General features: G+C 41.1%; 1 protein-coding gene across 1 annotated transcript; it reads right to left on the reverse strand.

Annotated features, from left to right (window-relative positions):
* Positions 1-718: 718 nt before the first annotated feature.
* LOC105006337 (alpha-tectorin) lies at positions 719-47,546 on the reverse strand. Its single transcript, XM_034292393.1, has 25 exons — positions 47,525-47,546; positions 47,379-47,436; positions 47,224-47,247; positions 43,592-43,713; positions 41,506-41,784; positions 41,231-41,326; positions 40,984-41,137; positions 40,365-40,765; positions 21,606-22,185; positions 20,893-21,476; positions 20,110-20,674; positions 15,579-16,180; positions 14,615-14,772; positions 14,007-14,407; positions 13,468-13,664; positions 11,683-12,078; positions 10,646-10,929; positions 9,776-10,047; positions 9,192-9,311; positions 8,837-9,021; positions 4,755-4,915; positions 4,110-4,358; positions 3,548-3,710; positions 1,477-1,579; positions 719-1,295 (listed from the first exon to the last, which is right to left on the reverse strand). Exons 2-25 carry the CDS (start codon positions 47,422-47,424, stop codon positions 1,189-1,191), a joined length of 6,249 nt encoding a protein of 2,082 aa, XP_034148284.1. The 5' UTR covers positions 47,425-47,436; positions 47,525-47,546; the 3' UTR covers positions 719-1,188.
* Positions 47,547-72,089: the final 24,543 nt, after the last annotated feature.

The following is a 72,089-nucleotide window of genomic DNA, read 5'->3' on the forward strand; positions in this document are numbered from 1 at the left end:
AAATATATACAGGTTCAATCAAATATCTTGTTGTGAAGGAGGCACAAGGAGTCACTTGAATGCAAGACTGTTATATGTGTGATCAGTTGAGAATTTAGTAAAAGAGCAAAATCACCACACTTTCCTATTAATATACTGTATACAATATATTGCCAGTAATATACTCAAGCTTTTGCTGCCCTCTACTGATTAGACTGTAATTTATCTTGCTGTTAAATGGCTGTTCCAATACTCAGACTATTCAAGAATGCGACTTTTAAATTCATCATATGCTTATTTATTACAATAACTGTATTGTGTTAGGAATACATAAATGCAGTATCTTATTACTTTGTTTTTGTGCACTATGTTCCTCAATTTACTCTAACATTGCAAGCAGTTATCTCATCTCATCGTCATCCGCTTATCCGGTATAGGGTCGCGGGGGCAGCAGCTCCAGCAGGGGACCCCAAACTTCCCTTTCCCAAGCCACATTTGCCAGCTCTGACTGGGGGATCCCGAGGCGTTCCCAGGCCAGTGTCGAAATATAATCTCTCCACCTAGTCCTGGGCCTACCCCGAGGTCTCCTCCCAACTGGACCTGGCTGGAACACCTCCCTAGAGAGACATCCTGGGGGCATCCTTACCAGATGCCCGAACCACCTCAACTGGCTCCTTTCGACGCAAAGCAGTTACAATATAAGAATTACTTAATTAAATTAAGACCTTGAAGCTGTCAGTCATAGATGCAATTAAATATATAGTTTATTAATTGTAAACAATCTAAACAGGATTACATTTTGATTGGCATGAGGGAATTGCATTGAATTCATGTTATTACTGCATATTTGACAGGTAAACCTTTCCACTGTCACTAACTTAATCATTTTTATTGACATGAATGATATTACGGTAAAGGCTGATTCCCATCATTGTTAACCTCAACACTTCAATCAAAAATTAATGTTAGTATGAAACATTTTACAGTAAAAGTTAATCTCCTTCATTGTAAACGCAAATAAACACTGTCACCATTTAAATCAAACAGTTTTGTTACCATGAATAAAAGTATAAAAAAGATTGATCCCCTTCATTGTGTAAGACAATACCCCTATATCTATTCTTATATCTACCCCATCACCCTAATTTAAAGTAACAAAATAATTGTTCGTGGCGGGACCTAAGCCTATGTTTCCCATACATGCTATTGCTAAATCAGCATTGTGACACTCAGGAGGACCAAGAGCTGCAGGGTCACCAGAGTGCCAATCTGACCTGGGGCGTCACTCTTCCTGTCCGTAATGGGAATCCACGTATCTGAAGAGAAATCAGAACAGATCCGCAATCAGTACAACAGATAATCATCCTAAACAGAAAAACAGAAACAAGAAATGTTTTTATAAAGGTGTGCAGCTAGTTCTATATGAAATATAATGTGCTCTGTTCATAAAACTAAATCTTGTTTAAAAGACTTAAAGTTCACTGAGATAAATACAACCTCTGTCTCTTGCATTCAAAACAAGAGGTCCCATGGAAATGGCAGAGGTGTCGTGGAAGGAAACATCCCTGCGTCCTCTGCCGTGGTAACCTGGGTAGCAGTGCTGTAGGACAGAAAATAAAGGCAGACTGCATAAACATGTAGGCTATGGACTGCTAGAGCTGCCTCCAACCATAATCGTTTTTAGCTTTTATTTTGCTTTTTGAAATCCGCTTACAAAAGGAGAATGTTGTTTAGGTGAGATGGGAGGAATTTAGATAAGGTCTTTGATTACAATATGTACTAATTTCTGCAAAAAGCCATTCAAATTATGCTTGATTTTTTTAATCTTAAACTAGCCAGCAAGGTTTCACCATCACCGCTCTGATGGATAATGTTTCTCCATCGGCCGGTAACTCTAGCAGGCTTGTAGCTGCACGTGCATGCTGCACATGAATAGTGGAACACTGTTGTCAAGTATTTATTGATGGGAGGCTGAAAAGACAGGTTCATTTTAAATAGAAAAGATCAACTTTATTTATCAAATCACATAGTATTAGAACATTACTCATTCAACAACATTTTGTAGTATGTAGAGTAAGAAATCAATAATATAAATGTGTCAGTCTTAATCTAACACAGACCTTTGAGCTAATGCCAATCTAGTATTGCTAAATTCAAATATTCCATCTGAAACATTCTGAACATTCAACAAAATATGTAAGTACCGCGGGAGTCCTACTTTTGTGAACATAACAGTTGTGATCAAACAAATGTTCAGGGAGTCTGTCCCTCAGTGGCAAACACCAACCATTAGTGCATCAACAAGTGTACATTTAGGAGGGAAGAGTAACTATACCCTCTTAACTTGATCAAATTACCATGCTAGCAATGAACTTAGTTGGGATGTACATACAGCGTTAGGTACTATATTAAAGGTTTGATCATATACTGTAAATACAACCCTGTTTCCAAAAAAGTTGGGACGCTGTGTAAAATGCAAAGAAAAGCAGAATGCAATCATTTAAACCCTATATTCAATAGAAAATAGTACAATAACAACATATCAAATGATCAAACTGGTTGGTGCAGGGGCAACAGAGACAATGAAGTGAAGCTGGTTCAACACTGTGACAGACTGCACAGGCAAATAGTGCAACAATTTTAGAATAACGTTTCTTAATGTAACATTGCTAAGAGTTTGGGGATCTCATCATCTATGATACATAATATCATTAAAGGATTCAGACAATACAGAGAAATCTCTGTATGCAAGGGACAAGGGCGAAAACCAATATTGGATGGCTCTGATTGTTGGGCTCTGTCGCCAGGGCATTAAAAACAGACACAATTCTGTAGTGGAAAACACTTCTGAAACGCTTCCAAAAACCACTGTCAGTGAAAACAGAAATCTCTGTATGCAGGGGACAAGGGCGAAAAATGATGCGATTCAGACACATCAATATATACAGGTTTTGGAGCAACAAATGCTGCAATCCAGATTACTTATTTTTCAGGGAAGGCCTTGCCAAACCACATTCTGCATGTACAACAACAGCATGGCTCCTTAGTAAAAGAGTCCGGGTGCTAAACTGGCCTGCCTGCAGTCCAAACCTGTTACCCATTGAAAACATTTGGTACATTATGAAACGAAAATATGACAGAGAAGACACCAACTGTTTGAGCAGCTGAAATCCTATATCAAGCAAGAATGGGAAAACATTTCACTATCAAAACTACAGCAATTGATCTCCTCACTTCCAAAACAAATTGAATGTAGGCCACATAAAGGATACTGTTCGCTTGAATCAAAACCAATTTCTGTATGAAAATGCTATTGGATTTGCTCCAATTGTTTTGTTTGAAGGAAACACTTATAGGCAAAAATTATGCTCAAATAACCACTAAAACATATTGGCTATTGTCTGAAACTGTAACTTAAATTTGGTAGAGCCTAAGTGTTCACTGTAATTACGTGCCAGAAGTTGCACAGATTTTCTAAATGTTCACAGGTTTACCCTCAGGGGACCAGATTACTCATTAACCCAAAACATTAGTGGGAACAGTGGCATAGGGCGGGGAGCACACTTACGGCGGTGCAGTCGTTGCCACGCAGCAGACAAAGGTGGATCTGGCAGTGTAAGTAGACCGTGGATGAATTCCTGGTGAAGGTAAACATCCGGAAGGAGAAGCGGGCTGTTGTAGAGACACCGTTTTGGATCAGTGCCACCGTGCCATCTTCAGGGTTAGGGCACCTGGTGTAAATGAGAGAGGTGGAAGAAAAGGATTGAGTAATGGAGCAAATACATTATAAATGATTTTCCCAATCGTCCTTTTGGTGATTAACGGAAGTTACATTGAATTGTTTTAGCAGTCAAACTTGGGTCCATATCTCCACTATGTTAGTATATCAATGGTCCTTTAATTGTTCTATCAATATAATGTATATACAAATTTTACTTTTACTACTTTCACTAGGACAGCTTTACAGTCTACCATTCATCAAATATCTCAACTACTTCAGCTGGTAATGGGTATTTCTCTGGTCAAAGTTGCACTGCTGCTTTTGTTTACTGCACATTTGCATTTGCAAAACAAACCACCATTTCGCTTCAGAACATTCTAAAATGTTTCCTAAAATAATGTCTCCATACTCTCTAGTGATAAGATTCCAGCGGACAGCGTAGTCTGGGTTGTTGACTGGTGTGGCCCAACATGAGTCTAGGACCGTGGAGATCTGACGACTGTCCACTCCGTCTACTCGAACAGCAATGTAAATCATCTGATCAATCTCCACACTGACATGAGAACCGGAGAACGGGTGGAGGAAGCCGGCATCCTGGTATGGCGTTATCCACATTTGGTAGCGGCCTGTACCAGAGGGAAGCCTCTTGGTCACAACGCTATGGAGCAGAAGAACATAATCTTATTTGAAGATGAGGTAAGACTATTCAACATTTGGCAGAATTCACTTAAGGCCTAAACGTGTTCATATACTTAGAGTACACTTATAATACAGGTAAATTGCAATGGAAAGGTTTGCACATGAAAGGAAATTACATAAAAGGATAACTGGGATAAAAGTAAATTTTTTGTAAAACGATGATACACCACGTGTCTTGAATTGTCCCTTTAAAACGCATCCAGCACCCTCAGCATTGAAAATTTAGAAGATATGTTACAGGATTCAGTCATACTGTAGCATATCATGAAACAGGCGACATGGTTAACAATTGGATGGTTTAGTAGATTGGCTCATGAGTCAATTCTAATCAAGCCATTTAAGAGAGGGCTCTGACCTCTCCAGAGGGTTGAGGTCCATGGGCATGGACAAAGACTGGGACATGAGGTACTCGCAGCTGAAGCGCATGTTGATCTCTCTCTCACGGTTGATCAACCCTCTGCTGTGCTCCACTTCACCCCGGATGAAGTTCTGATAGATCAAGTAAGAACCATTGTTCTGTGAAGTGAATGCAACAAAATTAGCAGTGCTTGGCAAAACAGATATGTGAAAGAGTGAAACCCAAACCAAATGGTTCTCCCAATGCACACTTGGTACAGTGGGGCATAAAAGTATTTAGGCAGCCACCAGTTGTGCAAGTTCTCCCACTTAAAAAGATAAGAGAGGCCAGTAATTTTCATCATAGGTACACTTCAACTATGAGAGACAAAATTAGGGAAAAAAAGCCAGAAAATCACATTGTAGGATTTTTATATTAATTAATTGGTCAATTATGGTGGGAGATAAGTATTTGGTCAATAACAACATTTCATCTCAAAACTTTTTATATACTCTTTGTTGGCAATGACAGAGGTAAAATGTTTTCTTTAAGTCTTCACAAGGTTTTCACACACTGTTGCTGGTATGCAGATCTGGTGACTGGCTAGGCCACTCCAGGACCTTGAAATGCTTCTTAGGAAGCCACTCCTTTGTTGCCTAGGCGGTGTGTTTGGGATCATTGTCATGTTGAAAGACCCAGCCATGTTTCATATTCAATGCCCTTGCTGATGGAAGGAGGTTTTCACTCAAAATCCCACGATACAAGGCCCCATTCATTCTTTCCTTTACACGGATCAGTCATCCTGGTCCCTTTGCAGAAAAACAGTCCCGAAGCATGATGTTTCCACCCCCATGCTTCACAGTAGCTATGGTGTTCTTTGGATGCAACTCAGCATTCTTTCTCCCCAAACACGACGAGTATAGTTTTTACCAAAAAGTTATATTTTGGTTTCATCTGACTATATGACATTCTCCCAATCCTCTTCTGGATCATCCAAATGCTCTCTAGCAAACCTCAGACGGGCCTGGACATGTACTGGCTTAAGCAGGGGGACACGTCTGGCACTGCAGGATTTGAGTCCCTGGCTGCGTAGTGTGTTACTGATGGTAGCCTTTGTTACTTCGGTCCCAGCTCTCTGTAGGTCATTCACTAGGTCCCCCTGTGTGGTTCTGGGATTTTTGCTCACTGTTCTTGTGATCATTTTGACCCCACGGGGTGAGATCTTGCGTGGAGCCCCGGATTGAGGGAGATTATCAGTGGTCTTGTATGTCTTCCATTTTCGTATAATGGCTCCCACAGTTGAATTCTTCACACCAAGCTGCTTACCTATTGTAGATTCAGTCTTCCCAGCCTGGTGCAGGTCTACAATTTTGTTTCTGGTATCCTTTGACACCTCTTTGGTCTTGGCTATAGTGGAGTTTGGAGTGTGACTGTTTGAGGTTGTGGACAGGTGTCTTTTATACAGATCACAAGTTCAAACAGGTGCCATTGACACAGGTAACAAGTGGAGGACAGAGGAGCCTCTTAAAGAAAAAGTTACAGGTCTGTGAGAAATCTTGCTTGTTTGTAGGTGACCAAATCATTATTTTACTGAGGAATTTACCAATAAATTCATTCAAAATCCTACTATGTGATTTTCTGGATTTTGTTTCAAATTTTGTCTCTCATAGTTGAAGTGTACCTATGATGAAAACTACTGGCCTCTCTCATCTTTTTAAGTGGGAAAACTTGCACAATTGGTGGCTGACTAAATACTTTTTTGCCCCACTGTATGTACCTTTGTAGGAATTCCATAACACATAACTTCAACTAATGGCAGAACTTTCCAACAGGCAGGATTAGATGTATCACCTGAATCAACTAGTCAAGCGATAATTAGTTGACAAATCGATCCAGGTGTGCTAGCTTTGTTATAAATATAATAAGTGCAATGCTTGAGCTCACCAGGAGTTCTTTTTGGACCACTAGCCTACAGCAGCACATTCTCCAGGGGAGCATTTTCTATGCTACACTGACCAAGAACACATTATTATACAAAAATCCATTGATTTGCACCAAAACAATGAAATCTTCTCTCACTAAAGTCTTGTCACATAAATCATGAGGTCACTTAGAAATGTCCTAGTTTTTGAAAGAGAAGCAAATTTCTGTCCATTAACATAACATCAAATTGATCAGAAATAACAGTGTAGACATTGTTAATCTTGTAAATGATTATTGTAGCAGGAACCGCCTGTTTTTATATGGAATATTTATATAGGCAAAATGCTAATCCAAGTTTATTATTTTAAAAGGCTAATTGGTTAATGTCCAGAAACAAAGAACTTCCATCTGAAACTCATCAGTCTATTCTTGTTCTGAGAAATTAAGGCTATTCCATGTGAGAAATTGTCATGTCAAGAAACTGAAGATCTCATACAACCCTGTGTGCTACTCCCATCACAGAACAGCGAAAATGCCTCTAACCAGAATAGAAAGAGGAGTGTGAGGCCTTGGTGCACAATTGAGCAACTGACACAGACACCTCCTTAACTGGCAGCTTCATTAAATAGTCCCCAAAAAACACCAGTCCCAATGTCAGTAGTGAAGAGGCGATACCAGGATGCTGGCCTTCTAGACAGAGTGGCAAAGAAAAAGCCATATCTCAGACTGGTCAATAAAAATAAAAGACTAAGATGGACAAAAGAACACAGACACTGGACAGAGGCGTTTTCCAATCTTGGACGGACAAACCTAAGTTTGAGGCTTTCAGATCACAAAGAAGAACATTGGTTAGAAACATACCAAATGAAAGGATGTTTGAGGATTACTTGACGCCATCTGTCAAGCATGGTGGAGGCAATGTGATGGTCTGGTGGTGCTTTGGTGCTGTTGAATTGGGAGATTTGTACAGGGTAAAAGGGATCTTGAAGAAGGAAGGCAATCCCTCCATTTTGCAACGCCATGTCATACTCTGTGGATGGCTCTTGATTGGAGCCAATTTCCTCCTACAACCGGACAATGACCTAAAGCACAGCTCCAAACTATGCAAGAACTGTTTTGGGAAGAAGCAGTCAGCTGGTATACTGTCTATAATGGAGTGCCCAGCACACTTTGAACCCTATTGAGCTGTTGTGGGACCAGTTTGACTGTATGGTACATAAGAAGTGCCCAACAAGCCAATCCAACTTGTGGGAGGTGCTTCAGGAAGCATGGGGTGAAATTGCCCCAACAAATTCAAATTGCCTTAACAAATGGACAGTTAGAATGCCAAATTTCTGCAAGGCTGCATTTGCTGGAAATGGAGGATTTTCTGATGAAAGCAAAGTTTGAAGGACACATTATTCCTGACCTTGTCAATGACTAAATTTCCAAAGTAATTTTAATTAACATATTAGTCATTTAATGGAAAACAATGACATTTCTAAGTGACCCCAAACTTTTGAACGGTAGTGTATATGTAAATTATGTTGCATGCAGACACTTTTACAACATGCACCTGTTTCCAATCAAATAGCCCATCATGAACTTTAAAGCAAATACAATTTTTATGGCAACAAACACAATAAACTTGCAACCTCTCACTTGTCATATTGTATTATTTCCTGCCAAATAAATAATTTTTTGCAAGTGATTATATTACATTTTAACAATCTTACCTCATCGCAGCAATTTTTATTGTTAATACCAAGATTTGTTTTCTCTAAAGCACATGTCGATTGGCTGTTCTGCTTCTTATCACACTGCTCCATTAACCAGGAAGTAGTCAACAAAGCTTCTCCCTCGAGGAGAATGCATTCACCAACCAACAACCACAAATACATTTACATTTACCCAAGGAGTTGCAAGAGTGTGACGATGCAAGTCAACTCAGTTGACACCAACCCCACTGACCGCACCAGCCCTGTACATTGTTCAGTCATTTTTCAGCCCCACAAGTGAGGCCACGGGGCATTGTCAGTATTTAATCTCCTGGCTGCAATAAAGTAGCTGTACTACAACGCAGTGATTTACCTTTGAGCCATTAGAGCCTCAGCATTTTCTTTTAGCTTGTCTATGAAAACGTCATTAAGAGACCACATGATTATATTGTCATAATTGAAAAGTAAAAAATATAGTACTGTAAGAATCGTCCCGCAAAGTTGGTTGTCGTTGTCGAAGCGGAATTCCACACGTCCATTTCGGACGGTCCCATGGCAGGAGGAGTCAGTGAGGTGCAGGACCTCAGGGGAGAAACCAGCCTCAAAGAGCTGGCAACGGGACAGAGACATGTTGGCTGAGCTGCTGGAGCAAGTCGTATATGAATCTGAGGAGAGAGTCGGACCCGACAAAGGGGGAATGTAAACAGACAATCCACGTATCCTTCATCACTGTTCTGCGTACTTTTGAAAACCTAGGGAAGTGAATTTGCAGAGACGAGGCTGTGCATCACGTTGGTCATGATGGCACAGTGCTAGGTGCTAGGGAGAATCTTACCATAGCTGTCGTTGTTTGGCCGAGGGTTGTTTTCATTACAGAAACAGCCGTAGATTCCATCCTTCTCCCCGCACCACTCATCATCAGTGCAGCCCAGATTATTGCATGGGTCAGGATCAGCTAGAGAAAGGGAAACATGGACAGCATGGCAAAAATTAAAATTTAAGTGATTCAGCATATGCCATTGCGACTTTAATCAGCGAGTGCATCCATTTTTATACTGGGCCCCCCATTATAATTGAACCCACAACCCTGGTGTTGCAAGCCATGCTCTACCAAGATACAAGGGACCATATAGATGGAACAACTACTGGGTTCATTTGATACAGAAGGTGAACCAAACAAGGCAACAGTAAACATGTTGTCCCTGTATAGCTATAAACATCTTACACTCGTTTAATCAATGTGGGTTAACAAAAACATTTCCCTGAGAATGTGAAAATGAGATCTAAACACACGAATATACTGTAGGTTAAGTTTTGGTAGTGTTTCCAACATATACCAAATTCTGTCAGAACATATAATCACTGAGCATGCATCACTGATTTATGAGCATTGCTGTATGGAGAAAACTGGACACTAACCACACAGCAGAGCTGTTCGCCAATCTTGGATATTGACATCCAAGCTGGAGCAGACTGCCTCATAAGTCGCCACTGCAGAACATAGCATCCCATTGGCAGAAGTGTACTGGCAAAGATCGTAGACACAGGAAGTGAAGTATGGCTGGGGGTCAGCGTGCAGGTGGCAGGCACTGAAAGGGCCAGTGGTGTTGGTGATGATGCTACAGAGGTCAGTGTATTCCTGCCTGAAGGGGCAGTCACCATTTCCATCTCTGTTATCGGATGCCCCGCATCTGGAAAAACACACATAAAAGAGTGAGTGAGCGAGCAGGTGAGTGGCAATAACGAGATTCCCCAAAGTTCTTATTTAAGGAATATTGCGTCCCTCCAGCCTTGCTTGATCATGGCCCAACATGCTTACCAATTAGGTAAGTTAGTTCAGTTCCACTTTAAATGCCAGATGAGTGAACATTGTGAACAATTTTGAAGGAGGGTACAGAATCGGAACGTGAGCAGTAAGTGGAGTGACTGAGTGAATTTCTACCAGTCCTTCTGATGAAAGGTCACTGTTTTATTTCCATTATGCATTACACCATGCAGAGCTACTCCGCAAATAACTTTGCTTCCGATATTGCATTATTCTTTTAATGATATTGTCTGCTTACATCTGATAAATTTGCTGAAAGAGCAGATCACCTAATTCGCCATGCTATAACATTGCGCACATGTTCAGTGGAAGCGGATGCTAAAAACATTGAGCCACCCACATAGCTTTGATTAAATTATCTACTTATATTACAACAATATAATAATACATATATTATAACAATTCAATAAATGACATTCCCTCAGAAGATGTGGCTGTTTTGAACCCTGACAACAGCATCTCACCCGGGCTGGCTAATGTCTGCCTTCCAACCATCGCCAAAGTAATTGTCACTTGTTGCCAGAGTGCCGTTGGGCAGAACTTTGTCATCGCCTGGGTCCCCGTTGAGATTGCCGCACATCCCACACACCAGGCCTTGGTGGCTTCTGGCCAGTCTGACAAGTAGGGTGCTCTGGCCATCGTATTGGACCTCGAGGTCACTGGAGTTAAGCACCACGTAGCCCTGCTCCTGCACCAGTCCGGCAATTGAGCCGACAGAGGAGGGGATAGCGACTTCGTTCCCATTCACCTGACAGAGAGAAGGGGAAAAGTCAAAAAGGGATTTGATTTTAAATGGGAAAAAACTCAGGCCTAGACTTAACTAGTTTGACACAGGATAGTATATAATATTGGACTGTTTCCCCCAAACCTCTTCTTGGGCTTCCCACGCACTTTTGTTGGGGCCTTATGTTGTGCATTGTTAACATTACAGTAGATAGACAAACAGGGTGGTTTGGCAACATAGTAAATCAACTGACTGCAAATGGAGATAGTAAAAATGTTGACAATTAATACAACCTAAAATGAAGAGCAATACAGAGTGCTGAATAATAGGCTACAGCAGATAAGCTGCACAATCATCATTAAACCACTTATCTGAAACTGGTTACTAAACATCTGAAAGAATTGTTCCTACTGGCTAAACTTTACCCAATAATTTCCATATGAAGTACATATGGAAGGGATTAATCACACGTTGAATGAAACTGGCACACCTCATTCAATTAGTCTAATTCATCTTCAACCATTTGATTAATTAAATGTGGCAATTTAGGATTTAAAAATAAAAATGTGAAATGTCTTGGGAGGCCCAAAAAGAGGTTTGGGAAACAGTGATATATATATATATCCACATATCCATATATATATGGATATAGGTATATGCAAGTATTTCAAGGCATTTATGATTGGACAAAAGATCTCTATGATTAAAATCTCAGCTAAAAAGGGACAGATTTGTACTTTGATTTAACCGATTTTTAGTAGATTGTAGTAGATGTACCGTCACTCTTTTGCTCTGTTCAATGGAGACATGGGTCTGAACTCCTCTGCTGGACAGCCAAACATCCACCAGTGACACAAACGATACATGGTTGTTGCCGCGGTGACGGTTAGTGGCTACCACACGAAATGCGAAGTCATTGCTGGACTGGTTGCAGGTCTTGGCAATTTCATAGGAGCAGGTGCCCTGGAAATGTGCCAAAGCCCCATCAAAGGTGACATAATGGGGGTCACCCCAGACCGTGCATGTGGACAAGGTGCTTAAGCAGCCAAGGCGGCCATTTCTGATGGTGCACTCCTGTTTGGGGGTGCAGGATGTGGCCGAGCAGCGCAGGTCATTGGGGGCGTAGCACTGACAGTGTTGAGAGCAGCCATTGGTCCAGAACGACTCACCAACCTGGAGTAAAGAAAGCAGTGCAGATCAGATAGTAAATATACTTACACTGTGCAACCAGACTGGCCACTGTGATGGTAATTCCATCGATAGACACTCTTAAAGGAGTAAGTACAGAGACAAATTTCTCTTGAAACAATTAATAGTTTATTTGCAAATTGAGAGATGTGTCAAAAGCATACAGGATAATCATCTAAGTAGTCTCTAAATGAATACAGGAAAATCATCAGTACTTAAAGGGGAAAAAGGTGCTGCCCAGCTGTCCTATGTCAATAAAACACATTCTCTTTTTTCTGTCAATACCTAGGTTTTAACCAAGGGGCAGGCTGTCCTCCCCCACAAGAGTAAGCTCTTCAACCCCTAAGAGGTCTTACATCATCTGGACAAACAATCGATTGACTGATGAGTTTTTTATAGATAGGCAGATTTACGAGTAACCCTATAATCTGCTGATACCAGTCAATAATGACCCCATGAGGTAGTCACCTGGAATGAAATTCAATTTACAGGTGTGCCTTGTTAAAATTCTAATTGTAGAATTTTTTCCTTAATGATTTTGAGTCAATATGTTGTGTTGCCACAAGGTAGCATTGGTCTATAGAAGACCATTATTATATGTTCTGTAGACAGTGGTTGCAAAGTACCTTGGGGGTACTTGGCCATCCCACAGAGGCTACTTGAGAAAACTATAAACCATTGGCTTACTATAAATATCAACATGAGGGGGACTGGGATTTCAGGGGTACTCTGAGCTGAACAGAATTCTGTTGGTGGTACAGTAATGAAAAAAGGTTGGGAACCACGATGTAGTAGTCCATATTAAAAAAGCAAATAGGACAGACCATCAGTGCTTTATTTTCAGAAAAACATTGATGTGACTATTGTTCACAAATGTATATGCCTTTTCTGTGGTTAGACTGTTCTGATGTCTCTTGCCTGCCTTCCATGTCTTGTCAAAAAACTAACTGAGATGCATAGGGACCCATTTTTGTCATACCAAAGAGCATTGTGGATGAAAATTCTGAACCTTCACATTTCTGGGTGAACACACTAAAATTAAAACAGGTACATTCTCTACCACTCTTTCTCAATTACTTATGGTATGACAACTAATGTTGGTTTGAATTACGACAAATCCATCTGAACCTGCTGCACTCAGATTTTGTCTTCTGCATGATTCTTTCCTATTAAAATTATTTAATTATTGCTCCTCACAATTAGTGGGTTAGCTTTTACGCTTTCTATTACTTCGACTCCAAAAGGATTAAAAGAAACCTTTTTTTCTACTTCTCCAATTGACCACGCTGTACTTGGTTCCAGTATACACAGACACTTGTTATGATGTTGTCTATTATACACTGTTTAACTGACATAAATTATAGTGTAACTCACATTGTAATAGTAGCCATTGTACTGGCAGCCACATTGTTCTACAGGAACACAACGGCCTGCGCTCCTGAGGTAACCTGGATCACAGAAGCAACCCTCAGAGCAGCTCTGCTCACAGCTGGCATCAATGCTGCTGGCACACGTGTGTCCACAGTATGTGCCACAAAGCTCATAGTGGCTGTTCGCTGGACAATCAATCCCTGTAAATATAAACAGTTAAAAAGAATGCAAAGATGAGATTGGCTTAAGGAACTTAGTTCTCTCCAAGTTTTTTGCTTTAACTAATTAGCCTTAGTTAAACAGTTGCAATCAGTGAAAACTGCTCTATATTGTAAGAATGTATGTTCAACTGCAGAGATTTTCTTTCTCCATCTGTATAAATCTATATAAACACCAGAATGTGTTGATGTGAAATATTTGTGTTCACAATGTTAAAATTAACATTGTGTTGAAGCACATGCTTGAGAAACACTGACCCTGTTTGGCCCTACACCAAGCATTACGTAAGGTCCTGTCTTACAGTCCAAGGTGAAGTAACTTACTGCAAGTGGTATTCTGTCTCCAGGGATATATCCTAGTGTTGGTAGACTGGCAGGCGCTCACATATGTCTGAATAGCCCTGCATAGAACATCCTGGCCTCTGTTCCCAGACAGGCAAACGTCAAACACACAGTCGTTGAAGTATGGCTCAGGGTCCACCTGGCTGTGACAAAAGCTCAGAGGTCCATCAACAACCCTGATTATGTCGCACTGGGAACGAGCGGAAGTTGGGTCGGCGCAGGTTGGACAGAAGGCTCCACAGCCCTCACTGCAGGTGTAGTTGTCCTCTACCTTCCAGGAATTACCAAACAGGATTGGAGTAGACACCAGAGCTTGGGAGGGGGTGAGGAAGTCATCATTGCTATTGCCATTGAAGTTTCCGCACAGCCCACAGGTCTTTCCACTGTTATTAATAAAATAGTGACACAGGACACTCTGATGTAATAATAATCACACAATGGGTCTGTTATGTAACTGAAAACATAACTGACCACAAACATGATTTAAGATTATAACACCAGTTATTTTTTAAGAAAAAGTAAAGTAAACATATTTCAAAGATATATTTTTCTTTCATGACCACTACCAGCAATGTGTACCTATTGCCCACCTGTAATTGGAGGGGACAGAGATGGACACAACACTTGAGCCATCATAGCTGACACTCAGGCCAAAGTCAGAGATGACAAATGTGCGGAATCCACTCGCGTAGATGGAAACCTGTCCTCCATTCAAGAGGATAGGCAAGTTGCTGGTCACACCATCTATCTGAAAATAAAACAAAAGTATTTGAACTGTTTTCATGGTGGTGCATAAATAACACCTACAGGTGCATCTAAAAAAATCTGAATATCGTGGAAAAGTTCAGGTTTGGGTTATAAATAAAAATTCATAACACAGAAATGTCAACCTGAGAAGCTCTTATCAGCTAATCATTTCTGTATTGTAAATTATATGTTTTGAGATACTGGATTTTTGCTTTCCATGAGCTGTAAGCCACAATCATCTAGATTGAAACAAAAAAAGACTTGAAATGTCTCACTTTGTGTAATGAATTTTTTTTTTTTATGCATATGTACCCCATGGCCAAGGGCGGAAATCCCAGGGGGGTCGGCGGGGTCTTGCCCCCCCCAATCTAAGGGTTGTCCCCCCTAAAAATATCCTTAAAAACAATGCTGTGTTTTGTAAATAACATAATGATATATCCTTAAATATATTTGCAAGTAGTGAAACGATACAAACCCCAAATAATGTTTTTTAAGTTTAGAAACATTTTGAGTCCCCCCTCCCTTGCCTCACAGTGGTTTGGTCCACTGCTTGCCTTACCCTGAATACTTGATAGGATTTGTGTCACAATATTATATAATATCAGTAAGCAGCAACACATTTTTAACCTAGAATTCCATGTAGTTAGCTGGCCAATGTTGCACTCTTTCTAAATGCTGTGTTTAAAAGGGATTACGTTATTGCTAGCTAAGCTAGTAATCACATTTAAACTTCCTGAACTTTGTGACAGACTCAGTCCTGTTTGTAAGTACAGTTAGAAAAAAAAAACTAAATGTTTTTCCATTTACCTCAACCACTCCAACCCTGTTCCTGGAAATGTGCACCTGGTGGTTCCACACGTTGACGAACACCTCAGCCGTGATGGAAACCGTTAACCCGTTCCATTGCTCATTCCTGGCCTCCACCGAAAAGGGCTGCAGCCCTCTTGTGGTGTTCCCACAAAGTGTAGCCAAGACGTAGCGGCAGGTGCCTTGAAAATCGAATGTCTTCCCATCAAATGTGCGGTAGTGGGGGTCCCCGGAGGCTGAGCAGGTGCCACTGGGGTTGGGGTGGCAGCCGTACTCACCGTCCACCACGCGGCAGGACTCGTCGGGAGCACAGGCATATGGGGTGCATTGGACTGCTCCGGTGGTGCCGTTACAGGTGCACTGGCTCTGGCACATATCTCCGTCCCAGAAACTCTCTCCACCTTGGCGGTAACGCCCGTGGTAGGTGCATCCGCAGCCAGTTGGCACTACGCATTGGTTGGCGCTGAGCAGGAAGCCGTCATTACACTGGCATCCCTCCTGGCACGTAGCGACACAGGAAAAGGGGAAGGTAAGACTGGGACAGGAAGCAGGACAAGAGGTGCCACACAGGACATAGTGGCTGTTGGTGGGACAGGTTTGTCCTGTAGGGGAACACAGCATTGGGGGAACGCATTTTAGAAACAACACTAACATAATGTCATGGACAGGCTATAGCATTATATTAAAGCTGAACCATTTCAGTATTGTATGCATTATCAAAAGACAATTCATTGTATCGTTCAATAAAAACATATATTAAATATAGAAAACAATACAATAATTAAAGTATATTCACCAAGATACAAGTAATAATAATAAGGAATCACAGAAAAATTTGAATTACTGAAAAGTTATTTAAATATTTACAATTTACAACGAGAACTAAACCTTTGTTTTGTATGGAGGAATTTTAGGGATTTTATTAAATAAATATATAAACCGTGAAATAATTCAATATTAAGGGAAATATATGATTTCAATCATGAATAAATGAATTAATAAAAAAACATGCAACATATGTCATGGTGTATTTCTTCATTTAACAATTTATTTCACAATTTCATATTTCACAATGTATTTATTTCAAGGTTGCAGTCCTTGTGAAATCTCTTATTATTTAATCCATGATTACTTTAATCTGTCACTTTCACTCATCACAGAAGGGAGGGCGGGGTCTACCGAATACTGATTTTTGATTGGTAAATCGACTTCATTGCCAGGGTTGCCATGTGAGAACAAGTTTAAATAAAACTTGTAATATCCCGATCTACTGTTTAGCCCTGTGCCCTACTGCACATTTGTGGAGCTATTACTGGCTACTAGCTCTGATTCCCCTCCAAAAATTACACTGCTCAATTTGTTTTTATAATTTTTAAATCAAAATTAAGGGAACACATAACCATCACAGTATAACACCAAGTCAATTAAACTCCAGGGATATCAATCTATCCAGTCAGGAAGCATAAGAAATAGTGAATTAATGTCACCTGTTTTGGACACCATTTTGCAGGTGTTGGCCACAGACAGTTGCTCTCTCCTTATCTTTCCTGACTGATTCTTATTTAGTTTTGCTAGTGTCCTTGTCACTACTGATAGCATGAGGCAGTACCTGCAGCCCATTAAGGTTGCACAGGTAGTCCATCTCCTCCAGGATGGCCCATCCATACTGTATGTGCCGTCACAAGAAGGTTTGCTGTGTGTCCCAGTACAGTCTCAAGAGCATAGAGGAGTTCAACGCGGAGAGCTTGACAGGGGTGTAGAAGGGCATTAACCCAGCAGTATCTGCTACTTTTTGCAAGGAGGAACAGGAGGAGCACTGCCAGAGCCCCTACAAAATGACCTCCAACAGCTACTGGTGTGCATGTTTCTGACCAACTGTCAGCCTAGCACCATGCAGCTCGACTGGGATTTGCCAGAGAACACCAGAATTAGCAGATCCGCCATTGGCGCCCCATTCTCTTCACAGATGAGAGCAGGTTCAGAGGGAGCATGTTTGACAGACGTGAAAGAGTCTGGAGATGCTGCAGTGAACATTACGCTGCCTGCAACTTCATCCAGCATGACCGGTTTGACGGTGGGTCAGTGATGGTCTTGGGAAGCATATACTGGTAGGGTCGCACAGACCTCTAGCCAATGTTAGACCTGCTAGCCAATGGTACCCTGACGGCTGTTAGTTACTGGGATGAAATCCTCAGAACCATCGTCAGATTTTACACTGGCTCTGTAGTCCCTGGGTTCCTCCTGGTCCAGGACAATGTCTGACCTCATGTGGCCAGAGTGTGTAAGTAGTTCCTGGATAATGAAGGCATTGATGCCACTGACTGGCCCTCACGTTCCCCAGACCTGAATCCAACGGAAAACGACTGGGACATTATGTATCGGTGCATCCAATGCCACCAAAAAGCACCACAGACTGTCCAGGAGTTCACTGATGCCCTGATCCAGGTCTGCGAGGAGATCCCCCAGGACACCATCCGCCGTCTCATCACTACCTTGCCCAGATGTTGTCAGGAACGTGGGTGCCATACACACTACTGAGTCAAATTGTCTGATTTCAATTGTTTACATAGATTTTTGGTGTGAGTTTGAATCAAGCCCTCAATTGGTCGGTGATTTTGGTTTCCATTGACCGTTATGTCATTTTGTTCTTAACAAAATATTCAATGTACAGTAAAGATCTTTAATATATTTAGTTCATCAAGACCCGATGTGAGATTTCAGGGTTTCCAATTTTTTTTTGAGCAGTGTCTATTAAAGATCATTGTACATTGTATAATTTTTTGAGAACAAAATGAAGTAACATCGGTCAGGTCAATGGAAACCAAAATCACTGGCCAAGACTGAGATTTGGGTATGCCCTAAATAGTTAAATAGTAATTTTTGGTGTGCAATAGGCATTTTCCGCTTCCTAATTACTATTGGCATCTTTAGGCCTAGGCGAATTCGCCCCAGACCTCAATAAGAAAAAAAATAGCCCTGATCTATTCATCTGTAATTCCGATCATGCATTAAATCCCTAAAAAATTATGATATTGTTGATTAAAAAACGTAAATGTTTTGGGTCCAGTGTGTGTCATTTAAGCAGGAGATACACTTCGTAATATTTGGAATGCACGCATTGTGTATTAGCCCACTGAAAGAAAGAGTTTACCAGTTAGTTACAGGGCCTGCCATTGTTGGCATCTGATTCTGGCAGCTGGATATACAATATTTTTTTGGAATCATTATTCCAAGACCAATATAAGTGTAGCTGAAGAGTAGGCCTGCATGATTAATCAAATTCATATTGAAATCGCAATTTGAACAGCGATTTCTAAACCGCATAAAGCTGTGATTTTGGCTTTTCATTTAATTTTTATGCTCAATCAAAATAATTATTTATACTGGTGTGCCAACTTCCCTATAATCCTATTCAAATTTGTATAAGATTTATTAGGAGTTAATTTTAGAATCCATTTTCCTACAAAAAAATTATGAAGATTATTAGTATGAAGGTTGGAGTCTGGCAAGCTAACAGACTACTGTGTCATTCAACACATCTACAAGCGCTCTTATAACACACCTTCCCCTACCTTTTGCTATTTTAAGATTTAAGTTTATAATTCAAATGTCCAACTGTATGTCTCAAATCGGTCAATCAAACTATACAAATACATTGTTCTGATCGCGCCTCTCACTTTTCTGAAAATAGCCAAATTCTGTGATGGCTCTATAACCAATGAATGTAAAAGCCACAGCCCAATAAAGTAACAGGCCGTGCGGGGCGGTGAAAGGATATTAGCTGAACAGCAAATTCGAACCAGTCAGAAACATCGAAGATGCGGCATAGAGCACACTGTGAAAGAGTAGTGTGGAGTAGGGTTGCTGTTAGGGAGAGGAAGAGGATCGATGAAGAAAATGTCCCCAGTGGACAATGAGGTGGCCTCTGCTAATTACATTTCGGAAATGTCACGCTTGGTTGTTGGTGTTGAACAGTGATCAACAGGCTATATAGCACTGTCCATTTTTGTGCTGACCCGATTGTGCTTTTGTAGTTTATAAACTTTTTTTTAAATGTCTCTCTTTTCCAATACTGAATATATATAGTTATACGTAGACAGCCATCAGTCTACTGGCATAGGAGGCAGTAGTATTAACTACATTTTCAGGGATTTGGGGGAAGGGCCTTGAGCTCTGACCTTGGGGGGAGGCCACTGCAAAGGCCACTGCTTTCTACTGCAGATGAAATTGATATGGACAAAGATATTACAATGGATGCCCATTTATGGACATTCCGGTTGAATCGATTCAACAGCCAGGGCTATCAACATTGCAATTGGAGCTCCCTGTGTGTGACTCCATTCCCCATTTTATTGAATTATTTCGTGAATATATTTATTTAATAAAGTTCTTAAAATTCCTCCATAGTTATGCCATTTTCGCATTCAATGGTATATTTCACACATGTGACCCAATACATAAAAAAAACACCTGTGTCCATGAAATGCTTCTGGTGATGTGCTACATTTGCAGTATCACTACAGGTACTTACTGCAATCAGTGATACTCCTCCAGTCTCCAATTGTGATGCCGTTCTGTTGGCACAGCAGAGCGTAATCTCGAAGAGCCTCACACAGGACCTCCTGCGCCCCGCCTGACAAAGTCAAACTCTGCACACACTCCTCCACTCGCTGGCGAGGTTCCAACATGCTTTGGCACAAAGAGAATGGTCCTCGAGGTGAAGCTATGAGGCCGCATGACTGGTCAGAATAGTAAGCACTGGTGTTCTGCCCAGTTCTTGGCTCCCCCCAAGGTTCTACACAGAATGCAGAGAGGGATCCATCCCGCCAACTGTCCCCAAAGAGCATAGAGTTGTTGACCGGGACACCATCTGGGGTGCTGAATTCGTCCGCCCCGTTGCCATTGTAGTTGCCGCACAGGCCACCGAGAGAGTTGTTGTAAGTGCCCGGTGCAGTGATGCGGACCAAGTGAGGCCAGTCAGTTTGTACGGTGACACCGAAGGCGGTGCGGAGGACAATGCTGTAGATACTACTGTGGAAGACTTGGATGCGGCCAGACACGGTGCTGAAGGGCACTTGGACCAACTGACCGTCCACCTGTTGGGATATTCAAAAGGAAATAGGTTCAAGGTTAGAGATTTGAAAGTTAAAAGAACCCAGTATGTAATTTTGGTGAACTATCCCTTTAAAACAAGGATGGGGGAGGTAGTCACAAAAAATCATTCATTATACAAATGCCATTAAAATGTCATTAAACATTCCTTACTGAGCGAGTCAGCTGTAGACCTATTGCATTAAAGAGGAATGCCACTGACCTGCACAACACTCCCACTTCCCATCTCAATGGCCACCTGTGTCCCCTCCGCCTCAAACTTAAGCAGTCGGTGAAAGCCCTGCTGACCTGTGGGCACTTTCTCTACTGTAACCACAAAGTGAGGGTAAAGGGACGAGCCCATCACCCTGGACACAATCAAACCACAAGCCCCGGGGTACTGGAAAGAGACTCCATCGAAAGTGCGGTAAAGTCCTTGTCCCTCCACCAAGCAGGTGGAGTAGCTGGTGGGTCTGCAGCCCCTCTCCCCATCCACCACCACGCAGGCCTCAAGTTCACTACACCTATTGGAATAACAAGTCATGGTTCCTTGGTTGCAGCTGCAGCGCCTGCCACAGTTCTCGTCCAGGATGATGGTCGCTCCAGAACTGTAGTAGCGGTTCTCAAAGGTACAGCCACACTGGGCGAGGGGTACGCACACCCCCGCACTGAGGACGTAACCCGTGTTACAGATACAGCTCTCCTGGGAAGGTAGGGGGCAGCCAATGGAGGCGTTAAGGTTGTTGCAGGTGGCGGGACAGCCTGTGCCCTGGGACTCAAAGTGACTGTTGGCTGGGCAGGAGATTTCTGACCAAATACAATGAAAAAAAGAACTGTTCAAAATATATGCCAGTTGAGTGCAGTGAGTAAAGAAAAGAGTAGAGAAAAGAAAGAGAATCTTCAGTTGCAAGTTTGACATTCCCATACTGTACTTACCACAGAATCCTTGTCTCCTCCACAGTCCCGGGTGTATGTTCCTTTGTTGGCACTGGGTGGCATACGCGTTGAGGGACTGGCACAGGATGGGCTGGTACCCTCCCCCAACGCACAGATCATAGAGGCAGTTCTCCACATAGGTCTGTGGGGGAAGCTGGGCGTGGCATGGGGCGAACGGTCCAGTTGGGTCCTGGAGGATGCCACAGTAGGCATTGTTGCCATAGAGACTTCTCTGAGCATCTGTGCAGCTGGCACAGCTTAACCCAGCACACTGGATCCTATGACAGGCTGGGTCATCATCCTCCGCTGACTGCCAGCTGTTAGCAAAGTCAACATCAGAGGCCAGGACCAGTCCCGAGCGGGAGCGGAAATCATCCTCGGGGTGGTTGTTGAATGTTCCGCACAGACCGCATGTGCTGTTGAAATAGTCAGCAGGTACATTGATTGTGACATAATGGTAGGCATCGTACGTCACAAGCAGACCAAAGTCGGTGCTGACTGCCACCGAGAAACCAGATTGGTAAACCTGGATGGTGCCATTTCGGAGTGAAAACGGGGTGGAGGCGAAGGTTCCATTGATCTGAATATGCAAAAAGAAATAGAGCACATTGAAGGAAGGGCAAAAGAGAAATGCTACAGTTGTGCTTAAAAGTTTGCATACCTTTGGAAAATTGGTAATATAAGTGCCATTTCTAAAGAAAATATGAGTGAGCAGGCAAAACATATTTTATTTCTTATGGGATTCACATTCCACTGTAGGTAATAAAAGAATGGCACAATCATAAAACAAAACATGGGAACAAAGAAAAACATTTACTGACCCCTGTTCAAAAATCTGCATACCCTTAGTTCTTAGCCCCATTTAGCATCATTGACAGTTGTCTATTAGGCCTTGAATTCTTGCAGGTGGTATAGCTGCCACTTCATCTTGGCAAATGCCTCCAGGTCATGCAAAGTCTTTGATCGTCTTGCATAAACTGCACGTTTGAGATTTCCCCAGAGTGGCTTAATGATATTAAGGTCAGAAGAGTTTGATGGTCACTGCAGAATAGGCCTATCAAAATTGCTCAAAAATGAAGTTAGAATATTCCCTCTAAAAAAACACATAATATTCGAACTATTCGAATATTATGTGCATTTTGTCAATGACGCGCATTTTGTCAAAAACAGGACAAATTAATACAAAGAGACATAAATACACTACCTATACAATTAGTTAAGTTTGAACATATTTGACAACGTATTACCTACACAAAAACAAGTAAATCAAATGATGACCAAGACCATGCAGTTGTAGAGTATCCAGTAGAAGTAGACGAATATCTTTCAAACTAACCTTTGTTGAGCTGAAATGAAGACAGATTCAGCAACTGCATGGCCTATTTCTTGCTTAAAATGTTTTCAGAAACACGTTTCAGTGAACTATTTTTGTAAAATACGAGATCGTATTCTCAACAAGCCAGCCATGACACTGTTGAAATTCTCGAGTAGCCAGACCCACATCACGCGTTCATCCAATCAGCTGCTGGTCAGGGGCGTGGAGCATCAACCATGGCTGTATGACGTCGCGACACCACGCTTCAGTTGTGTCGGACATATAGATCTGTACCGTCAGGCGCGCTAGCTCGCCCACTTGCAAAGCAGACAGCCAGACAACCTCTGCTACCGCAAATGTTTTTTTCCAAAAAATAAATAAAAATTTGAATATTATTATTCACCTTCGAAACTCACTTCAGGTTGGTGGAGAGTGCCTGCCTCAAGTGGAGGAGTTTAAGTATCTAGGGGTCCTGTTCACGAGTGAGGGAAGGATGGAACGGGAGATTGACAGACGGATCGGTGCAGCTTCTGCAGTAATGCGGTCGATGTATCGGTCTGTCGTGGTGAAGAAAGAGCTGAGCCGCAAGGCGAAGCTCTCGATTTACCGGTCAATCTACGTTCCTACTCTCACCTATGGTCATGAGCTTTGGGTCATGACCGAAAGGACAAGATCCCGGATACAGGCGGCCGAAATGAGCTTTCTCCGCAGGGTGGCTGGGCGATCCCTTAGAGATAGGGTGAGAAGCTCGGTCACCCGGGAGGAGCTCAGAGTAGAGCCGCTGCTCCTCCACATCGAGAGGGCTCAGATGAGGTGGCTTGGGCATCTGTTTCGGATGCCTCCGGAACGCCTTCCTGGGAAGGTGTTCCGGTCCCGTCCCACCGTCCCACGCTGGAGGGACTATGTCTCCCGGCTGGCCTGGGAACGCCTCGGTGTCCCCCCGGAAGAGCTGGAGGAAGTGTCTGGGGAGAGGGAAGTCTGGGCATCCCTGCTTAGACTGCTGCCCCCGCAACCCGGCCCCGGATAAGCGGAAGATGATGCAAAAAGAAATTCGTTTTTTAAAAACGATTTGAATATATATTCGAATTTAGAATATTCGTTGACAGCCCTACTGCAGAACCTTCACCATTTTCTCCTGTAACTACTAGAGGGTCAACTTGGCCTTGTGCTTAGGGTCATTGTCATGCTGGAAAGTCCAAGAGCGTCCCATGTGCAGCTTTCGTGCAGAAGAATGCAAATTGTCTGCCAGAATTTTCTGTATAACATCCTGTATTCATTTTGCCATACATTTTCACAAGATTCCCCGTGCCTCCAAAAACATCTCTGAGCCACCAACATGCTTCACAGTGGGGATGGTATTCTCTTCACTATAGGCCTTGTTGACACCTCTCCAAACATAGTGCTTATGGTTGTGTCCATAAATCTATAATTTGGTCTCGTCACTCCAGATTACAATGTGCCAGAAGCTGTGAGGCGTGTCAACCTCTCATCGTGCATATTGTAACCAGGCTTTTTTTATGGCATTAGCGCAGTAAAGGCTTCTTTCTGGCAACTCGACCATGCAGCTCATTTTTGTTCAAATTTTGTGCTCCTTGAAACAGCCACATCGTCTTTTTCCAGAGCAGCCTGTATTTCTCCTGAGGTTACCGATGGGTTTTTCTTTGTATCCTGAAAAATTCTTCTGGCAGTTTTGGCTGAAATCTTTCTTGGTCTACCTTACCTTGGGAGATCCCCAAATGTTCTACTTTTTAATAAGTGACTGAACAGTACTGACTGGCATTTGCAAGGCTTTGGTAATCTTTTTACATCCCTTTCCATCTTTATAAAGTTCCATTACCTTGTTACGTAGGTCTTTTGACAGTTCTTTTCTGCTCCCCATGGCTCAGTATATAGTCTGCTCAGTGCATCCATGTGAGAGCTACAGTAACAAACTCATTGAATATTTATACACAAACACTAATTGCATTTTAAAAAGCCCCAGGTCTAGGAAATTCCCCTTTAATTGTCATTTCCACCTGTTTGTGTCACCTTGTTTGTCTGTAACAAGGCCAAACATTTTGCCTGCAAACTTTTGATCAGGACCATTTATGTGATTTCTGTTATCATTTTGATTTAAAAAGGAGCCAAACAAGTAAGTGATAATAAATGGCTTCATATGATCACAATCCTTAAATAAAAGACATGTTTTTTTCCATGATCAGTCATATTTTCAAAATCAATGCCAATATTTCACCATTGCTGTCTGGGCTTGCAAACTTATGATCACAACTGTTAATGAAAATCCATTCTCAAACAATAGGACATACAAAGATTTGGGGTATTCAGCAGGTGAATTTGTTGGATTGCAGCTCTTTGGATTTATTTTTGAAGGAGAGTGGTGAGAAAGAAGTGTCAACTTTAAGGATAAGCAAATTGGTTCAGTCATTGGTGGCAGTAAGCTGAAATGAATGTCAACCAAAGAAATAATAGGCTTTAACAGTGACCTGTGAGACATCTACCAGAGTACAAGAGGTTCCTATTAGAGTAGCAGAAAGTAAGAAGAATGTATCTATATTTGAAAATGTTTTTATATTGATTCCGCAAAGTAGATGAGGTTGGTAATTACAAAAGAATCTGACATCATTGTCACATGGCTGACAAAAAAACAGTCAAGTTAAAATAATTGGTAACCCTTTAGATTATATCCCACATACAGAGTAGTTCCCACTAAACTATGTATTAACAAGAATGTAAGTAAGTGGTAAGAATTGAAAAGGATTGTATGCACAATTTAATTGTTATGAGCTGTTACTCAGAATTAAGCACCTAACTACATCTCAAATTACTTTGTAGTTCCTACATAACTAAGAAGTAACAAGAACGTAATGCGTTTCCACTGGTGCTTTACCACGGCACCAGGGTCACACTTGTGATTTATGCTAATTTTGGCTCCTGACCTTCCTGTTTCCACTTTACATTTGGTACCAAGGACTTAAGGAGGGGCTCAGGTAGGAAGGGAGGAGTAAACTATCAACGCAATTTAGTTTTCCGGTTGCAAAAAATAAAAGTTAATATTTTTCTGGTAGTAATATAAAATAAACAATAACGCCATGCTCAGTTTGTTTACAATACCGCATTTTAACTTGAGTAATAAAACACATTTCTTCCTCAATCTCCAGCGACTGGCTACTTCAACTACCCTTGTAACACTGCAACTGTAAGCCAATGTATTAATTATTTAGTTTGATAAGTATTTTGTCAAAACCATCTACTTTTAATAGAAGGATTTGGGAGAAGTCTGATGTAATTTTGCTTTGTTATAGGTTCTGCAGGCTACATCAGTCTCAGCGCACTCCATTTCTATTGTGTCAATGGTATCGTCCCAAATTTGTTCGTTCCAACTCTTTCCGTTCGGAGTTTTTGCTTCCCTGTACTGTTGTTTCATTTCAGGAATCTATTTGTTAGATCAGAAACCATTACGAGATGCCTAAATCAACAAATAAACATCGCCATTCTTAAATGAAAAAAATTATAATTACTTTTGAAATAGGATAGGTGCGTGAAATAATTATGACACGTTTCATGTCATAATGTATTATTGTATAATTTGAACCCAAATAACATTTTCACACCTCAGTTGTTGTGTGTGTGATCATTATGCGTGCAAAGGTGGGCACACATAACCAGATTAGTGACTTATGAAGCGCTAGTTGAATTTTCTCTGGTTTTGGTTGGTTAGATGGCTGGTAAAAACAGTATATCTACGGTAATATTAGACCCATATAAAATGTGATTTAGTTAACTATTATCCACACATCTTTCTCAGTACAATTATAGGCTATAAGCCTACCTGGTGTTATATCTTTTTCAGACAGGAATTGTTCAGAAGATTAGGCAACTGTTTGTTAGATAGCTGTAACATTGCCCTGCGTTCAAGATAAAACATATATATGGAATTGATCACGATATTTGAGGACAAAAGTTGTGTTGGGAAGCACTCTGCCAAAGGATGAAGATTTTCATTTGTTGCAGCCACTTCAACTCTATCCATAAAAGTAGGTCATTTGATTCTGATTGCTATGCATCTCAGAAAATGGTGTTAATTGGATCCTGATGACTTTAAACTAATAGTTTTGAAACTCCATCACTACTGGCCATATTAATCGCAGGTTACGTTTGTGCTGGTAAAAGTTATTTGTGTGCATTCGCGTGCCTGGGGTTTCTGCAAAGTTTTTATGACATTTGTGGAAAACATCAGATTACTGCAGATTTAGTGTATGTTCAGATTCATTTGCGGCATGTGGCAAAAACTGCGACGATTCGTATAATCCAATTTTTTTTAGGTATAGGCATGTCTTATATCGCCAGAAAGCTTGGAATCTCGTTAAACTAACTAGTATATCCAATTTAAAATAGCTATTACGACGACAAAACACAGTGCAATTGTTTCACAATCAACAAGAACAAAACACTTTTCTGTAGGCACTGGGTTTAATTATTTCATGTATCACGGAAAATAGTGTACTTACATTACTGAACCTCCACAGTTTTCTTATCCCTCTGTTCCCAGAGAGGAAGGGAAGCATATTTTTGCTTGGTGAAATCCGTTTTAATTCTCATAGTATCCATGCGTCGCAGAATGAAAAATGACTCGATCAACTTGCAACAAAACTATTCATGATATTCAGACCATAAAACAAGCATTTCCCCCGTGACATTTGGTATGTCTGTTATGATTAGACACTCAGGAAGATAACTAGCCTTATTCGGAGATTCTACACAGCGAAATGGCTGCGCAATACCTCAGTAAACCCTAGTAGCGCGCCTCACGTTACGCACCCATAAGATGGACCAAGACAAACTTGAAGGACAATATCTTCCTCCAATGACGACCAATTAATTTGAAACGTAGCTAGCTAGATAACCAATGAGCTAGCCTTTCTTGTGATGTGTGAATGTCCACTGTGAGATAAATGGGCTGGAATCTAAAGGTGTGCGTGACGAGACACCCCTGGTTCATTTCGAGTTGAGAGAGCATCAGAGCGCACTAGCATTTTCGTTACGCACATTGTTGCTTCTTCTTGTTTTTATGATCTTTTTCAACATTTCGAATTTGAACATGGCTCCTAAAAGTGGGAAAGCGAAATCCAAGAACAAGTACACAAACTAGGAGGAGATTTTTGAGGAGATTCAGCGAGAGAGTGACCGAGCTAGACGAGGATTCTCTTAATGAACAAAGTTTTGATTCTGGCAAGGAAGAATTGTTCATGGAAGGAAAGGATCCCGTTTTAGATTGGTGAGTAAAATAAATTATTGTTCTTTATATGTATGTATGTTTGTATGTATGTGTGTACGTGTATTTGTGTACACCTGACAAATACTTTTTTTTCCCGTCTTGTTTTGTCTTTTTCCGTTTTGTTTTGGGCCAAGTTGTAAAAGATATCTTAGTCTCAGTCAGCATGCCTTGTTGAAATAAAGTTGAAATTAGAATATATATATATATATACATACACACGTTTGTTATATGGCTATAACATGTTGTTGTCCCAATATATAATTCTAGTATTGGTCCTGTGGATACACTGAAAGAATAAGCTGTTGAACTGTTGTGCTGCATTTACACATATAAGCTATAGAACATAAATTGGACCAATGGCACACTTGCTTGGCTAACTTATCGCCTCCACTTTTTAGGCATATTTGAAGTATAAATAATCCTGATGTTACTGTTAGTTTTTAGACATTGTGGGGCAACACTCTGTCTCCAGAAGCTTCTGTAATAAACGGATGATACGGAATTGGTATTGACCTGACTCCTGGTGTGTTATTCTCCTTTCCATCAAACCAACTCAGGGAAGTGTTAGACTTCAACAGTCCCCATATGTAATTCTAATCAAATCTAAATTCATTTAAAAATGTTAACAGTGGAACCGACTCAGACTCGGATGATCTCTGGGAGCCGGCTGTAAAGAGATGGCCACAATCAAGCAGTCCTGCCCCCACCCAGGGTTAGGTCCGGCAGTTGCGCAAGGACTGGTTTCAGTAATAAAAGGCTTTTAATGACCAAAATATAATTCAGACTGACAAAATAATAAAAATGACATTCTTCTTCTTTTAAATAATAATAATAGAAATAATAATAATAACGACACATCAAATCATCATCATTTATTCCGCTTTTTAAACTGCCAAATAAAACAATTTTATTTCTTTCTACCTCCCTGGTGATTGTCTCAATCTCCAAGTCAGAGAAGTTTCTCTTTTTTGCCGTCTTCCCTGTGTCCATGGCGTAAAAAGAGGGCGTGGGGGAAGCGGAGACTTGAATATATAGGGGCGTGTTATTCTAATGACGATCGTTTTCAGCCGCGGCATTTATCAAGGGCAGGTATTGCGTACACCTGGATTTTAAAGGTACGCACAGCTTCATAAATCAGGCGGTGAGAGGAGTGTAAGCAAAATCTTACGCCAGCATATACGCCCGTTTCTACGCAAGAATGATAAATGAGGGCCAATGTGTACTTAGTTTTTTTTTCCACTTTTTGTTTGCTGTGGTTTGCTGTGTTTGCACTTCTGACATTAGATCAGTGTTGGCTTCTAACTTAGCCCTTATTGTAAATGCTTATTTTGGGGGGCATTGGATCAGCGTTCTCGTCGCGCCTCCTGTCAGTACCTTAATGAAGGGAAACTAATGATCCACCATGTATGACATTTCTGGGAGTGTGTAAACCTTATTTGTTATTACACTTGTATTTTTGAATAATCTCTGTTGTCATATGTTTGGAATTTAATCATTTATCCAATTTGGCCACTTGGGTAGATTTGGGGACACTCGGAAAGGACACTTGGGAGTCCTCCTACAAAATATTCTGCAGCTCTATGGTCATTCAATGTAGCTGCCTAAAACTTTACCTACAGTCTCCTTCCTTCTAGTGAACAATACTTGAAGTGTCTCCAGCCTCCTATCTCAATGCATGGCCTACCCACTGCATTTCAAACATGATGATAAAAATAAAAAAAACGCATGTGCTTTCAAATGGACCCAAACATATGTTTCTACTATATTCAGGTCATGAGCTACAAGCATTTACATTTGGGTACATAATTTTAGGCGGAAATTGACTATTTTGGCCTTTGAACTAACAGGTTAAAGGCTACGGACATCTTGATTTTTATATATTTCCCTTTTCGAGAAATTGCTATTTATTTTTCAACAATGTTTTGAAGAAATTATAAACACGAATAAAAGACAAACACCTCAACTGCCGGAGTGCTTATGTTCAGACAAAAAGTCAGATTATGGAAGATCAAGGGTTATTGGATTAATTGGAATGACTGAATATCTGTCTAGGGTGACCAGACGTCCTGGTTTGCCCAGGGATTGTCCCAATTTCAAGCTGAGTGTCCCGGGTCCTGACACATATCTGTAAAACACTAAAACGTCTGATGTTCGACATTCACTACCAAATTGTCCCGGTTTCACAATTAAAATAATAATAATAATAGATTTGATTTAAAAGTGCCTTTATTATATTAAAGGACACTACAAAAACAATCAATGACGTTCATCATGTTCTGCCCCAATCAGAAAACCGAAACAATGCACCACGCCTCTGAATTCAACACTGATTTGTCTGTCGTTGGCAAGGCTGTTGCTATGAGGCTTGTCTTGTGGCTCTTTCAGAAATCTGCCAATACGCTAATGATTAGCTGTCATGCCGGAGAGAAAGTCTGTTTTTCTAAAGACTTCCAAAAGGCCTATCCTTTTCTACGAGTAGTAGCAAATGTGTAATTCTGCACTCACTGCAAGACTACATTTTCAGTTGCGTACGGTGGCAATAGTGACATAAAAGATTAGATTAAGACTGACAAACATTAGCGGTGGCTACAGGCACCGACAGTGAGTGACAGTGATCTGAAACGGGCAGTTCAGGAGGGGACCTTGGCCTACCATCTGATGAAACAACCAGAGCTGGTCTAATTAGAAAATTCTACGATGATCCTTTTACATGCGCTCCCACCAAAGCCGGAAGCATTTTGAGCAATGTATTTTCCCATCCATCTATGGCAATTCTCAAGGCAGACACTATGAATGTTGACCTTGGTGTCGATGCCTCAAACTACAAGACGGAGAAGATAATTCCAATAGTGATCCGGTACTACAAACCAACTGAGGGGGTGAACGTTAAGATCCTTAACTTCACATCAATTCCAGATGAGAGCTCAACAATTATCTTCGATGAAGTCCACCGTAGCCTCTGTGCGTTTAACCTGATTGACAAAGTTGTCGACTTTTGTGCTGACAACACCAACACCAATTTTGGAGGGAATTCGAGGAGAGGGGAAAACAATGTGTTCTGCAAGTTTAACAAGGCCACCACCAATGACCTCGTTGGAGTAGGTGTGACAGTCACATAGTGTGAGGCCTGGATGTGGTTTATGCACAACCACCTAAAGGTCTTTAATGACACTATAAAGGTGATGGAGAAAAAGAAGAGCATTGCTGTTCATTCTACTTCTACTTCTACCTCAACAATCACCTGGAGAACATGGTGGAGAGAAGGTCCGTATTCGTCATGGGACTGAAGGTGAGCTTAGTTAAATTAAAATGTATACTGGTTTATAAAGACAAATGGCTGACAATTGGGAAATCAATAAGCATACGTTTTATTGTTATTATTCTATAGGCAATCCATAACATTTTTCATTATTCATTTATATGTTATTATGCTATTATTATAGGTGAAGAATCTCGTGACCGCCCTCAATGATCTACATAAAGCGGAGGTGTTTCGCAATGGTGTCTGTGCCTTCTACATCTGTTGCATCTCATACCTGAAGGAATGGGGAGCAACATTCACTGAGCTAAAGGTCCTTTCCTGGACCCTGTTGAACAGTGTTCCGCAGTGGGATGAGGTTGAATGCTCCCTATAGTATGTAACCTCAAAACTGTGACAGGGCAACATTGACGAAGCCCAGCTGTTCAACGACAAACGTCAGTCAAGCTGTACACCACTGAGAAGGTCGCGCAGCGGAACACAAACGATAAACCAGCAGACGAGCGCTGGGCGGAGATGTTTGCCCATTTCCAGACAAGGGGAGTTCCGTTTAAAAACATTGGTCTAATCTGTAAGTTCGCTGTGTGTTTACCCAGCACAAATGCCCCTGTTGAGTGGAACTTTTCCATCATAAATAAGATCTGGACGGCTGAGAGAAACAGTATGGGTATGTTTTTTACACGGTGAAACGTTGATGATAGCTGCGCAGAGTTCCACGGAAGGCTCCTGGGAAACAGCAGTCTCCTACAGAAGATCCACTCCTCAAACAAGTATTCTTCTTCAAGGGATCTTTCTTGGTTTGTTATTAACAAGATGCAATAGCGGTTTATTATTTTGACGTTGATAGATATTGAGCATGAAATATAATTGAATTACGATTGACACAATGTATGAGAGTGCTAACTATCTCTGTATTATTTTACTATAATACTATATTACACTATTACTGTTGGGTCTGTAGAATCTGAGCATTAACAATTACAATATGAATGTACGTTTCATTGGAAGTGAATGTGCCTAGATAATGAGAACAACAGAAACACCTCTGTTTAGATTATCTCTCAGTAGGTAGCGCTCTAATGACAGGAATGTTTACGATGGCCATATGGCATGGGGGTTGACTTCTAAAAAGTTAGAAACGCCCTTAATGTATAGGCTAGCTGGTAACCAACATTACAGTGAGAAGAGATTGACTGAGATGAGATTGAGGTTGTGTAAGGAAGACCAGGTCCGTAACCTCATGAACAAGACTTTCTAATGCTGCAATAAATAATATACTTTCTCTCTCCCTTGACAAACGGGTATGCTAATTATTACAACCACTATACAAAACGGCCGATTTCTAACACGATGCTGCCGCGACCCGAAAGATATGTTTTAACGATTCTGCTGAACTTCAGCTGGAGAGCTTAGGGGCTCGATTTGCAATCGCGAGGAAGAAGTTGTTTTTCCCGGTTACTGGTTGCTGAAAACAACTGAACAGTGAGTCATTAAACTACGCCATAGAACGAACTGTCAAGATTGCAAAAAGCGTTAGTTTGTCAAACAAGCCCTATGACGACCCGACTAGGCCGTGATTTTTATTGCGTGGAATCTGTCTGCGGGTGCGGACAGTCCGTCTCAATTTGTTGGGGCGTTGACCGGTGTGCTTCAGTGCTGAACTGTATTCCATGTCGCCATAGTATGATGACACTCCATTTTCCTTTTCGGGATTAGTGTGTGATATTGTATTTTTCGGCAATTATACAGTGACTTGTACAAGTAAAAATATAATGCCGTCCAGTTGTACAAATACAACAAGAGGACTGCAGCCTCTGACGCGCATGATGCGTTCATGTTTAAAAAGCAAGGCGCGAATAGGATACCATCAAGAACGAAAAGGATCATTAACAACGATGCCTGGACTCGAAATGGACAGAAAGAAAAAGAACGTTTTCCGGCTAAACAAGATGGATTTCGAGGAAGTTGTATATGGACAGATGGAGAGTGTGGTACAGACGAAGAGAGAAGACAGAGGAAAGTTAAGATGGCCGAGAAAGGACAACAGTCGAAAGGCGCAAAAGGAGAGAATCGAAATGGACGAAGATTCATTCTGTTTGACCACCTGGCTGACCGACAGTAGTCTCAAGATGGAGTCTCTCTTATGGGATCCTGGAATCATGGACAATACTAGGAACTGACGTGAGCTTTCATAATCATTGATTCAGAGTTCTTAAATGTTTATATCCTAAAAATGTATCGTACTTAATCATTAAATGAAGCTGGAACTTATCAAGGAAACCTGATCACCTTCCTCGGTAATAGCCAAGCTTATTTAATTAAATATTACATGTAGTTTGAGAAGCAATTGAATGTTATATAGCATGTTTTAATAGGCATTCGAAATAGCCTGTTTTGTTCTGTCATGCTTGAACATGTTTTAATAGGTATTCAAGAAATAACCTGTTTTGTCATGTGTACTTATGTAATTTTGAGTCAAACGTATTTATTGCGTTGATGATAATGTTTAAAACCGTAAGGCCTCAAGGGGGTCTCACAATGTAGGTAGGCCTTAATCAAGGCCCACCACGTGGTACTTGTCTGTTGCTTGCTGAGCTGTTCGCTAGCACAACTGGGTACATCTGAAACCTATGATGAATTAGAATTTGGTACAATGATTTTCTAATCTGGTAAAATAGTCTCAAGGTTGTCTTACAAAAAGGTTAACGTATTGTGTTTTCACTCTCCTTTTATATTGTATAAGTGGTAGGATGAAGAATCCACATGGTGATAGACTTGTACTTTAAGGAGACACGCAGTGTCCCATGAGGACTGAATTTGAATCCAATATAGTCATAGCCTTAAAAAAAAAAAAAAAAGGTAATACAGCTGAAGCGAGTTTATTCCCCAACATAACAATTAGATGTATTTTAAATGCTGAATTGAGTTTGGTTAAATAATATAGTTTCTCTTATTTGTATTTACCAACGATAACTGGGATAATGCTTGTTTTCAAAACCAACACCTGATACACGTTAATGGAGTTTAAATTCTAAAATGGTGAAAAGGCCTACATTGAGTTTCCTTTGGATTACTTATTGTACCTTGATTTTAGTGACGTCATACATCTGTTTTCTGTCTGGATTGCCATTCTTAAGAGTTTCTTAATTTCCACCCTAATGTTGAGTTGTTGTATAGATAATGATGAGCACATTTCTACAAACTGCGAAAATATTAGATGGGTTGGACACTAAATCAAAATCTCCAGTTAACCAAGGATGTCGGCTAAATTGATAGGATAGTCTGAGGACCATAAACTAACATTTGGCCTTTTTAATGGATTGCCATAAATGGGTGGAGCTCATAGTAGCAACCTTTCCCATTACATCAGATTAGCCTATTACTAAGGGTTGAATTCGAGTGTTCAGTCTGGTCTCATCTATGGTAATTTTATCAACAAAAGCATATACAGTTTTGGGATAAACAAACATTAAGTGAAAGCTACATATATTTTCCTCTCAATAGCTTTAATGTTGAAATGTATGATTTTGAAACCAACTGAAGTGAGGGTAGAGACCAAAAGTCATCCCCCATTGTTGATGATAGAACAAAGAAAAAGCATAAAGTTGTGATTTAAGGTTTAGCTGACCGCCACTATTTGGAATAAAAATGAATCTAACTTTGCGAATTCCCTAAAATTTAGGAGGTTACTCAAGACACTGTTTTTCATGAGGTAGTTTGGCCGTTGCCTGTAAAAATTCTAAAGTTGTATGCAGTCGCTATGCTAATATAATTGCCCTGGTGGTTGCAACAGGTAAACCACTGCACATGGGCTGGAGTTTTTCACTCCTACAATTTAGTTGCACAGTTTATCCCCTGGGGGCCGAACAATTTAGTTAGGCATGTGCCAAGAAACTACAGGATATTATAAATGCATGATAGCCAATTTCACAGACCTGTGTGATGGTACTGTGGCAAAGACAAATATGAGAGCTGTTTAGCTATGTGGTAAAATTTGTTAATGGGTTATATGGTTTATAATTCCTTCGCACAAGCGACCGTGTTGCACATTGATGTCTTTGTATTAGTGAATGTTTGTGTTTTTTAACTTGTTCACTTTGTTTTGATGAATATACAGGATGCAACTCCTTATCGAATGGATTATAGATCCATCCCTACTACCAATTCTCTATTTTTCATGTCTGTCCTGAAAAGATGGCCAGTGTGGGTTCCTGTAACCTTATTTGTCATTGTTTTGCATTCACTCATGGTGTCATTTTCCATTGACTTAATGAAGTGAAGGCAGGGGGGATGTATGATATGATAATTGATTATGATTGGAAAGAGTTGAGCTTAGGGCTCAAGGCAAATCAAATTGGTATTTATAAGGAGTTTTGTGAAAAAATTAGTTTTTCCTGTTTGCATAGCTATAACGGAGCATTGGCATCTGATATGTTTTACATTTTCCATTTACAGGATGTTTTTAATTGGTTTATTTGGAAATTGTTTTGGTTGATGCAAGGTCTAACATTTTAATGGTTGAATAGTATAGATCTAACCATTTCTGATTTGGCTAAGCAAAGTCAAGTCTGACAATTTTAATTCCACTGCTAGCTGCTATCGGGCATTAATATAGCACAAGGAGTCATAAAACAACCAAGCCAGTTCTGGATGGGAAAGGAACTTTGACATAGACTTTTATGGAAACTTGTCTGAATAGAGTGTACACTTCACTCTTATGATGGAACTTCTGAGATCCACAAGTTTTCAGGACTGATCTATTGTCTTCATTGTTGGGAGTTGACGGAACCATACCCAGTGGATGAAAGTCCGATGGACTGTTGAACCACACTAATCGTTGTTTTGCAGTTATACTTTCAACAGATCAGGACATCACAACCCCTTTTCTGATGATACATCATGTCACTGACTGGACACAGACAACTGAGTGTGTGAGTACCAGCAACATGTTCAAGAAGGACTTCTACAACCACATTGGTTGAATCTGTTTCATATTTTCCTGACCACTCACATGGCAGAACGATGCCAGGGTCAGATCACTTGGCTTCACACTCCATTTATAGATGAATCGTTGACAGTGAGATGAGGAGAATCCACCTGAGTCCTGAAGGACTCCAAATTCTACAGGTCAGAGTACCACGGGCCAGTTGACTGGAAAGGTCACAGGGTCCCAACACAGTGGAATACACTGTTGTGGTGTTAATCTTGATTAAGTGAAGTGTTGGAAACTCACTTATCCATTATACACCTACACTGACTTGTTAGGACAACCAGGCAAATTGCTGGGTCCACATCACACTGACTGCAATAACTGATTTTGGAACTTTCATCACTGATGCAAGACAAAGAAACTGAAGACGAGAACTGAAGGACACTTGATTGGAAACTTACTTCTTTCCTTACAATCTAAGATTTTCCTAAATAAACTGATATGGTGATTTCATATGTATGAAGGTTTGTTTCTCGCAAGACAGGTGGGAAACTCTACACGATGACAATCCCAGTATTGGACTTCGGCGTATTTGTGATGATGCTTAATTATCTACATTATGATGGCTATCATGGTTTGTTTGGACAGTGAATTGTTCCCTATTATAGATGGTCCCTGACAAAGGTAGATGTTTTCCCTATTTTAAAGGTAGAAATCTGTCACAGGTACAACAGGATATGCATAAGTCTTTTGTATGATTTTGTCGCATGGATCATGATACGGACCAGGGGGGTTTTGATTGTTCAATGGACTTTGGGGGAAATGTTTTAATCATGATGTCATGTTGAGTCTGGTTTTCTGCTGAACACCGTTAACACTGATAATAACCTGTTGATGTCAATGTTTCTTGACCTTTATAATCTGAGGTGGGGACAGGATTGATGACTGTCATACATTGAGTTATGTGTCGGAGTGTGGTGTGTCAATTGTCCTGTTTACATTCATTTTCATTTGAGGAACAATAAGACCTGATTGGTCAGATACTCATTTTTTCCTTTCATTTTAGTCATTTGTAACATATGCGTATGGGCCTTTTCTTTTCATTAGGAATTGAATTGTAATGTTTTATCAAACATGTAATGTTTTTCTTTAAATGTTTGATAGGGGGGACTGTAGAATCTGAGCATTAACAATTACAATATGAATGTACGTTTCATTGGAAGTGAATGTGCCTAGATAATGAGAACAACAGAAACACCTCTGTTTAGATTATCTCTCAGTAGGTAGCGCTCTAATGACAGGAATGTTTACGATGGCCATATGGCATGGGGGGTTGACTTCTAAAAAGTTAGAAACGCCCTTAATGTATAGGCTAGCTGGTAACCAACATTACAGTGAGAAGAGATTGACTGAGATGAGATTGAGGTTGTGTAAGGAAGACCAGGTCCGTAACCTCATGAACAAGACTTTCTAATGCTGCAATAAATAATATACTTTCTCTCTCCCTTGACAAACGGGTATGCTAATTATTACAACCACTATACAAAACGGCCGATTTCTAACAGGTCCCAAACACTCTGTCCATTACCACCTGTTAGGAACTGTGTATGTGACTGTCATAGGACTCTCTGAATAGACCCTTGGGTCATAGGTTGGAATACACCATACAAGGGTATTTTGTAAACTATTTCTTATAATAGTCTGTGTAAAGGTTGGCTATGAACACTGACAGCCTTCCATGTGTCCTAGCATAAAAGACTGTTAACTTTGTAATCATTGGAGAACATGTCAGAACTATAGAAGGTCAACATCGTAGACTCATGCTGAATAAAGATGGCTCTCCCCTGACTTCCGGTTTCATTGCTTTTGTTCATGAATAAAAAATGGACAGAATCTAATAAAATGATTTTCCTTTCAGAACTCAGCATTTGTACATTTTGATTCTGTGATATGAGTGTGGAGAGCAGCATAAAACTGATCGTTACCAGCTGGTGCCATTGCGTTGTGATTATGTTAATTAAAAGTTATTTTAGTTATTTATAGGCTATTCAAGGATATCTTTACGCTGTTTTGTTTAAAAAATAATGGTCGGCCATTTGGCCGGCAGCCTGCACTTGTGCACACGGACAAATAGCGTATGTTTTGTTTTGAAAGGTATTTGACAATCAATAAATATGTTATATTACAAGTGCAATCCTTGTGTTTTGTGTTTACTAGTGTTAATATAATGTTTCAAATACACTGTGATTTGCTGGATTTATGGAGACAAAACAATTATTTGTTTGCTGCGGTGCAGTCCATGGTGTTGAAAGGTGCAGTCACTAGGTGTGTTGAAATAATTGTCCCCCATCCTGATGAAATCGCCTATGGTGCATGCACACGTGTGTACATGCGGGTACATTAACATCTAGTACACTTAAGTGTCCCGGTTTGGGGGTTTGAAAATGTGGTCACCCTATATCTGACAGACCTTTAGCATGTTATGTAGAGACGTAGCTCAATCATATTGAAGTTGAAAGCAATGATTTAGAAACACTTTCCAAAGACACTATACATAAAGGTAAAATTCTGTTTTTGGCCAGCTATGTAAACTCTAACATTGGTAGATCCCACCAAATGTGTTCAGTTTGTTATAGGCTGTTCCTATGTTTTCTAATTCCTCTTAATATCAAAGTAATCAGATTACGTTACAGAGTAATCAAAAAGTTACGTTACTAGTTAGAAATGTGTACATGTACAGTTTAGCCCAAAAGTATTCATACCCATGCCAAATTTGAGACATAGTGAATTTTGATTTGACCGATTGGGTTCTTCTGGCTTGAAATGACATAAACAAGTGACAAAACACGGTAAGACATTGTGCTGGAGATACAAATGAATAACATAACTATTTCTGTTTTTAGCCATGAATTGCAGTGGACTTCTTTTCAGCTGTTCTCAATGTATAGGTGATTAGAATGCTCTCTCATGGTGGAAATTAGACAATTTTAAATGGTATAAAAACTTGCCAAACTCTGTCAAACAGAGAGCTGGTGCTGATGTGGGATTGTTTGCTGTTACCTACCTGTTACCTATCTGGCCACCTGCCTAACTTTCCGAATTTACTTTATATAAAGTAAGTGGTTGAATTCTATTTACAAGTTTACCAACATATATTTTTATCTATTGACTTTTTACCTTAACTGTAAATTGTAACTGTAATGGATTACATTTCAAAAGTAACTTACACAACACTGACCACAACTGATATGGTGGAGCAGTGAAATTGTACTGAAATACATTTAAGATTCAAATAAATTAAGAAATATCCGATAAATTGGTAAAACATGTTGTGAGGTTCTGTTTTGTTCCATTTTGTCTTTGCTGTTGTCCTTGAACATACCGTGTTCTGTTTGGTTTTGGTCCAATGTTCTTGAATTTAGTTTGTTTTTCTGTATTATTGTTTACACCTGTCTTATTAGCACCCTATTTATTCAGTAAATTTTTTCAGTGTCATTGTGAGGTATTGTTTGTATGTTACGACTCTACTAAGCCTTTTAGTAGAGTCCCTTATGTGTACCAGCCTGTTTTCTAGCTTTTTTCCTGCCAATGATTATTAGTCTCATCCCTGCCTATACTTTTGCATGTTCTGATTTCCTGTTACTGACCACAAGTTTTGCCTGTTCCTGGTGCTGTGAATAAACCTATACGCTCCGCGCTTGGAACCACACCACCTGCCTGTGTTGTATTTTTACAAATCTGGCATTGTTTAATTGTTCATTTTAATAAAGACAATATGCATTATACTTGTGTGTTCAACTTTTTTAGACTTGAGAGAAAAGTAAGAATATTTTAATGAAAATCATAAATGTTTTACTTTTGGATTATATCACCCAGTCCTAACCGTAATTTTATTTGGGAGCCAATACACTTGCAATGATTGAGAATTAACTCCATTGGAAATTGTGCAGATCAGTTGGGGCTAGGCAGTGGGGACTGACCTTTACTTCAGCTCGGTGTCCTGTGACCATCTCTATCTCCGTGTTGTAGACTGACACCCTCACCATACGAGTCCAAGCCACATGGGTGCTTCCGCGGTGCTCGTTCTTTCCTTCTACGCGGTAGTAAGGCAAACCAATGCCACACTCCTCCGACAGGACATAGGTGCAGGTACCCTGAAAGTGGAAAAGGCGCCCGTCGAAGGTGTAGTAGTGGGGGTCACCTGAAATGGTGCAGGTGCTGCGTTGAATCGTTTGACAGGAGAACTGGAAAGTGTCGGGACGACAGATTTGGGAAAAAGAGCAGGGCTGGTTCTGGCACTGCATGCCACTGCTGGTGCATGTGCACCTCTGTCTGCAGCTGTTGTCACTCCAAAATGAGTAACCCAACTGGACCGGAGAGCCTGGAAAAAAGTGAAAAAACATCTGTTTCAGGTGGCAGATGTTTATGGGGTAATGGCAGAAGCCTGGACAGCATTGAATTGATTAAACAAAAACATAGCTGGTCACTCAGTGATGTGTAAAACATTATAGCTTGTTAATTTAGAAAAAGGTACAGTAATTCTTAACACCAATGAATATTATGTGGCTCCTAACTATCCTGTTTATATTGTCATCTCACCATTGAAAGTACAGCCTCTAGATCCTTGGTCTGTGCGGAAGGCCCAGCGGCCTGCAACATTGACATTACTGGTGGTGCTGAAAACTGTAAAATTGCTTTGAAATGACCCAGGGATTGAGAAGAAGTTGATAGAGTTGACTGTGTCATAGCCAGCCTAATAATAAAAAAAATAAAGTTAAATACATATAGTAATAAAAAACAAATGTAAATCTTAAATAAAACCATAATATACTTTCACTGTTCTGACCTGAACGTTGCGCTGTGCCAGTGCAATAACCCCATAGTTCATCAGGACAAAAGAGCGTTGGGCACCAGTTATCAGAACCACTTGGAAGGTGGTTTCCTTACATTAAGGAAATTAGAGAAATATGTTTAATACATAGTCGACTGTATTATTATACAACCAACATAGCAAATCCAATGTAATATCCATCTTAAATTCACAGGTGATTTATTAACTGACTTTACAATTACTAAGAATTACTTTTGCTTGTAATAAATGTAGAACAACAATATTCTTACTGTTGATGTGGTAGGGTAGTAGGGGACCCTATCCCATGTAGCAATGAAGACCCAATTAGCAGAGAAGCCCAGATTTGGGAAGTACAGATTGATGTCTTGTGTTGCCTGTTGAAGAACACTACCACTGGTGTACTGCTGGTATGAAATGACTCCATTCAATCGATTGTCCATGTCAGTCCAGAATGGAGCTATGAGATCTCTTGTGGAATATCCAGGAAACACATATGGTGCGAACGTGTTCCATGGTTCGGTAAACGTCAGGTCTCCATTGTTGTTAACCTTAAATCACGTAATTATTCAAATATAATTTATTATTTTTATTAGAAATTCTGTATTATAAGTTACATAACTTCAAATTTCTAAAATGCAATAGATCAGGATTTTATGAATTAAGATTTGATGCTTTCCTCACCCTGAGTGGAGTCAATCGACCAGCAGAAACTGTAATCAATGTTTTTTATTATAAAAACCACTGGAAAATGTACAGTGCCTTGCGAAAGTATTCGGCCCCCTTGAACTTTTCGACCTTTTGCCACATTTCAGGCCTCAAACATAAAGATATAAAACTGTAATTTTTTGTGAAGAATCAACTACAAGTGGGACACAATTATGAAGTGGAACGAAATTCATTGGATATTTAGAACATATTTAACAAATAAAAAAAATTATTACTCTCCAGAAGTTCAGTGAGGATCTCTGAATGATCCAATGTTGACCTAAATGACTAATGATGATAAATAGAATCCACCTGTGTGTAATCAAGTCTCCGTATAAATGCACCTGCTCTGTGATAGTCTCAGAGGTCCGTTTAAAGCGCAGAGAGCACTGTGCAAGCGATAATATTGAAATGGAAGGAGTATTAGACCACTGCAAATCTACGAAGACCCGGCCGTCCCTCTTAACTTTCAGCTCATACAAGGAGAAGACTGATCAGAGATGCAGCCAAGAGGCCCATGATCACTCTGGATGAACTGCAGAGATTTACAGCTGAGGTGGGAGACTCTGTCCATAAGACAACAATCAGTCGTATACTGCACAAATCTGGCCTTTATGGAAGAGTGGCAAGAAGAAAGACATTTCTTAAAGATATCCATAAAAAGTGTTGTTTAAAGAACAATGACCCAAAAGGTTGTCAAAGAACACTGTAGGTGAGGTTTATCGAGTTCTTCCTTAAACCTAACTTCAGATTTGAATTTGTCGACAGCATGCAGGTGCAGGCCATTATTAAAATAATGAAAATGCAAGGTTTCACCCTTGGGTGATCCAAAACTATTTTGATCAACTTGTGAAATTGGCAGTGTTGTTTGACAGACTAAATAATAATAAAATTGAACCACAAAATATTTTATTGCAATCCTGGGACACTAGGTGGGTGCAATTAATGATTAGGTATAACAAAATAACCTTCAAGCTCTGGCTCTTTTAGGGCAAGGGTTGAATACCACTAAAAGGATACTCCAGGAAAGTAATTTAATAGTGACTATAAAATATTGTTAGCTTGCAGAGTGGTTATGTTTGCCTGAGGTTTGTAGTAGCATGTCATGGTGCGGTGAGCAGCAGCGCCACTGTGCCATATTATCACAAGTTCCCATATCTCACGAACACATCCTGGACTGTCACATGTTTCCAATCTTCCACACCAGGTCCCAATCTAGCTCGTTTGTATGTGTATATATGTTTCCCCTCTGCTCCCCACATTGTGGATCATTGTTGCTGTTGCTGTCATTGTTGCTGTCTGTATGCTGGTGAGTGTTGTTTGTGCTACTGTTTGTATGTTTAAGTCGCATTGTTGCGCACTTTTATTTTCATTCAGTAGAGTAGTTATTGTTTTCCGTTCGTGTTCGGTTTGTTGTTGTTTTAATAAACCAACGAACGTGATCTCTGCCTGCGCCTGGTTCCTCCAACACTACACCACGACAAGTGTTACATAGCATAACTGTTCAAAGGAAACCAAACCCTGGATTACAGTTTCTTCTGGCCCATAAACTTTTTTAAGGGGAGTAACAAACTTTCATTCTTTTGTTTTCAGCATTGGGATATTCCAAACTATAGGTTTCAAACAATAACAATATAAATAGATACACACATATATCTGATTGTAGGTGGTTCCAAAATACACAAATGGGTGTTGCAGGGCTATAAGAGGGGAGCCTCCATCATCTAATCTGGGATTCTCAGTGTCTCCCGACCCAAATGGATAGAGTGGAGCTGAAAAACAAAATGGCCTTTTATTGACACCTTGAATGAGCTTAAAGGAAATCTAACATTTAACTAGGTTTTCTTTACGTATTTATGTTCTCAATTGTGTTATTGTATAGATTTTTAAATGAGTTAATTGTAATGTGAAGCCTACATAAAGATGCTAAAAACATCTTTATACAGCTATGGAAAAAATTAAGAGACCACTGCATATTTTTCTTTCCTTTCCAAAAAAGTTGAAAAGGAAGGTTTTGAGGATCAGAATGGTTAAAATGAATAGACCACTGCAAATAATCGAACCAAATTTGGTATGAGTCTCTCCAGTGTGCAAAAATCCTATATCAATAAGTGTTTGTTCCCTAAGTTTTGCAACTTGCATTGGGGGAAAAGATGCAGTATTTTACTTTGAAACATTGTTTATATTATTATGCCAAGTGCAGAAGCATAAATCAATGCACCTTAAAAAATGAAAGCCTTATTTTGCTTGAAATACACAAACACTGAATATACTAAGTTTGCATACCCTGTCAGAAATTATGAAATTTTGGCATTGATTTTGAAAATATGACTGATCATGCAAAAAAACTTTGTTTAAATAGTCAATGAGTTTGTTAGCTCTCACTTGGATGCACTGAGCAGGCTAGATACTGAGCCAAGTGGAGCAGAAAATAACTGTCTAAAGACCTGCGTAACAAGGTAATGGAACTTCATAAAGGTGGAGAAGGACATAAAAAAGATATCCGAAGCCTTGCAAATGCCAGTCAGTACTGTTCAATCAATTATTAATAAGTGGAAAATGAGGGGATCTTTTGATACCAAGCCAAGGTCGGGCAGACCAAGAAAGATTTCAGCCAAAACTGCCAGAAGAATTGTTTGGGATACAAAGAAAAACCCACAAATAACCTCAGGACAAATACAGACTGCTCTGGAAAATTATGATGTTTCAAGGAAAACAATACGACGATACTTGAACAAAAATGAGTTGAATGGTCGAGTTGCCAGGAAGAAGCATTTACTGCACCAATGGCACAAAAAAGCCCAGTTACAATGTGCACGAAAACACCTTGACACGCCTCACAGCTTCTGGCACACTGTATTTGGAGTGACGAAACCAAAATAGAGCTTTATGGTCACAACCATAAGCACTACGTTTGGAGAGGGGTCAACAAGTGAACACGTGTGGTTTATGCAAGACAACCCAAGACTTTGCATGACCTGGATGCATTTTGCCAACATGAATGGGCAGCTATATCACCTGCAAGAATTCGGGGCCTCATAGACAACTATTACAAAAGACTGCACGCTGTCATTGATGCTAAAGGGGGCAATATACAATATTAAGAACTAAGGGTATGCAGAGTTTTGAATAGGGGTCAGTTCATTTTTTTCTTTTGTTTTATGATTGTGCCATTCGGTTAGGACCTACAGTTGAATGTGAATCCCATAAGAAACACAAGAGCTGTTTTACCTGCTCAGTCATGTTTTCTTTAAAAATGGTACATATATTACCAACTCTCCAAGGGTATGAAAACTTTTGAGCAAAACTGTAGAGTAGCAATTCCGTATACTAACAAGATTTAAATTACAACCGTTTATTACATATGACCACACATCCGATTTTGTTGATGTTATAAAGTGAAGGCCAGAGATATAACATTTTGAATTACTGTTGATAAACCTTAGCATTCTCCACAGGTGAAATTAACAAATGAATTATCCATAGCAAACTACATAAAAAAATTTCAATGCCACTTTGCTAGCTTGCCACCAGGACCACCAGGACAAGCATTACATGGCAATGATGGCAGCTAGCTACAAGCTACTTCATCTGCAAATTTGCTAGCTAGCTAACTTCATCAATTATATTAACGATTGCATTAAATTAGCTAGTAGACGATATCAGACAAATCTTAACTATAATAAATGGCTGCTGCTAATGCAAGATTATAACATTTTGTATCTTATATTTAGTAAACATGTGCATCAGTACCCTCTTTCATTACTGCTAGGCTTGTTTAGCATGATCCTGACTGCTCTAGTGTTTTTACTGAAGGGAGGGAAAGCAGCACAGTAACAGAAGCAGGCGGACTCCTGGACTTAACCATTTTACAGGGAAGATATTGGAACAGGTTACCATAGTGATTATGGTAACTAATGTAGAAAAAATATAATAGAATGATAAAATTACATATGCATTTATTATAGCAGACACCTGACAACTGGGGTAGAAATTGTCACCCCTTGCCACCCCAGGGGTTTTGCCAATGACTTCCACTTTTTGGAAATTTTGTACCTAGGTAGTCAATGTTATTTCATAATTGCCTAAAAGAATAGATAATGTATATTATTCCCCACAAACTTTGCTTTTGTGACCAGGACAGTGTTATTTTGAAATGTACCAAATGTGTGGCTCTTCGTAGACATGAAGTCAGAAAAAAAACACATATGAATCAAAATTAACGTGTTTATACTAAAGTTATACAAATATTACCAAAAAATATTTTGAAGTGAGTAATTTTCAAGCATTTGAAATGTTTTTATTCTCATTCATTGGTTGTGCCTTTCCACAAAAAACATTTCTTCTGAAAGATCCTTAGTTCTACTTTACGTTGCAATTTACAGACCTGTGTAATTTCTTTAAATCGTACAATCATAAAATCATGGAGTCATCAAATCATGCAAATTCTTTATATTGACTACAAGTGGAGGCCATTTAATAAGGGAGGTGGGAAGATTTTTAAATGTTTTGTTTTTCTTCAAAATGTTGTTTCACTTTACTACATTTCCCTTCTCAAATTACACACTTTTCAGTCGACAAGACTGGTGTAACTGGTTGACAAAAAGAAATGTGTACTACTTCTATAACTACTACAGCACCCACATGTCACTCCAAACAATAAGACATGCCCTATTGGCAGTGTTCCAGCTGGGTCTCCTAGAAGGACTAATTGTCAGAATTTACAAATAAAGGAAACCTCTCTCAAATTATTTGAAAACTATGGATACATAGTACATACTGCTCCGGAAACAAATAAGCACCCAAGGCAACTTTTTCTTTCCTTTCCAAAAACTGTCGAAAAGGAAGGTTTTGAGTGAAGAACAGAACGGTTTAAATTAACCATTTAATTGAGATAATTTGTTTGTATAATTCTCATGATATTCAAATCATTTGTTAAGTTATGTGGCATTACCAGAAGATAGGAGTATTACACAAGCGTCACGGCAATAATGCTGATTTCTAATGAGTTAAAGTTTGGTTTCTGATGAGTTGCTACCTCTGCGTAATCCTATGTTGAAATATGAGGAAACATAGATGTTCTTAATTGGTATATGCATTATACCTTTCATTGAAGTGTGTGAGCTATTTTAGCATTACATTTAATGTATTCTGAAACTTTTGATTGACATCCCCAAGATAAGAAACCAATTTAAACGGGATACATTTTGAGAACATATTCCGTTTTGGGAGTTGCTTGTTTAGCTACTGTAAATGGAAGGAAATCAATTGGAGAATCTCACCAGAAACAGCATTAGTCACGTCACCTGTTGAGATATGAAGAGTAAAATGTTTACACTTGGGATATGTCCAAACTGATTTGGTTTTATATTATTTTAGACTAAATATGTAATATGTGCAAATCACCATAATATTAATTAAAAAAAATGCTACTTACATATCATCAACAACAGCAACACAGAAAGCATGTTTTGACTTCCCATTGTCACAAGCACCTTTTACAAGAAAAAGAGAAATACAATCATCATCATTGTCTTAAATCATCTTTCAAGCACATCTTACATGTTGCATTGATGAGCTCACCTGTTTCTAAGAATCCACCCTTACAATATGGCACAGATGGATGCACAGCTTATATAGACTCCATGTTCCTTTGTTGGAATGCAACTTCTTTGAAAACCACAAACCAGTTTTTTCCACCAGGTTCAATAACTCATTCAAGTTATTCCTGTCATGCAGTGTACCAAAGGCAAACACATATTACTTCATCATAATGTAAATGTAAAGTCACCTCTAAAATTATAGATTTCCACAGTTTTTTAAAACATCCTTTTGTCCAATATGTAGTCACACTTTCAGAAATCAGAACACAATCAGCACAACATCCATTAACATACCATTAACACAATTCACGTTGTTTTCAAAGAATATTCATTCAATTAACACATTTCTAAAATGCTTACATTTTCACAACATACAAGCATTTCCAATACCACAATTATAGATCTTTCTTGTCTTATTTACAAATGTATGCCAGAAATGAAGATATACTGGAATGTTCAAAACTTTAAATACAGTATAAATAGACAGGCTGTTACACGAGGAGAGCCGGACCGAGCCATAGAAGGGCATCAACCCAGCAGCGGGACCAGTATCTGCCCCTTTGTGGGAGGATGAACAGGAGGAGCACTGCCAGACCTCTACAACATGACCTCCAGCAGGCTATTGATGTGTATGTTTCTGACCAAACTGTCAGAAACAGACTCCATGAGGGTAGCATGAGGGGCCAACATCCTCTAGTGGGACCTGTGCTCACAGCCCAGCGCCAAGCTGTTATCAAGGCAAAGGGTGGCTAGTTTAAAGAATCTAAGATATAACATGTATTTTGATATGTTGAACACTTTTTTTGTTTGTTTTGTTTGCTGCCTGATTCCATGTGTTATTTAATAGTTTTGATTACGCTGTACTTTGTAAAATAACATAACCATTCTTGCACAAGGCGTGGGTGGTTTTTCTTTGGCCAAACTAACCGGTCTGTCAAAAGTTGCAAGCCAACATATTTATACTGAAATTTAACACAAGTACACGCTGCATTAATCCAATTGCAGAATGTTGGTTTTGTATAAAAACATTTTGTTTCTTACTAAAATTTTATTTTAGGTACCAAATTGCAATAGGAAATAATGTTATTCCCAACAACTAAACATGACATAAATCCATCTTGATAAACTAGCACATTATCATTTTGAGACAATTGTTCATGAAATGTTTAAGGACAGTGGAAATAACCGCTAGGACACCAGTGATGATGGGCAGAACATGTAAATCTTTAATGTTCCAAAGATCCTCCGACATACGTACAAATATATCACCGGAGCGCTGACAAAAGAAGCGCTAGAGATGGGACACTTGATGCGACGCTTCGGTACGCGCCTCAGTGTTTTCTAACATGACAGGTCGTAACGAAGCTTCGGTACCCGTTACAAATAAAAGAACGCCACTTAGATTGACGTATGAAGCTTCGTTACTACGCCGTGCAGCCTGATGGGCTCGCTATTGGTTTTGAGTCAATTTAGAGTATTTAAGGAAGTGAAATTATGTTCATTTTTCGAGAGTGGGTCAAAGATGTTTGATGACTGAATAGAGATATTGTTACTCGTGAGATGGACCCATCTAGAAAAATCTTTCTCAATAAATGTTAACAAGATATGTCCCTTTTACAAAAGCACTGTTCTTCCCTCACTGTCCAATTACAAAAGCTCAGTTGCCAGTTGAAAACACATTCCTATTATTATGGAAATAAAAACAAAAGTGTAGGAAAAAGAACACACAAATTATTTGTGAAAAGGTATAGAGTAATTTGCCTTTTATGTGCCGGAAAGCCTCATCAATTCAACCAGGCCTCGTTTGGCCATCACTAAAATGCGCTATAAACCAAATTCAGCATACTCAGCTAAAAAAACAACCGAACACCATAATCCCTACTGACTGACAAACTAGAACAGGTAAACTGTGCGCTAGTACGATGCCTGATACATCGAACATAAATGAATCAACGACAACCTGATAGACAAACACACTGATTTAAATACCGGTGGTAGCCGGTGGTAGCTAAAAGTGGGAGACACGAAATGCTTGATGTGTCAGTTCATAGGAAGTCGGATGGGCAAGATTTAAATTTAAAATACATTTTGGTTATTCCCAAAGTAGTAGGTACACAAAACAAAAATAAACATTTATTTAAAACAATTGAAATGGCTTTCAAAACAACAGTAACACATTCAGAAAGGTACAGGGTGAGACACCTTTTTAAATGAGGAAGTGTTTGGTTTTATAAATGTTATGTTCCTGTGGAATGTAATTAACACATTCCTCCTAGGTCACTGCTGCAAAAAAGATTGTGATCTCAGTCCATTACAGTGATGAAATCAGGGTACAACAAGGAAGTGTAGCATATCAGTTTTGTTGCCTTGGGGAAAAGCCAAAAGTCTTGTGTAAAAACTTCTTTTTAGTATACATGTAAAGCAATCCATACAGTGGTGTTGTATTTCATAGTTGTATTTCAAGATATGGGAATGTGTGATGAATGGCTTGCAAGAATGAAAAACCTTTTAACATAAGAATTACACATACAACTCACTATACTGACATACAACTCACTGTACTGACATACAACTCCTTTCATTTGAGATTTCCCACATTTCTAATAACAGGGTCAAAGAAAATAACTGCCATAAATAACTGCATGAAAAATTGCAGGGTTATAAATTCTGTACTTAATATGTGGAGGGAGAAATTGTAACTTGACAGAAAAATACAAGCATTGTGTATTTTCCAGGTCACAAAATGTGCTTTGTGATCAGATGGCTTTCTGCATTAAGTTGTCAGCAGTAGATTTGTTAACCATTAGAAAGTGCTTCATATTCGTAAACAGTGATGTGAACCAGTAGATAGAGTTTTGTATTATTAGACAGTGATTCATATCTGTATACAGTGATTTGTGCCCACTGACTACACTTTGCAAGAGAGAATAAGGAACCCACAAGAGAAAAATAATAAATAAAACCATATGCATTGGGAGAAAATATATGATGAAAATACATACCTTGGGTAAAGTTGCTTTGTAAGATAAGCATCTTCATTATTGTCAGAATGGGTGTCGTGGTGCGCGTAGGATGAAGGAGTCAAACGCAGGGAGGCGGTTAACGTAACTTAGTATATTAATACTTAATCTCCACGCAGAACATCAAGACCCAGCACCACAGGGAAAGCAGCAGAGTGTATAACATGAAATTCAATCTGTTCAGTACAGTCATAGTGAGGGGCACCGTGACGTTCTCAACTAGACCAGTACCCAGCTGCGCCTGAGGCTACGAGCGCCTTACACTCGAATTAGCAAAAGTGTCATGTGATTCACAGAGAGACCCGACAGTGTGTGTGGTCTACTCACCTGACTCGGTTTAGGGGTATCAGGCTTCCTCCTCTCATCCCTTCTCTGTTGGAAACAGGGTTCAGGTCTGACGACGGGGTGTGCCGGAGGGGGCTGATCATTCCCGGTGCGTCCGCAGGTGGCTAGCAGGTTGTCCACCTGGATCGCCATGTCAACGAGCTGGTCAAATGTCAACATGGCGTCCCGGCATGCCAGCTCCCTACGGACGTCAGGCTGTAAGTGGCACCGGAAATGATCTATAAGCGCCCTCTCGTACCAGTCCGACCCCGCCGCCAGGGTCCTGAACCCCAGGGCGAAGGCCTGCACGCACCTCGTCCCCTGCCATCGGGCGGATGATCGAAAATGGCCCGAAAGAGGCCGACGAACGCCTCCTAATGGGCTGTTAGCGAACCAGACTGAGTTGGCCCACTCCAACGCCTTGCCCCTCAAGCAGGAGACAAGTGCTGAGTCCTTCTCCCTATCCCCCGGATGAGGGCTGAGGGAGGCGAAATAAAGCCCCAGCTGTAATAAAAATCCGGAGCAGTTTGCTGCGTCTCCGTGGATTCCCTGGGGATGGCTCAGCGGTATGGTCCTCGTCTGCGGCGGTGGAGACGATGGCAAAGGCACCTCGGCCGGGTTGATTGCTGGTGGCACCTGCTCGGTCGGTATTCTCGCCTCCAACCGCTGCATCATGTCCCCATGCTGACTCCATTTTCTGGTGAAGTGTTCAGGTCAGACTGGGTGTCGTTGTGGTGCGCGTAGAATGAAGGAGTCAAACGCAGGGAGACGGTTAACGTAACTTAGTATATTAATACTTAAATGGCATGCCGAAAATCAAGCGCAACAACAAGTGTGCCCAGTTTCTTGTACAATACCAGACATAGAAAAATACCTCACAAAGACGCCCAGAAACACAGGAACTAATATAGGTTACCTAATGAGGGAATGGACACCAGGTGTGTGCAATAACAAGACATGACAGTGTCGTGGGAGGAGGAGCGGCGTGGCTAGGAGGTCGGTGATGACGTACGCCAAACACCACGCCGGGGGGGAGGACGTGCGGCTCCCACGCGAGTCCTCGTTACAATTATTTATGTTAACTAGCTAGATGTTGCTTATTGTATCTGAAACTGAATGCATTTGAGACTGTTAATAGAAGTGACTGTAACTAGCGACAGTATGTACATGTGGGGAGTTGGTAACTGTGTTTGTTTTATTACAGTACAAGTAGAAACATGTTTGCTAAGTCAGCCTCAAACCTAACTGTAAGTTGTTAAAATAATACTGTAGCACCGGGGTATTCCACCGGGAGTCTAGGGCACCTGGGGTTCAGCAGGGCTACTGCAGGGGGTTCATGGGATGATCTCCCAAAAGTATTTATTTAAATTATGTTTTTGTTTATTTCATTTGGCTTAACCTTGAAAATGGGAAAATTTAACAAAAATCTGTTATGTATAGAACAGGTGCTGGTCATATAATTAGAATATCATCAAAAAGTTGATTTATTTCAGTAATTCCATTCAAAAAGTGTAACTTGTATAATGTATACATTCATTCCACACAGACTGATATATTTCAAGTGTTTATTTCTTTTTATTTTGATGATTATAACTGACAACTAATGAAAACCCCAAATTCAGTATTTCAGCAAATTTGAATATTGTGAAAAGGTTCAATATTGAAAACACCTGGTGCCACACTCTAATCAGCTAATTAACTCAAAACACCTGCAAAGGCCTTTAAATGGTTACTCAGTCTAGTTCTGTAGGCAACACAATCATGGGGAAGACTGCTGACTTGACAGCTGTCCAAAAGACGACCATTGACACCATGCACAAGGAGGGCAAGACACAAAAGGTCATTGCTAAAGAGGCTGGCTGTTCACAGAGCTCTGTGTCCAAGCACATTAATAGAGAGGCGAAGGGAAGGGAAAGATGTGTTAGAAAAAAGTGTACAAGCAATGTGGATAACCACACCCTGGAGAGGATTGTGAAACAAAACCCATTAAAAAATGTGGGGGAGATTCACAAAGAGTGGACTGCAGCTGGAGTCTGTGCTTCAAGAACCATCACGCACAGAAATATGCAAGACATGGGTTTCAGCTGTCGCATTCCTTGTGTCAAGCCACTCCTGAACAAGACACAGCGTCAGAAGCGTCTTGTTTGGGCTAAAGACAAAAAGGACTGGACTGCTGCTGAGTGGTCCACAGTTATGTCCTCTGATGAAAATAAATGTTGCATTTCCTTGGGAAATCAAGGTCCCAGAGTCTGGAGGAAGAGAGGAGAGGAACAGAATCCACGTTGCTTGAAGTCCAGTGTAAAGTTTCCACAGTCAGTGATGGTTTGGGGTGCCATGTCATCTGCTGGTGTTGGTTCACTGAGGTCCAAGGTCAACCCAGCAGTCTACCAGGAAGTTTTAGAGCACTTCATGCTTTCTGCTGCTGACCAACTTTATGGAGATGCAGATTTCATTTTCCAACAGGACTTGGCACCTGCACACAGTGCCAAAGCTACCAGTACCTGGTTTAAAGACCATGATATCCTTGTCCTTAATTGGCCAGCAAACTCGCCTGACCTTAACCCTATAGAAAATATATGGGGTATTGTGAAGAGGAAGATGCAATACGCCAGACCCAACAATGCAGAAGAGCTGAAGGCCACTATCAGCAACCTGGGCTCTCATAACACCTGAGCAGTGCCACAGACTGATCGACTCCATGCCACACCGCATTGCTGCAGTAATTCAGGCAAAAGGAGCCCCAACTAAGTTTTGAGTGCGGTGCATGCTCATACTTTTCATGTTCATACTTTTCAGTTGGCCAACATTTCAAAAAATAATTTTTCTGTATTTGTCAGGACTCAGCCCTCCTGAGCTGTTTGTCTGTCTGTTTGTCTGTCATTACATCTCCCCGAGTACCAGTCTCCTTGTTCCCGGCATTCCACAAAGGCACCTGTAATCACCACTGATCCTGAGCACCTGCACCAGTCTACACACCTGGAGGGCTGATTGCCACTCTCCCTATAAATAGGAGAGTTCTGCTTTCAGTCCCTGCCGGATTATTGTACAGCCACACCCTTGTTCCGAGGCCGTCCTGTACCTCCCTCCCAAGTACCTGGATCACCTATATGCCTTCCCGTTATCGACCTTAGCCTTGACTGACTCCCCGCTCTGTTGACCGAATCCTGCCTGACCTTCTGACCATTTTTGCCTCCCGGACTTCGTATTACTGCTACCCACTATCCACCCTCCAACAATACATTCATACCCACTATCCACCCTCCAACAATACATTCATACCCACTATCCACCCTCCAACAATACATTCATACCCACTATCCACCCTCCAACAATACATTCATACCCACTATCCACCCTCCAACAATACATTCATACACATTATCCACCCTCCAACAATACATTCATACCCACTATCCACCCTCCAACAATACATTCATACCCACTATCCACCCTCCAACAATACATTCATACCCACTATCCACCCTCCAACAATACATTCATACCCACTATCCACCCTCCAACAATACATTCATACCCACCTACGTAATTCTTACGTATCTCCACTATCATCTCAGACTACTACAATAAACATCATCATTGTCCTTTTACCCCGGTGTCTGTATCTGCTTCTGGATCTTACCTCTGTCCTGAGTCCTGGGAGTCTTGACAGTATTGGTCTTAAGTAATATTCAAATTTTCTGAGATACTGAATTTGGGGTTTTCATTAGTTGTCAGTTATAATCATCTAAATGAAAACAAATAAACACTTGAAATATATCAGTCTGTGTGGAATGAATGTATACATTATACAAGTTACACTTTTTGAATGGAATTACTGAAATAAATCAACTTTTTGATGATATTCTAATTATATGACCAGCACCTGTATATACAGAGCATTCTGAATGTATTCACACGTTTCTGTACGTAACAACCTTGCACTAAAATGGATGACATTTATTTTTAGTTTGCAGCACTGAAGATCCCCCAAAACACAGCGGCCTCCATCCTTCTTAGAGTAGAGCTGGCTGCCCGGCCAAACGGAGCAATCAGGGGATAAGTGCCTTGGTCAGGGAGGTGACTAAAAACATGATTTTCATTCTGACAGAGCTGCAGAGATCCTGTGTGGAGAGCCTTCCATATGGACAACCATCTCTGCAACACTCAACTAATCAGGCCTTTATGATTGAGTGGATGGACAGAAGTCACTTCTCAGCACATAACAGCTTGACTGGAGTTGTCAGAAAGCACCTGTAGGACTCTCAGATGAAACCAAAGCTGAACTCATTTGTCTGAATGCCAAGCTTCATGTCTGGAGGAAATCAGGCACAACTCATCACCTGGCCAATACCATCCCTATGGTGAAGCATGCTGTTGGCAACATAAAGCTGTGTGATTGTTCTTCAGTCAGAGACTATTCAGGATGAAAGTAAAGATGAACAAAGCAAAGTACAGGCAGATCTTTGATGAACTTGTTCCAGAGCACTCAAACCTCCAGACTGGGGCGAAGGTTCAACTTTCAATAGGACAACAATTCTGACCACAGCCAATACAACACAGGAGTGGCTTTGGAACAGGTCAAGTTTGGGCAGACCCCAAAGTCAAGTTTAGCCAGACACCAGACTTGACCTGGGGCATTAATATGGAGTTGCCCCCCACCTGCAGCTATAACAACCACCACTCATCCAGGAGTGATTTCCACACAATGTTGGAGTGTTTCTGTGGGAATTTGTGCCCATTCAGCTAAAAGAGCATTTGTGAGGTCAGGCACTGATGTTGGACTAGAAGGCCTGGCTTGCAATCGCTGTCCCAATTCATCTGGGTGTTCAATGGGGTTAAGGCCCAGGCTCGGTGCAGGTCACTCGAGTTCCCCCACTAACCTTGTTGAACCATATTTTTATGGACCCCTCTTTTGGTCTTGGAAACCCATCACTGTTGTATCTCCTAGACGCTTCCACTTCAAATTATAAACTGATTTGTGGCAAAGGTGTCATCCAATGACAGTGCCACGTTTAAATTAACTTAGTTCTTCAGTAAGACACATAGTACTGCCAACATTTGTCTATGGAGATTTATTGGCTGTGTGCTGGATTTCATGAACCTGTGAGCAATGGGTCAGGCTGAAACACCTGAACTCAATAATTAGTAGGGGTGTCCACATACAGTTGTGCATAAAAGTTTGCTTACACTTGGAAAATTGATAATGTATGTACCTTTTGTAAAGAAAACATGACTGAGCAGGCAAAACAAATTTATTTTATTCCTTATGGGATTCACATTCAATTGTCATAACAGAATGGCACAATCATAAAACAAAACATTGCAACAAAGAAAAAAATGAACTGACCCCAGTTCAAATGTATGCATACCCTTAATTCTTAATACTGTGTATTGCCCCCTTTAGCATCAATGACAGCATGCAGTCTTTTGTAATAGTTGTCTATAAGGCCCCGAATTCTTGCAGGTGGTATAGTTGCCCATTCATCTTGGCAAAATGCCTCCAGGTCATGCAAAGTCTTTCGTCGTCTTGCATGAACTGCATGTTTGAAATCTCCCCAGAGTAGCGTGATGATATTAAGGTCAGAAGACTGTGATGGCCACTCCAGAACCTTCTACCTTATATGCTGTAACCACTGGAGGGTCAACTTGGCCTTGTGCTTAGGGTCATTGTCATGCTAGAAAGTCTAAGAGCATCCCATGCACAAATTTCATGCAAAAGAATGCAAATTGTCGGCCAGTATATTCAGATAACATGCTGCATTAATCTTGCCATACATTTTCACAAGATTCCCTGTGACTTTAGAGCTCACACACCCCCGAAACATCAGTGAGCCACCATCATGCTTCACAGTTGGGATGGTATTCTGTTCACTTTAGGCCTTGTTGACCCCTCTCCAAACTTAATGCTTATTGTTGTGACCATAAAGCTCTGTTTTGGTCTTGTCACTCCAAATTACACTGTGCCAGATGCTGTGAGGTCTGCCAAGCTTGTACTGTCGTATACATGACCCAAGGCTGTAATTGCTGCAGAAGGTGCTTCAACAAAAAACTGCGTAAAGGGGATACTTATGTACATGTTGATCGGAGACCCTTTGTCTGGGGCCATCCGGCTGGGTCAGATTTGATGGGGGAGGTGCGTGAGAGGATGTGCTGCCTGGTCGCCACAGGATCCTGCAGATAATTTCCAGCCTGGTTGGGTGACTATGGTTGGAGCAAAATTTGTTGACCTGTTGCTTATCTTGCTGTTGTGTGTCTTTCCATACAAGCAGGCCAGGCTGGAGAAACAGGGGCACACAAAGAAATGGGGAGGGGCACCCTTTACAAGAAAGGTGTGAAAGAAAGTGGTGACCTGTCTCTTTAGTGAAAGTTTTATATGTCCCATAAAGTGTGCAAAAGTTCCTAAGTTGTTTATTCAGTGATCATAAGTCCTTATTTCATGTAATATGGAGGATAAAATGAGTCAAAATTATATTTAAAATGTATAATTAATTCAGTTATGTATAATAAATAATATATGTATACATATATTTATATATATATATAAATACATTTAAAATAATATATTTAAATAATATATTATTTTAAGCAGTACATTTATGATGTCTTTTATAACACTACTTTTTAATCACAATATGTATTTTATTAGAGCCATTTTCATAATTTCAAGACCAATTTCATATTATTGTCTTACATCATAATGTTATGTCATAATACCTTGGCGTAATTCGTAACTTCATAGTTTAATTCATAATATGTTATTTTTCATGATCACAAGGGATATGTCAATCAATGCATGTGTGTTGTCTTTGGCTGCAGATTGGCTAATCCAGCCACACTAGCTTGTGGGCCATTTAGCTTTGTGATTCTGGAGCTTCAGCCCCAGAACCTTTTAGAGTAGCCCTGGGGCTTGTCATCCAATTCCAAAAAATAAATATGAAGATGTCTCACAGCTGAAGTCCTGATCAATGGTGTGGTATCCAAACATTTTGAGAGGTTGTCCCCATGGTAGTCCCTTGTCACCATAACTATTTGTTAAAGCAATTGAAAATGTTGCTATAGCTGTGAGAAAGCATAGTGACATTTTTGTAATCCAAGGTCAGTTTGACCATAGAATCATGCACTTTGTAATTTTCTTCTTAAAGAATCTAAATAGCTCTATTCTTGCAAACCTAGACATAATTCAAACATTTGGAAAGTAATCATTCTAAATGATCCACAGCTGCTTTATAAGTCACAGAGAAAAAAAACACCCGATTGTGCCTCCAAAGCTTTACTTATCTGGGGATAAAAATTGTTTCTGAGGTGCATGGGATTGTTACACTTAAGTATGAACAAATACTGGATTCTGCAACTATATCAATTTAATGTTGGTCATCTCTACCTATCTTAATGAGTGGCAGAAGAAATTAAAAATTATATACTCCCTTATTGCCTTTACTTTTCAGAATTATTCTTTTCCTCCACCCCATCTTGTTTACTGTAAAAAAAAACTGTTTAACAACTGTATCTGGCAAAACAAATGCCCCAGACTACATCTATCTTTATTATATCTACAATACCGTATGACAGAGCAGGTCTTCGGTGTCCAAACCTTTAATGGTGTTCCTGGGAACCATCATGTTTTATTTTTCTTCTGAAAATCCATATGCTTGGGTGAATATAGAATCTTCAGTTCTGTCAGTCCAAGGTTACCAAGTACCTGAAAAAGAAGACGAGCAACCCTATTGTAAGGAACATGATCAACATTTTGGTTTGACACTTATCACTATTTTGCTGTATCTACTTCTCGCCTGCACTTCAGTCCTATCTGGGGCAATGTTTACTTTAAACAAAGCAGGGATCCACATATGGGCTGAAAAAGGGTTTGCATACAAGGAGGATGAAATACTTACATCGGTTAAAGAAGTGTCAACTAAAGTGGGGAGAACAAGTATTTGATACACTGCCGATTTTGCAGGTTTTCCCACTTACAAAGCATGTAGAAGTCTGTAATTTTCTGTGAGTAACAGAATCTAAAACAAAAATCCAGAAAATCACATTGTATGATTTGTAAGTAAATAATTAGCATTTTATTGCATGACATAAGTATTTGATACATCAGAAAAGCAAAACTTAATATTTGGTACAGTAACCTTTGTTTGCAATTACAGAGATCATACATTTCCTGTACAGTGGGGCAAAAAAGTATTTAGTCAGCCACCAATTGTGCAAGTTCTCCCACTTAAAAAGATGAGAGTGGCCTGTAATTTTCATCATAGGTACACCTCAACTATAAGATAAAATGAGGAAAAAAATCCAGAAAATCCCATTGTAAGATTTTTGATGAATTTATTGGTAAATTCCTCTGTAAAATAAGTATTTGGTCACCTACAAAAAAGCAAGATTTCTGGCTCTCACAGACCTGTAACTTCTTTAAGAGGCTCCTCTGTCCTCCACTCGTTACCTGTATCAATGGCACCTGTTTATCATTATAAAATACACCTGTCAAAGGACACCAGAAACAAAATTGTAGAACTGCACCAGGCTGGGAAGACTGAATTTGCAATAGGTAAGCAGCTTGGTTGAAGAAATCAACTGTGGGAGCAATTATAAAAAAATGGAAGACATACAAGACCACTGATAATCTCCCTTGATCCGGGGCTCCACGCAAGATTTCACCCGTGGGGTCAAAATGATCACAAGAACAGTGAGCAAAAAACCCCAGAACCACACGAGGGGACCTAGTGAATGACCTGCAGAGAGCTGGGACCAAAGTAACAAAGGCTACCATCAGTAACACACTACGCCGCCAGAGACTCAAATCCTGCAGTGCCAGACGTGTCCCCCTGCTTAAGCCAGTACATGTCCAGGCCCATCTGAGGTTTGCTAGAGAGCATTTGGATGATCCAGAAGAGGATTGGGACAATGTCATATGGTCAGATCAAACCAAAATAGAACTTTTTGGTAAAAACTCAACTTGTCGTGTTTGGGGAGAAAGAATGCTGAGTTGCATCCAAAGAACACCATACCAACTTTGAAGCATGGGAGTGGAAACATCATGCTTTGGGGCTGTTTATCTGCAAAGGGACCAGGACGACTGATCTATGTAAAGGAAACAATGAATGGGGCCATGTATCGTGAGATTTTGAATGAAAACCTGCTTCCATCAGCAAGGGCATTGAAGATGAAACGTGGCTGGGTCTTTCAGCATGACAGTGATCCCAAACACACCGCCCAGGCAACGAAGGAGTGGCTTCGTAAGAAGCATTTCAAGGTCCTGGAGTGGCCTAGCCAGTCACCAGATCTCAACCCCATAGAAAATCTTTGGAGGGAGTTGAAAGTCTGTGTTGCCCAGCGACAGCCCCAAAACATCACTGCTCCAAAGGAGATCTGCATGGAGGAATGGACCAAATTACCAGCAACATTGTGTGAAAACCTTGTTAAGACCTACATAAAATGTTTGACCTCTGTCACTGCCAACAAAGTACTGAGATTAACTTCTGTTTTTGACCCAATACTTATTTTCCACCATAATTCAAGTGTACCTATGATTACAATTACAGGCCTCTCTCCTCTTTTTAAATGGGAGAACTTGCACAATTGGTGGCTGACTAAATACTTTTTTACCCCACTGTAGTTCTTGACCAGGTTTGCACCCACTGCAGCAGGGATTTTGTCCCACTCCTCTATACAGACCTTCTCCAGATCTTTCAAAAAAAAGCTCTATTTGTGTCTCATCAGATCACATGACCTTCTCCCATTCCTCATCTGGATCATCCAGATGGTCATTGGCAAACTTCAGATGGGCCTGGACATGCGCTGGCTAGAGCAGGTCATTGACCAAGTCCTGCCATGTAGTTTGGAGCTGCAATTTTGCTCCTTCAGAATGGCACATCCATACGTGCAGTTGCAAAAAGGTTTTCTGTGTTACCTGGTACATTCTCAAGAGCATGGAAGAGATACCAGGAGATGGGTCATTACACAAGGAGAACTGGACATGGCCATAGTAGGGCATCAATCTAACAGCAGGGCCAGTATCTGCTCCTTTGTGCGAAGAGGAACAGGAGGATCACTGCCAGAGCCCTACATAATGACTGGTGTGCATGTTTCTGACCATTCTTTCAGTAACTCCTTGAGTGCCCGACATCCTCTAGTGGGACCTGTGCTCACAGCCCAGTGCCATGCAGCTCAATTGGCACTCTCCAGAGAACACCAGAATTGGCAGGTCTGCCATTGGTGCCCGGTTCTCTTCACAGATGTGAGCAGGTTCACACTGAACACATGTGACAGATAAAAAGTCTGGAGACGCTGTGGCAAATGTCTTGATACCTGCAACATCAACCAGCATGACCGGCTTGGCGGTGGGTCAGTGATGGTCTGAGGAGGCATATCCTTGGAGGGTTGCACAGACCGCCATGTGCTAGCCAATGGTACCCTGACTGCTGTTAGGTACCGGGATGAAATCCTCAGACCCATCGTAAGACCTTACGTTGGTGGATTGGGCCATGGGTTCCTCCTGGTCTTATCCAGGAACTGTCTACACACTCTGGCCACATGAGGCTTGGCATTTCCTGGATAACAAAGGGTTTGATGCCATTGACTGGCCCTCATGTTCCCCAGACCTGAATCCAATTGAGGAACCTCTGGGATGTTATGTATTGGTGCATCCAACGCTGCCAAGAACCACCACAGAATGTCCAGGAGCTCACTGATGCCCAGATCATGGACTGGGAAGAGATCCCCCAGGACACCATCAGCCGTCTCATCAGGAGCATGCCCAGAGGTTTTCGGGAGTACATACAGACACATGGGGGCCATACACACTACTGAGTTCCTGTGATTCACACAAGTTGGAACAACCTATGATTTCAATTGTTGTTGTGAGTTTCAATCCAGCCCTCAATCGGTTAATGATTTTGGTTTCCATTTACCCTTGTTACGTCATTTTGTTCTCAACGAATAACACAATGTACAGTAAGGCTTTTGATCTTTACTATATTTTATTTAACAGATCCGATGTATGATTTAAGTATTCCCTTTTTTTGAGCAGTGTATATATTAACAAGATCCAGATATACCGCCGCCTTCTCTGGGCCGGAGCTAATTTGAGATGGACTGAGGCAAAGTGAAAAAATGTCTTGTGGCATGACGAATCAAAATGTAAAATTATTTTTGGGAATCATGGAGGCCGCATCCTCATCCTCAAGATCTCGCGATACATGGCCCCATCCATCCTCCCCTCAATACAGTGCAGTCGTCCTGTCCCCTTTGCAGAAAGAATGATGTTTCCACCTCCATGCTTCACGGTTGGGATTGTGTTCTTGGGGTTGTACTCATCCTTCTTCTTCCTCCAAACACGGCAAGTGGAGTTTAGACCTAATAGCTCTATTTTTGTCATGACCTTCTCCCATTCCTCCTCTGGATCATCCAGATGGTCATTGGCAAACTTCAGATGGGCTTGGACATGCGCTGGCTTGAGCAGGGGGACCTTGAGTGCGCTGCAGGATTTTAATCCATGATGGCGTAGTGTGTTACTAATGGTTTTCTTTAAGACTGTGGTCCCAGCTCTCTTTAGGTCATTGACCAGGTCCTGCCATGTAGTTCTGGGCTGATCCCTCACCTTCCTCATGATCATTGATGCCCCAGGAGGTGAGATCTTGCATGGAGCCCCAGACCGAGGGAGATTGACCGTCATCTTGAACTTCTTCCATTTTCTAATAATTGTGGCAACAGTTGTCACCTTCTCATCAAGCTGCTTGCCTATTGTCCTGTAGCCCATCCCAGCCTTGTGCAGGTCTACATTTTGTTACCTGATGTCCTTACACAGCTCTCTGGTCTTGGCCATTATGGAGAGGTTGGAGTCTGTTTGATTGAGTGTGTGGACAGGTGTCTTTTATACAGGTAACAAGTTCAAACAGGTGCAGTTAATACAGGAAATAAGTGGAGAACAGGACGGCTTCTTAAAGAGAAACTAACAAGTCTGTGAGAGCCGGAATTCTTACTGGTTGGTAGGTGATCAAATACTTACATCATGCAATAAAATGCAAATTAATTATATATAAAAAAAATTGTCTCTCACCGTTGAAGTGTGATAGAAATTATAGACCTCTACAGGCTTTGGAAGTGGGAAAACCTGCAAAATCGGCAGTGTATCAAATACTTGTTCTCCCCACTGTACCTATGCCAGTCTTTTTCATCTACAACTATACTGAACAAAAATATAAACACAACAATTTAAAAAATGTCTCTGAGGAAAAATCATATATGGAAGTCAGTCAAATGAATTTACTGAACAAAAATGTCAAAATAGTCTAGGCCCCCTGTTTGTATATCTTTATACCCAGTTATTAGAAATATAGATTATGGTCTAATGTATGAATTCATTTTATAACCCAAATGTCCTTATTTCAATGGTAACTCTGGAAAAGTTAAAAACATTGTTGCATGTTGCATTTTGTTCAGTGGAAATGTCTGTCAGTTAATGCACACATAATGCAACTATAACACAGTTAATATCATGCAATTCCATGAATCAATGTTTCAGATAACTTATATATTTTGGACATTATTACATATTCTAAACCAATAAATGTGTAATTTATATAAACCAAAACCAAAATGCGGGAAACAGAACATGAAATAGACTTGATTTATTTTTATGTTTACATATGTTTCATGACCCAGGGTGGCTAGACACTCCTCCATCTTTGTGATACTGGTTATGAAGACGCAGAAGACTGATTGCAATGTTTGCGTAAATTCATTCTGCTGTTTGCGTTAAGGTACCATGCGGTAATTTTATGCTGTGCCTGGTTGAACAAGGCTTTAGGGAGTGCAGAAGATAAGCAGAACAGTACAAGCTTCACAGTACAAGATACTCTCAACCTGCATCTTATAGCATCCGGAGTTCTGCACGTTATTTGGATATCTAGGCTCACCTACAATATTCTCAGATGCCGAAAGTGTTGCTTCAGTTCCATCACTGTTTCTGGAAGAATCTGGGTGTGAATAATGTAAGGATTGGGCCATGTTAACTACTAGCTAGCTAGCTATCATATGTGACATGATTTGCTCTTTCATAATCACATTCACTCCAAAACATATTTAAGTGGTATTCACGACTGTAATGTTTGGTTATATGCTTTAAAATATGTCACATATGATATATAACTTGTAAATTAACTCTCCAAACTCAGCTTAATAGAAATTGTTACAATGGAGATATCATCATTGTTGTTGGATTTCAGCACAGGCTATGTTATGTAACTAGCTATGAGTTTCAGCTAATGTTATAATTTTTTTCTAACGTTAGTAGTGCCGCTACATAATGATAGCAACTATGGCCTACTGTTGCTGCTCACCTCTCAAATCCTTGATTTAGTGGTGAAAAATACGTTAACCGCAGTTTACCAACCTTTTGTTGGTTTTCTATAGCCTTTCTTTTCAGGGCAGCAGATTTACAATTAGTGTGCAACATTTTCTCCAACATCTAACATGCTGATTATGAGATCTGATTGTTCGCTTACCTTCTAATCTACCCAGATTTTGACATGCCCTCTTTTTAGGAGATTGCATTGTGGGCCAGATTACTTTTTTAACCAACATGCCAAAAAAACACACAACATAGCTAACTCAGTTAACTTGCATATTATATTTATGCATATTTATTTTCCGGGAGCCATCACCCTATCGTGGTGGAGAGGTTTGTGTGTTCCTATGAACCTGAGGGCTGTGTTGTCTGGGCCTTAGTGCTCCTGGTAGGGTTTCCCATGGCAAAGTGGTCTCAGGGGAGGAGCCAGACTAAGAGCCAGAGCCAGACAAAAAAAAAACTATGCACAAACGAGAAAGAGGAGGAATTACCCAGAGGGAGGGCTCACTGGCGAGCACCTGGTGGCCGGGTTTGCCACGGAGCCCTGTTGGGCATAGCTGAAAAGGCAACATGGCACCCCCCTCTCCATCCTATGGGCCCACCACTCATGGGTGGAACGGGTGTGCTGCCATATGGATGGCTATGAAGGCCAGGGGCCTCGACGGACCAGCACCGGGCGGCAGGGGCTGGCTCTGGGGATGTGGAATGTCACTTCTCTGTGGGGGAAAGAGCCGGAACTTGTGGTGGAGGTGGAGTGCTATCAGTTACAAGCCCCCGGCTGGATGCCTTTGGGGGGGAATCTCTGACTGTTGTTTGTGCATATGCCCCGAACAGCAGTTCTGAGTATTTGGCCTTCTTGGAGACCCTGAATGAAGTCCTGTATGGGGCTCCAGTAGGGGACTCCATAATTCTGCTGGGGGACTTCAACGCACACGTCGGCAATAATGGAGACACGTGGAGAGGAGTGATAGGGAGGAATGGCCTCCCTGATCTGAACTTGAAAGGTTGTTTGTTGTTAGAGTTCTGTGCTAGTCATAGATTATCTGTAACGAACACCATGTTCAAACATAAGGATGCTCATAAGTGTACGTGGTACCAGAGCACCCTAGGCCAAAGGTCGATGGTTGATTTTGTGATCATGTCATAGGATCTGAGGCCGCATGTTTTGGACACTCGGGTAAAGAGAGGGGCGGAGCTGTCAACCGATCTGGTGGTGAGTTGGGTCAGGGGGTAGGGGGACACTCTGGACAGACCGGGAAAGCCAAAACGGGTAGTGCGGGTGAACTTGGAACGTCTGGAGGAGGCTCCAGTCTGAAAGATCTTCAACTCACACCTCCAGCTGAGCTTTTCTGGCATCCCTGTGGAGGTTGGGGGCATTGAACCTGAGTGGTTGATGTTCAAAGCCTCAATTGCTGAAGCTGCGGCGGGGAGCCTTGGTCTAAAAGTCTTAGGTGCCTCAAGGGGCAGTAACCCACGAACACCCTGGTGGACACCGGGGGTCATGGAAGCTGTCCGACTGAAGAAGGAGGCCTTCCGGGATATGTTATCCCGGAGGACTCCGGAGGCGGTTGCAGTGTACGGACGGACCCGAAGGGCTGCGACCTCTGCTGTGAAAGAGACAAAGCAGTGGGTGTGGGAGGAGTTTGGGGAAGCCATGGAGAAGGACCTTCGGTCGGCACCAAGGTGCTTCAGGAAAACCGTCCGTCACCTCAGGAGGGGAAAACTGGAAACTATCCAAGCTGTGTACAGTAAGGATGGGACACTGTTGACCTCAACTGAGGAGGTAATTAGGCGATGGAAGTAACACTTTGAGGAACTTCTAAATACCACTAACACGCCCTCTATAGTGGAGGCAGAGCTGGAGGCTGATGGGGAAGCATCGTCAATCTCCATGGCAGAAGTCACTGAGGTAGTAAAACAACTCCACAGTGGCAAAGCTCTAGGGATTGACGAGATCCGTCCAGAAATGTTGAAAGCTTTGGGTGTGGAGGGGATGTCTTGAATGTCTTCAACATTGCGTGGGGGACAGTGCCAAAGGAGTGGCGGCCTGGGGTGGTGGTTCCCCTGTTCAAAAAGGGGGACCAGAGGGTGTGTGCCAATTACAGGGGTATCACACTTCTCAGCCTCCCTGGGAAAGTCTACTCAAAGGTACTGGAAAGGAAGATTCGGCAGATAGTCAAACCCCAGATTGAAGAGGAACAATGCGGATTCCTTCCTGGTCGCAGAACAACCGACAAGCTCTTTACTCTTGCAAGGATCCTGGAGGAGGCCTGGGAATATGCCCATTCAGTCTACATGTGTTTTGTGGATCTGGAGAAGGCGTATGACCGGGTCCCCCGGGAGATACTGTGGGAGGTGCTGCGGGAGTATGGGGTGAGGAGGTCCCTTCTGAGGGCTATCCAATCCCTGTACGTCCAAAGTGTTCGGTAGTAAGTCGGAATCGTTCCAGGTAGGGGTTGGCCTCCGCCAGGGCTGCGCTTTGTCACCAATCCTGTTTGTAACTTTTATGGACAGGATATCGAGGCGTAGTCGGAGTGTGGAGGGGTAGCAGTTCGGTGGTCTGGGGATCTCATCGCTGTTCTTTTGCGGATGATGTGGTCCTGATGGCATCATCGGTCTGTGACCTTCAGCACTCACTGGAGATTGGCCGGAGAATTGGAGCGGGGGGGCGGTATTGCATTCGCTTTACCGCACCGTTGTGACGAAAAGAGAGCTGAGCCAAAGTGTCACTTTACAAAGTGTCATCAACGACAGGGCAAAATATTGTCAAGATGGCATTTGATGTGATAATGGGTCTAGGCCTTCCTCTGTCCCAACTTCGAGGACAAACCTATGATGGTGCCACAAACATGGCTGGACGATTGCAAGGGGTGCAAGCCTTTTTGAGGATAGAACAACCGCTGGCTTTTGTATTGTCACTGTGGACCACACTGTGTGAACAGGCTGCCTGTGTGGCCTCTCCTATAGTAAGAGATTCAATGGGTCTGGTGCATGAATTGGGGGGCTTCTTTAATCAATCTGGCAAGTTCAAGGTGATTTTCCAGGAAATTGCTATTTTATCTGCCATATGAATCAGTGCTGACAACCCTTGAAGAAATGGCATTGTGCATCTCATCTGACACTTAAGGTTAGTGGTCTTCATGGAACATTTCAAAAAGGGAACACGGTGCTAGGCCTTGTAATGGCTGAAGACGGGATGGGGGATTTGGAAGGGAGGAACACCTCATTGCAGCTTAGGAAACAAACAGTTTCAGACATGTTGGAGGCTGTGGACCATGTCAAACCAAGCATGCAGGACAAGCGAACGGAGGAGCACTTTGATGTGCTGTTTGCAAAAACAACTGCTATAGCAACAAAGCTGAACCTACAACCTATTCAGCCTCATATCCGCAAACCTACAAGGCGTTATATTGGTCAGGTTGCAGCCCATATCAATCCAGATGCCCAGTCTTTGTAAAGAGCCCAATTCTACAAAGTCTTGGATACAGTACATACTCAGTTCATAGAGAGGTTTGAACAAGCTGGATTCAACAAGCTGCGGCAGCTTGAAAGTGTGCTTCTACGCAGAGACATGGACAAGGTGGTAGATGAGTATCCTGAATTTAATTCAAGTCTACTGCAGGTGCAGTTGGTCATGTTTGGGGCTAATCACACATATCAAACAAGCTCAGATGTTGCTAGCATTATTCAGGAAATACTGCCAGAGGTAAGGGTCTCTTCGGTCAGGCTTTAGTAAGGCTTCTGCTGGTCATCCCTGCCTCCTCTGTAGAGGCAGAGAGGAGTTTTATTGCCCTGAGGAGGCTTGAGACAAGCCATAGATCATCGATGAGTCAAACAAGGCTGATTAATGTGGCCATGTGTCACGTACACCAGGAGAAACTGGACAGACTGGATCTTGAAGAAATATGCCAGTCTTTTATTGCTGTCAATTATAAACGCAAAAAGGCCTTTGGATCCTTTGCCCGGAGATGAGATGACAGGATAGGAGAGCAGAGGAAAGGAGAAGAGCTGACTGGATAGCAGGGGAGAGGAGATGACTGGAGAAGGAGGAAAATACAGGACCAGAGGAGAGGAAGAGAGAGGGCTGAAGATGTGAGGAGAATATAGGACCAGAGGAGAGGACTGGAGAGGTGAGGAGAATATAGGACCAGAGGAGAGGACTGGAGAGGTGAGGAGAATATAGGACCAGAGGAGAGGACTGGAGAGGTGAGGAGAATATAGGACCAGAGGAGAGGACTGGAGAGGTGTGGAGAATATAGGACCAGAGGAGAGGACTGGAGAGGTGAGGAGAATATAGGACCAGAGGAGAGGACTGGAGAGGTGAGGAGAATATAGGACCAGAGGAGAGGACTGGAGAGGTGAGGAGAATATAGGACCAGAGGAGAGGAAGGGCAAATGGTCCTGATGTCCACCCAAGTGTACATGTACATATGTAAATAAAAACTATTTGCTAAACCTTGACCACAATTTGCTAAGCCTTTTTATAACAATGTATAGATTTCAGTTTATATGGTTGTGGCTGTTGTGGTACTTTATTAATCTCTGCGATTACATACAAAGAAACAAGAAAAAAACAAAAAAAACAGAGAAATGTTATACAAAACACAATCTGTTTGTGAGTTATTTAATATAAAAAATATATAAAAACATCGGTCCCCCCAATGTTGACTCAGTGGCTACGGCCATGATGTAAGGTGGAGGTTTTTGTGCAGTTGAGGGTTGTTTACATATGTGGGGAGGAGTAATTGATTTGTCCATTTGAGGGTTGTGTGTGTATGTGGGAGAGGTTATAGATTTGTCCGTTGAGGGTTGTGTGTGTATGTGGGAAACGGTTTTAGATTTGTTAGTTGAGAATTGTGTATGCGTGTTGAGAATGTGCTATAGACAATTTGATACCGGCGGCATGATCATGAGGCCTATGTGATGGCAATTTTATCGATCAGAAGAAATACAGAGACGAAATTCTCTTGGCACAATTTAACAGTTTTATAAATAATTTGCAAATAAGAGAGACACGTCAAAATCTTACAAACATAATCGTCCGAGGAGTCTCTCACGTAATACATTATCAATCCGGATTTATTACAGTGAAAAAGGGGTGTGGTAAGTTGTTGCCCATCTGTCTTGTGTCACATAGGTTTTACCCAAAGGGTGGGCTGTCCCCCACCTTTTCCTTCCTGCCATAATGTTTACTGTTGCGTTTACCTAAACATGCCAATTGCTCCTACTTCCCCCCCAAGGACCACATTCTTGAGGAACAAAAGGACAGACACCCTTCTTTGTCTAGGCAGGATAACATGGTCAAAAGTACCTAATAGTCCTCTGATATTACACAGACGTGTGTCACAATCAAAGTAAAGATTTACATACTAGCCAATGGAAAGACAGACATTTCTCAAATGTACCTTAGTTAAAAATTTCCATAACACCTACTACTGTAGGAAACTGTTCTTGTGGGGTGAAGTTTTGGTCCTGACAGACCTCAGCCTTCTGCTAGAGGGGAGAGCTCTGAATAGTCAATTTCCAGTGTGAGAGGAATCAACCCCAATCATTGCCGCTCGCATCCGCATCCTGGAGGTGTGTAGGTTGTGTAGAGACAGCAGATTGCAGCCAATCACCCTCTCTGCAGAGCAGCTGATGGAGGAGGTCAGGATGGACTCTATGATGGCAGTGTAGAAATGCACCATCATAGTCGTTGAACTTTTTCAGTCGCAAGAAGTATATCCTCTGCTGTGGGTCCTCTGCTCCTCTTTGTAAGAGAGGTGATGTTCAGATCCCACATGAGGTCCTGGGCGATGGTGGTGCCCAGAAAGCGAAAGGACTCCGCAGAGTTGACTGGGATGCCACCCAGGGTGATGGGAGGAAGGGCAGCTGGGCTTCTCCTGAAGTCCACCATCATCTCCACTGTCTTTAGGGCGTTGAGCTCCAAGTTGTTCTGACTGCCCCTGCACACCAGATGGTCAATCTTCCACCTGTAGAAGGGTTTATCTCCATCTCAAATTAGTCAGATTAGGGTTGTGTCATCCACAAATTTCAGGAACTTGACAGAATGGTGACTGGAGGTGCAGCTATTGCTGTAAGAGGGGAAGAGTAGGGAGGACAGGACAAAGCCTTGGGGGGAACCGGTACTGATGGTCAGGATGGCTGTGATCCACCAGCATGTGGACTCGGGCCCTCCCAGTTGATATAGCATTTTCTGGAACAAAGCAGGAATAATGGTGTTGAATGCAGAACTCAAGTCCACAAACAGGATTCTGCCATAGGTATCCAGGATCATATAATGCATCTTACTTTTGTGTCGGTTTTTCAAAGCAACATTGGATTGGATCACCCTGATCCAGATACAAACTTTTCAAGATTACCATATCTGGATCACCAGTGCTCTAAATGGGACTACATATGTCAATTTGGCTACTAGCTATGTAAAGAACAACAGGTAGAATAGCCACCATGGGGTCATTTTCCATTTCTTAGACACAGTCAGACCCCTCATCTGAAACACAACATATAAAATAAAACAAATGTGACCTTTAATGTGAACAATGCAATTGAAAAACAAACTGAAATCTGAAAGGAGAAAAATGAAAAATAAAAAACACTCAACAACCTGGTTGCACAAGTGTACACACCCTCTTATAACTGGGGATGTGGCTGTGTTCAGTATTAACCAATCACATTCATGTTAAATAGAAGTCATTACACACCTGCCATCATTTACAGTGACTCTTATTAATCCTAGATTAACTGACTGAAAGTCAGTTAGAAGGGTACAATAGAATTTCCAAAGCATTAGATATACTATGGAACACAGTGAAGACAGTCATCATCAAGTGGAGAAAATTTGGCACAACAGAGACTTTACCAAGAACTGGATTTCCCTCCAAAATGTATGAAAAGACAAGAAGAAAACTGGTCAGGGAGGCTTCCAAAACGCCTACAGCAACATTAACAGGAATTTCTGGCAAGTACTGGTTGTGTGCTACATGTGACAACAATCCCACGTATTCTTCATATGAATGGGCATAAGGAGTAGGGTGGCAAGACGGAAGCCTTTTCTTTAAAAGAAAAACATCCAAGCCCAGCTGAGGTTTGCAAAAACAAACATCAAGTCCCCCAAAAGCACATGGGAAAATGTTTTATGGTCTGATGAAACCAAGGTTGAACCTTTTGGCCATGATTCCAAAAAGTATGTTTGGCACAAAAACAACACTGCACATTACTCAAAGAACACCATACCCACAGTGAAGCATGGTGGTGGCAGAATCATGCTTTGGGACTGTTTTCTTCAGCTGGAACTGGGGTCAGGGTGGAGGGAATTATGAACAGTTCCAAATACCAGGTTTTGCCACAAAACCTTCAGGCGTCCGTTAGAAAGCTGAAGATGAAGTTCCCCTTTCAGCACAACAATGACCGAAAGCACACATCCAAAAGCACAAAAGCATGGCTTCACCAGAGGAAGATTAACATTTTGGAATTGCCCAGCCAGAGCCCTGACCTGAATCCAATTGAACATCTGTGGGATGGTCTGAAGAGGGCTATGCACAGAAGATTTCCTTGCAATCTTACAGATTTGGAGCGCTTTTACATTGAAGAGTGGGCAAATATTGCCACGTCAAGATGTGCCATGCTAATAAACTCCTACCCAAAACAACTAAGTGCTGTAATAAAATCAAAAGGTACATCAACAAATGATTAGTTTAATGGCGTGCACACTTACTAAAAATGCAACCAGGTTATTGATTTATTTATTTTTTCCCCTCGAAGATTTCAGTTTGTTTTTCAATTGAATTGTTCAGGTTATAGGTCACATTAAAGGTGGAAAAACCTGCTTCTGACATGATTTATCTTTGTCT

Source organism: Esox lucius, chromosome 5 (assembly GCF_011004845.1).
Source record: "Esox lucius isolate fEsoLuc1 chromosome 5, fEsoLuc1.pri, whole genome shotgun sequence".
Classification (NCBI taxonomy): domain Eukaryota; kingdom Metazoa; phylum Chordata; class Actinopteri; order Esociformes; family Esocidae; genus Esox; species Esox lucius.

Coding starts and splice junctions, on each gene's coding strand:
- LOC105006337 (XM_034292393.1), bottom strand. CDS start 47,424: ATGGGAAGTCAAAACATGCTTTCTGTGTTGCTGTTGTTGATGATAT. Junction 43,714..47,223: donor CGTGACTAATGCTGTTTCTG/GTGAGATTCTCC, acceptor TTTGTTTTTCAG/CTCCACTCTATCCATTTGGG. Junction 9,022..9,191: donor GCCAAACAACGACAGCTATG/GTAAGATTCTCC, acceptor CTCTCTCCTCAG/ATTCATATACGACTTGCTCC.